General features: G+C 46.5%; 1 protein-coding gene across 2 annotated transcripts; it reads right to left on the minus strand.

Annotated features, from left to right (window-relative positions):
- Nucleotides 1-15,643: 15,643 nt before the first annotated feature.
- Nucleotides 15,644-60,620, minus strand: LOC119394048 (monocarboxylate transporter 11). 2 transcript variants are annotated; one of them, XM_037661270.2, is made up of 8 exons: nt 60,430-60,620; nt 59,879-60,011; nt 41,769-42,027; nt 31,997-32,140; nt 27,959-28,263; nt 23,658-23,741; nt 22,684-23,146; nt 15,644-16,214 (listed from the first exon to the last, which is right to left on the minus strand). In XM_037661270.2, the coding sequence occupies exons 3-8, from the start codon at nt 41,995-41,997 to the stop codon at nt 16,063-16,065; spliced, it is 1,377 nt and encodes a 458-aa protein (XP_037517198.1). In that variant the 5' UTR covers nt 41,998-42,027; nt 59,879-60,011; nt 60,430-60,620; the 3' UTR covers nt 15,644-16,062. The 2 variants fall into 2 exon arrangements, with proteins under 2 accessions (XP_037517198.1, XP_037517204.1); XM_037661276.2 differs by lacking the exons at nt 59,879-60,011; nt 60,430-60,620 and adding an exon at nt 52,407-52,559.
- Nucleotides 60,621-72,089: the final 11,469 nt, after the last annotated feature.

Raw genomic sequence — 72,089 nt, forward strand, 5'->3', positions numbered from 1 at the left:
CCCTGTGAATTGTATTGAGAGTTCTATTATGAATGTGACGCGCATTTTGTGTGGACTGAGTTATGGACTCTGTCTGTGGGACATTTTTGGATGTGTATGTGCGCGCTAATTTGTGTTGTTTGAATATTATGTGATAATATTCTTGAAGTGGGGGGCAGTGTCACAAATTAGCGTGTTATAAAGAGCGCGCGCAGCCGCTTTCAAGCTGCTGCGCGACAGAACGCGGCGCGAGTCACGCGCCCAAGAAGCGCGAAAGACGAAAAAACAAGCATCAAAAGACGCCGGCGCGCCACATTCTCCTCACCCACTCGAGCCAGACGCAGTCAACACGATCGAACGCCCGGCAAAGCCTGGATCTTTCTAGAAGGCAAGGGTGACGCATCCGCAAGCGATGCCGCCGCGATTCGAACCTACGAGAAAGCTCTCGCCCTTTCCCCAGGCTTGGCTGTGCTGCACGCGGAAGAACTCCCCGACGCTTCTACAAACCGGGGAAGAAGGGATAAAAGCGTGCAAACGACGAAGCCGGTCAGTCAGTGCAGACAGAAGTGAGGGAGTCGGTCGAGAAGAAGTGAGGTCAGTGAAGGGAGTCGGCAGGTCAGTGAAGGAGTGGCCCGGTGATGGTGAAGTTATGCGAAGTGTGGCTTCGTTAGCCAAAGAAGACGTGTTTATGATGGTGTGCGGTCAGTCGCTCGTCGATCTGGAAGAATCTGATGACGACACCGTGTGAGCCGTGACAAGTCACGACGACGGTTGAGCTACGACGATCAACGCTGGAGCTGGCGTGAGTGTTTCCTTGAAGAGAAGCATTCGTTTACCGTCCAAGTATTGTGGACTGGATACGCCATTATCTATTCAGGACTTTAACTGTCGTTGAATAGTTGTAATGCATGCGATTGCATTTGTAGCGTGTGATCTGTTTGTTTAGCTCCCGTTGTGTAAACACCATCTGAATTATATTGTGAAGTTGTAACTGTTACCAGTCGAGTGTGCATGTGTTTGTATTATTTGTATTGCCTTAACTGAGAATATATTTCGTTTTCGTTGGTGTTATCGACTCTCGGCTCTGACTCGGTCTTTGGACCACAACCGGCGTTCGCTGGCGCACCAAAGGACCAACTCTAAATTGTCCGCGCTTTCGTGGTGCGTTTTCGGAGGGCCGTGACGCCAGCCCTTAGAATCCGCCCGGCGATTGCCGTCCCCATTAACGGGATTAGTGACAATGTGTGTTGTTACACACACACACACACACACACACACACCCGCGCGCGCGCGTGCGACGTGGTCAGGCCAAGAAAGCGGAGGTCAAACGCCAACAACGCCATGAAGATGCCTTGCTGAGAGCCAGGGAAGCTGAAATGAAGCGTCGTCGCCGAGATATGGGTCCCCAACTACGAGCGCGGGAAGCCGATCACAGGCGTCAACGACTCCAAAACGACGCAGACCTTCGAGCTCGAGAAGCGGAGGCCAAGCGTCAGCGTCGCCAAGATAACTCTGACATGAGAGCGACTACTTTGAGCAAGGGCTCTGCAGTAGTCGCATAGCCTCCGAGATGGATCTCGGAGGCCATAACGTTTACTGTTTGTTTGATATGTTTTCCGCTAGATGAAAATAGTAGTCTATTTTGGAGCTGTTTGTAATTTTGTGTGTGCGTGTGTTTTCAGCGTGGTTTTTAGCGGCGATGGCTGCACTATACCGGCTTTTTCGAAGCATGGCGTCGAGAAAAAAACGTAGTTTGATGGCCTCGTATATGCGCCTACAAATCGCCGAATGGGCTCATTTTCGTCGTGACACCTGCCGAACAAAATAAAGAAGAATCCCTCAAGGCTGTACTTATATTTTGCAAGGCGCACGGCAAGAAGTCCGAGAGCCGATGGGAATGCGAAAGATGTGACGTTGGTCGTCACATGAATGTGTACGAAGTTTTTCACGCACGAAAATCGCACTGAAACAGTTGATGCAGTTAAGCGTCGTCATGCGCGCTTGTGCGCTTCTGCCATGCAACATTAAATGCGTTAAGGAGACTCCTTCCACTACATGGCATTTATGTAGTGTTTTTTTTCCGAAGCAGTTGCAAGTAACATCGTGGCTTTGTGGTAGGACACCTGCTTGCCATGCGAACGGGCCGGGTTCGATCATCGATGGGACCGGAGATTTTTATTTTATTTGCATCTTTCTCGATTTATCGGTCACGGATGATTTTTCGCTCACAACCAACGACGCTGGCACCGACGTCGTCGCCGACGCCGACACCCTAATTTCTGCGACACGAGCTCTCTAACGCTATCGCGTTAAAACACACTGTATAACTTCCATTGCAGAGCCATGCGGTGGAAGCAGCAGGCGGGTGTGTTTTTAAAATATTTTTTTTAAAGATCAGCAGGAACTGCCGTGGAAGTGGGTACAAGTTACCTGCGACGACGTTTTGTTTTGTGTGGTTTCTGTTTAGGGGTACCAAATTTAGCTTTATTTGTGGGTGCAAGTCCTGTCGAATCAGTTGAATGGTGAACGTTCTTCTGCGAATTGACCGCGTACATTGCGTTGTTGTAGCCATTTAATAAAACTGAAATGGCATAATTTTGGCGTGACTAGGTGTAATTTATTGCAGTTAAAACTGAACCACACAAACAACGTACGCTTTAAGGCACCTGCGTATGTACGAAGCAAATAAGTAACGCTGTAAATATGAGAGGTACGCTGCTGCTCACATTAGTCCAGCTGCGGGAGATGCCACATACGCAGAATAAAGGTTCCTAGTTTCCTAGTAAAACCAAGGAGAATTAAACGCCAGTACACTTCACACCACTGTGTAGTAATGAGTCGACATTAGTTTAGCTGGCGTTGGTTTGAAGCGCACTCGCCAATGACTTGCCGGCTCGCCTTAGCGATAAGGGCCTACGAAAATATTTGAAGTCCAATAGGTGACCCGTACAATAAGCAATCGCAGGGATGCGGCTGCTTCCGGTTCGACACAGCACGCGGCCGGGTGAGCAGCGACACCTACGGTTTTTTTTTTTATGCTCCGTCCACCGCGGTGGAGCACTGGTTATGTTGCTCGGCTGCTGACCCGAAGGCCGCGGGTTCGAAGCAGCTCGAAACTTGCAACGCGCTGCTCAAGCAGAAAGGGCTCACGGAACTAACATACACAGGATGAGCGCGAACTAACTGTCACAGTTGAAACTTATTTCTGTGTGAGCAGCGCGCACCTTTCGCAAAATCAGCCGCTACAGTGAGCGAAGTGACCTTCGTGCTCTCAACGCAAACTTGCGGAGAGAGTTCAAGACGTACACACCACCGCCATCACGCGATAAGCCGCGCATGAGCGACCACGCCCTGTAGAGGCGCGCGCTCATCCGCGTGGGGCGACGACCTTTAAAGCGCGCTCTTCGAGCCCTTCGCGCCATCTCTCTCGTGATAACAAAAACACGCTGATGTACCACCGATCTCTGAGTACCGCCACCGGCAAATGGTGTATATAAAAAGCTCGCCGTTAGAACGGCAAAGCACGTGCCTTCTGTGGCCGAGTCGTTTCGTGGCCCGCGCTGCGGAGCGAGGGGTCGTAAGTTCGACTCTCTGTGACAAAACTTTTTCTTTTGGTTTTTTTTCTTTACCAACTGTTAGTCTTTATATTTTACAGCGTCATATTTGTGACGGAAATACGTCAGTAGAGCCGTGGTGGACCCCGGCATAACACACTTTTCGTGTTAAAAAAGGATCGACGTCTTTGCTAGGTGCGCCTGCGCGAGGATTCAATTCTCGATATAATATTCGCAGAAAATACATGCGTAAGCTTGCTAAGCGCAGAATGCACACGTACCAGTGATGAAATGGCCTTCGCACACTCTGGCTCCAACGTTCGGTATCTAAAGGCTACCGGTCGCTGTGGCTCTCTTAACAGCCACGACCCACTTCATTTTTCTTTCTTCGTTCCACGGGATCCTATACATACGTTTGCCTTTAACGCTCGAGTTGGAGCAGCCGACGGCTGAACAGCCGACCATGGTTTTGCAAGGCGATCATGCGGCGTGCGAGAATGCCGAACAATCAGAGGCCTTCGGCGGAGCGGTTCGCCGTTTGCTTGCCTCGAACCAGAAACCGGGAGCAGACAACGCATCCTACAATCCCCTCGCTCTTTTGCCAGTCACCTATTTCGCGCTAGTGTCAAGAAAATCACGTCACTTTATTACTAAATATTGCATTACATCCGGTTTATTTTTTTGTTCCGCCGGAAGTGTTCCCTCCTCCCACTGATGGCGCTAAGCCCCATGAGCCATAGAGTTTCCTAAGATTAATTAGAGGGGATTCTGGCGCTGCGATCGTTCAACCACCATGGGAACGATGGGTAGTACACGGATTTGCTTAGTCTTCGTACTTGCGGGCTTCGAACGCACTTGTAGCTTTGTTTATTGCTATGTTTTCGTTTTCTTTCGGATAAAAGAATGGATCGTTGTGAACTTCGTTACCAGATTTGAATTGGTGAGCCTAAGAGAGAGAGAAAGAGCAGAGGAAGGCAGGGAGGTTAGCCAGAAGTCTGTATCCGGTATGTTACCCTGCACTGGGGTTGGGGAATAGGGGGTTGAAAGCGAGAGAGAGAAAATAAATAATAAGGAAAAAAACAATCACAACCACACACACACGAGAGTGTTCCGCTTAGAGGCGCTCTGACAGGCCAGTGGATCGCAGGAAGGTTAGTAGTGCGTGTAAAGCCTTCTTCTGCGACGTTATGTCCGGACGATGGCGTAGTAGTCTTTCTTCTGATAGAGGCTGGTCGTCTAATTTGTTGAAAGCATGGCGAAGAGATTGTCTCTGTGTGCTATACTCCGGACAGTCACACAGAACATGCCGAATTGTTTCTTCGTCGCCGCAGTGTTCACAGGCGGTGGTGTCGGCCATCCCTATGCGGAATGCATACGCATGGGTAACGCGACGCCCAGCCGTAATCTACACAGAACGGTAGCGTCACCTCGGCCAAGTCTGGATGGCAGTCGAAGGCTTAACGTGGGATCAAAGGAGTGTAGTCGTGCATGCATGAAATGTGGCTCATTCCAATTTGACATGGTGCATTGGCGAGCGAGCATGCGGAGCTTCCGAGCAGCATGGTGAGCCTAAAAAAAAACGCATTTCGATGTGGGCGAAATGCTAGAGGCCCGTGTACTTATATTTTGCTGCAAAATAAAGAACCCCAGGTGGTCGAAAATTACGGAACCCTCCGCTACGGCGTCCCTCATAATCATATAGTGGTTTTGATACGCAAAACCTCATGTATATATATATATATGTGAGTTTCTTTTTAAAAAAAGGGCTAAATTTCACGGGAGCGTAAAGCGCGCCTAAGTATCTTTAACTTATAAAATAGTTGGAATCAAAATGGGGCAATTCCTGACGGTAACGTGAACTAAAAAAAAAAGCAGTTTCTAATAAAAAATGAGTCAGATCCTGCGCGTGTTTCAATCAAACTGAGCCACATTCATCAAATCAGCGCTGTGTCAACAATCGTTACCAAAACAACCAACATGGTCTCATCCAATCTCTTTCATTTGTGTCCTATAGTCGCTTTGCTATCGTGTTTACCTTCCACAATTATTTTTTTTAGGCCGAGTTGGCACTTACTGAAGGACATGATGTTGTAGGGCAAAACTCGAATATGAAAAGGAAGAGGCCGACTTTACTACTTCTTTTTGCCTCTTCGTGTTTCTTTTCGAGGTTTAGCGCTACAGTGTCATGTCCTTTTTTCGCTCCGAGATGGTGTATTTGAAATAGAAGACATATGAAATGAAGATATTGGACGCCTTGAAGAAGTGATCCGAAACGGCATGGCATAAAACGAGCTCAGAAGAAGAAGAAGAGCTGGAGCACTTTTCAAGGCCGTCAATAGATGCCAAGAACAAGAAAACGCTGCCGACAGTCCAGAATAGTGCGCCTTTTGCCAGAAAGGACCACTCGCTCTTCAAGTCTATAGTCATCGCCATTACGCCGACGCGGCGAAGACGGCACCGACGGAAGCCCAAGGATGATGTTAATTTTATTGCAGGATATTGGTATACCATACATTCGAATACTTTTCGTCTTATTTTACGAGCTAATTCAAGCACTAATGAAAGGTTCTAATCTATAGGAGCCAAATACAAATTTTACTCCTGAATGCCTATTGTAGTGGGCTATATAGATTTTAGCCGCAATATAGATTTGATGTATTTAGGGGACAGAACACACCGGAAAAAACTTGTTGGAGCAGGCCCGACCATATGGTCAGTCGCAAAAAAAAAATGCGCTTTTGATAGTTTCAGTTAATGTGCACTTAATTGGCTCTTTTAGAAAAAGAAACGCCACGTATGATTCCCGCTTGTTTTGTGAAATAAATAATGGTCTTTATCTCGTTGATCGCATGCGATTTCTGCCTTTCCTGCGATCCACTGGAACTTTAAGCGAATATGTAGCAGAAAAAAAATTAAGGTAGCTTTGCACTAGTGATACCGGCCTGGAGGAAGTGCGGAGTGGGGCGGCCTTCTTTCATCTTTTAGCCACTTGCGCGAAACAAACAAGGACGAAGAAAAGTACACACACGGACAAGCGCATTCTTTGTTTCTCTTTCATTTTCTTTCTTCCTCTCTTCTCTTCTTTTATTACGATAGCAATTATAGGGACAGTCTCGGCTGATTTTTGCCGTCGCCGTGGCCATGCACCGTATATACAGGGTGTTTCAAGAAATGTGTCCAACCTTCTCAAAAAATCAGGAAAATGCGATATTTGCTCGGGCCTTTCACAATTGCTTTTCCTGTAGCGGCAGGAATCTTAAGGTAGTTAAGGACATCATTTCAGACAGTAATTAAGAAAGTTACATTAATTAACTTTTTAATTAGTGGAGTTAGGTGATTGTGTCAAATGGGAGAGTTGAAGTTCTTCAAGCGAGGAACCCATCTGAGCTTTGAGATTTCGAAAAAGCGTCCTCTAGTAATTGTTGTGGCGTAATGAAATTCAACGAAATGCAACGGCTTTCAATAGCGAAAGCCATCGAATTCGGTTGAATTTCATTACTTCGTAATTATTACTGGAGGCCGCTTTTTCGAAATCTCAATGTTGGGATGAGTTTCTGGCACGAAGAACTTCAATTGCCCAATTTGACACAGTCACATAACTCCACTAATTAAAAAGTTAATTAATTTAACTTTCTTAATTACTGTCTCAAGTCGTGTCTCTAACCATCTTAAGATGTCTAGCGCTACAGAAAAAGTCATTCACTCATTTTGGACGTCTCAGAAGAATATGGCAGTTGCGTTCTCCCATGTTTCCGTTTAGGTTTCGCCATTGAATTTGGTTGAATTTCATTACTTCGTAATTATTACTGGATGCCACTTTTTCGAAATCTCAAAGTTGGGTTGGGTTTCTGGCATGAAGAACTTCAATTCTGCCATTTGACACAACCACCTAACTGCACTAATTAAAAAGTTAATTAATGTAACTTTTTTAATTACAGTCCCAAATTATTTCTTTAACCATCTTAAAATCCCTGCCACTACAGAAAAACCAATTCTGAAGGCAGCAATCAAATATCGCATTTTCCTGATTTTTTGAGAAGGTTGGACACATTTCTTGAAACACCCTGTATATATATATATATATATATATATATATATATACAGGGTGTTTCAAGAAATGTGTCCAACCTTGTATATATATGTAATATATGTATATTTATATATATTTATATATATATGCCACAAAGAAAAATAATTCGGAAAAACTTTCCGACGCGCGGAATCGAACGGACGACCACTCGCTTCGCAGCGCGCGGCGTTAGATGGTTAGGCCACGAACAGTACAGTCTTTCAGCCTGCTAACGGCGAGCTATTTATTTCATTTACTTTTCATTTTCATTTATTTATTTCATTTACGGTTTACTTCAGCATGCTTTCTTAGTCACTACATAGATGGCGCGAACTGCGCGCGTGGCGCGCTTTAAAGATCGTCGCCCCGCTCCTGCGAACGCCGTTGCTCTTCGCCCTGTAGGGCGTGGTCGCCTTCATGCGCTTATCTCGAGGAAAGAAGGGGGCGGCCGGGGGTGTGGAGCGGGGCGTTGTATGTCTTGTGCTTTCCCCGCGATGTCCGCGCTGATGTCACAGAGCGTACGAAGGTCACTTCGCTCGCTGCAGCGGCCGCGTTTGCGAAAGGAGCGCGCTGTTCAAACAGAAATAAGTAACAACTGTGACAGTTCGCGCTCGTCTTGTGTGTACCTGTTCGTTCGTTTCGTGCGTCCTGCTTTATGTTTGAGCAGTGCGCTTCAAGTGTCGAGCTGCGACGTATGATAGTTCGCGCTCGTCCTTTGTGCCTTCTTTTCGTGCGTCCTTTGGGCTCGAGCGATGCGCTGGCAATTTCGAGCTGCTTTCCGTTCCTCGCGTTACATTCCAATTTATTGCTATCGCATTCATTGCTATCGCGGACCGGGCCAGCCCGCGGGCCGGGCCGGGCCGCCGCCCGGGCTCGGGCTAGAAATTGCGGGCCCGGGCCGGGCCCGGGCCTGAAGCCGCGGGCCTGGGCCGGGCCCGAGCTTGAGGCTGCGGACCGGGCCGGACTCAGGCCCGCTCATTAAAAGCCCTAAGTCGGGCCTTCGAGCACACGCGAACGTTACGCATTGCATGGTCTAAGGCATTGTGTGCCAAACTGAAGTGTGACGTGCAAAGAGCTGGCTCGTAAAGCTTAGCAAAGAAAATAGAAAAACAGTTGAAGTTCTATCTTTTTTCACCAGTATAGATATATCTGTACTGGTGCGTTTATATTATGTTGTATGCTCATGAATTCACATGTATATATATATATATATATATATATATATATATATATATATATATATATATATATATATATATATATATATATTCGAATGCTAGATGACCTGATAGGACAAAATCGTACCCGCGTCCTAAGATTTAACATTGAAACAGCTTAACCGCTGAGCTACCACCGCGGGCAAAGCAAAATTTCGATGCATGTACACACCGGATTTTCTGCCCAATCGCCCGCTACAAAGCGCAAGGCATCATTAATAATCATCATCAACAACTAACATCCTCTGGAGGGCCCCGGCCGGGCCTGGTCATGAACTCGCGCACCCTGTATAAGATTAGTAATGAACGCCCGGGCCCGGGCCGGGCCCTGGATTGGAACCACGGGCCCGGGCCGGGCTCGGGCTGGGTTCGGTCATTGGCGCCCGGGTCCACGGGTCCGGGCTGGGCTCGGGCTTCATAAAGCGGGCCCGGGCCGGGCCCGGGCCGTAAAAACAGACCTGTGCAGTGCTCTACCCTAAACCAACTAGTACATTCTGCAACAGAGACTATAACAATGATGATGACGGCAGGGCCATGGGCTAGGGCGGAGCCATATTTCCTCTAGAGGGAGGAGGGGGGGGGGGGCTGGACGCAACACCGATGAGAAGGGTCCTTCAAATTGGCAGGGGCGGCTCTGAAGGAAGTTGCTATAGTGAAAGCTTTCGCACGACCCAGCAGGGGCAACAAGGAGTGGGAGGGGGGGCCGCCCTAGGCGATTACTCTGCTAATTTACAAAGAGAGGGGTAAGAATGAGGATGTTAAGGTTGGAACACTTCGTCGGAACAGTGAGATGGCGGTTACATTCCTCACCTTACCAATGTAATTACCCATCTGGACTGTATTCAATTTCATTATATATGATTCGTTTAAGTTCGACATTCATTTAACTGAGATGTGTTGCTGAAAGAAAGGTCCACGAGTCGACGTGCGTATTTATCTTGCAATCTTAGAAAATAGATGTGGCTCTTACCGCTGCGCCCTCTCCTTGCTCACGTTTTGCGCAAAGTTCGCATTTTAGTGTCCTATCTTTCTTTTTTTTGTATAACACTAGTTCCAGTTACTTTCCCAGATTTTTTTTTCGGAAAAAAGAAATAAGCGAACTTGCATTCGTCGATAGAAAAACCGTCTGCGGCAAAGACGGCGCTCATACGTATATGCGTCCCCACCTCCCGGCAGCTGCGGAAAGCAACTACTCGAGGAGGGTTGCTGTGTAGGCAGAGCGGCTGATTTGAAGAAGCTGTTTTGTCTGCTTACGGCGAAAGTGAGACGATGTGCTGCGTTGGATCCTTTTTTTTTTCCTTTGTAAGTCCCAAAATGACATCATGTTGAGATTACGAGAGCTGTAAGCAACTTCTCCAATAATCGAAATATGACTGCGGGATGAGCTCATGATTTATAAGTAGCTCGAACATGCACAATTCGTCTCAGAACCCTACGTGTCGAGGAGATTATATCGATCATATGCTCTGATGCACCGTTGTCCTGCGCACTAAACATGAAATAGTTTGATGTTGACGACTATAAATGTTCGAAGCCCGTGTACTTAGACTTAGGTGCACGTTAAAGAACCCCAGGTGGTCGAAATTTCCGGAGCCCTCCACTACGGCGTCTCTCATAATCATATCGTGATTTTGGGACGTTAAACCCCAGATATTATTATTAATATTATTATGTTGACGACTGCAATCATGAATGATGGACGTCCGCGTTTGCTGTTTCAAATGCTTCTGAGCGTTATTTCGCTACCTCCCCGCCATTCGGACCGACCGACCGAGTACCTGACACTGGATGCAGTCACTTATAAACTATACCTAGCCTGTCGTAGGCCGGATGCGGTGCCTTTTTACCCCCGTAGCTCTCTCCCTCTCTCTCTCTCTTGCGCAGCCTGTTCCAAATGAAGACCCAAATTACTGTTTCCGCTGAAGTCCTCAAACGTGTCAACAACACTCGAAACTTTTTGTAATGAAATCTTTCCAGCACAATTAGTTACTTGCAAGGCAGCGAGGCTTCTTTCAATTTCATCCGGGACAGACAGAGCTTCTAGTGGCACTTAAGTGCAGGTGAATCTCGCTCTCCGCAGAAGGCATGGGTCTCAAAATGTACAGCGAAATTCATCTTCCTCGTCTTCGGTTATTGCAAGATAATCGTCTATAAGGAATTTGCCCTCTCTGTACAAATGCAAGTTTCAACGTGGAATCACTCCGGGGACTGAGACAACGCGTGCCACGCTTGCGCCGAGACCTCGCTACATCGCGGGTTCAGCACCGCAACGGTTCTCTGTCGCGTACGAAGCTCGCTCTCTTCGAATGTTTGGCCTGGCAAGGCATCACCACACTTCAGCCAATGCCATACATCTAAGACCACTCTCCCTGCGACTTCTTTTTCTTACCGAGGATTAGACGTGCATTGAAAGGACACCGATACGACACCGCGGTATGTGCACGTCCAAAGGTCCGCAACGGAGGCGCTCAATGAGGTCTTAGAAAAGGGCTTGCAAGATGCCGACAAATAATGGGAAACTGTCCTAAACTCGCTGTGGTAATGGCAAATGCTTTTTTTTTTATTTAGAAGAATAGCTGTTATATTGAAAGACTTTTCGAAAAAAAAAAGTCTATTTTCTTTGTTCAGGCTCCTTACTTTCAGGACATACCCTGTATGTGGTTCCATTGTTTTTAATGGAACCAACGTGGTTCTATTATTTTTTATGTAACTGGCGATTCCATTATCTTTAATGCATCGCTTGTGAAAAATTACCGACGTCCGTGTCGCAGGGACGCGAGGTATCGTTACGGCAGACTTGACGCCTTCAGGTAGTATGCGATGGCTTATTGGTCAGCGGCCGGATCGTAAAAAGATCACGTGATACGTGACGCCTGCTGGCAAAAGAGAGTGATCCACACTCGCCGTCATGGCTACGAGCGGCGCTAACACTCCTAGGTTTAAATGCACGGATATACTCGGGAAAGTGCACGGGAGGACGACCGCCGCCGTAGCTCAATTGGTAAAGCATCGGACGCGTTATTCGAAGGTTGCAGGTTCGGTCCCTGCTGGCGACAAGCTGACTTTTCGTCCGCTTTAATTTCTTCACATTTATATCATGATTGCTACGAATAACGTCCGCTCTATTTTGCTCGGCCTGATTGTTTGTTGGTTCTTATAAATGTCCTACATAACACCTTACTGGAACGAATGATATATCGTCGATAGCTTAGCCAATTGAAGGTCCCTGAAATCTCGTAAAGATATTCAACAATAACGTTTCCCCTGAAGTAGGATTTTAAAGCGAACTTGATGGCAGATGATCACTTCAGTTTTCTAAAGCTGTACGATTAAAACGGGACAAGGTCAGACGAACAATAACGCAGACCAACAACAAGATATAGTTTCGAAGTCTACCTTTCTTAATATATTTCCATCTTTATCCCGTTTTAATCGTGCAGTTTTCGAGAAGTCAAGTTCTTCTGAAGTGCCACTGATGCGTCTGTATAGGTTCCTCAAAGTGAAACACCTGAATGATGTCCATTTAAGTACAACTTCAATGTTTCTTCTACGTTATAGGAAAAAAATCATGATGTGATAAGTAGTCAAAACCGACTATATAGAACTCGGCTAAATCGAATTACCTTTTATATCGAACTATTTTAGAACACGACAATGCTTTAACGTCAATGGATAGGAAAATGTACACCTACATCGAACAAAATTAGCCGGAACACTTCATATATCGAACATCGGGCAGTGCGGAACGCCCCCAGAAGTTGGCCTTCCCTCACAAGATTATGATAATTAATTTTTGGGATTTAACGTCCCAAAACCATGATATGATTATGAGGGACGCCGTAGTGGAGGGCACCAGAAATTTCGACCACCTGAAGTTCTTTAACGTGCACTTAAATCTAAGTACGCGGTCCTCAAACATTTTCGCCTCCATTGAAAATGCGGCCGCCGCGGCCGGGATTTGATCCCATGACTTGGGGGTCAGCAGTCGAGTACCATAACCACTAGACCACGATGGCGGGTGATTTCGATCACAAGAATTGGGCTCTTTCTCGCGGAAGAGGAATTTCCAACATTCATTTGTGAGTGGCATGAGAGCAGCGCCGTATCGATACCGCATCTTCTCGCCTACAACCCGTCCTGCATATAACCCCCCCCCCTGCCCCGCCCCCCGCCAACTACAAACTACGAAAAAGTAAGAACTAAAAAAAAAAAATCCCCGTGTGTTGCTTCAAGCCACCTTCCTTGCATTATCGTGAAGCAGCTCCGTGAAGCCAACTTGCGCACCAAAATTCGCATCGCAAATACGGTTGATTCTTTCAAAGTTTTATATCAAATTACACGATATATCGAACAAATTCCTGTTTTTTAGCGAGTTCAATATATGCGGGTTCGACTTATTAACTAAAGGTTGGAATGCAGGCATTCACGTTAATTTTAGTCCTCTAAGAGCGCTTGAATACTAAAGAGTCTATACAGTCATTGTGTCAGTACAGGACGGTCATGGACTCAGCCCATGTACCGCAGAAGTTCGTTGAGCACCACCTCCGTCTTCAGAATCTCGATAGCGGTGGCAAAAAAAAAAGGCCGCACTATTGTCTGGAAGGCCAATCAATGTTATCTACAGCAAAACATTCGCCTATTTCAGGCATAAAGGTTGTTAGTTTTATGGGCAACAGAAATTTCACTACACATTCATCTGTTGTCGGAGCACGTGGGTTCCCACAAACTCAAAGACAACGATGAACATAGTTCACTCGATGGCGGCAAGCACTCGCGGTCACGAAGGGGTCGTGATGAGGAGCGCCGGCAGTGAGGCCCCAAAACGAACGTTCCGCGCTGGCGCTCGTTATTGCATTTTTATCGCGTCTACAAAACCCGGCGGACCACGTGAACTCTCAACACCGGGCGCGCGAAAATACAGCGCGCATCAAGCCACGCCACATTTGGTTCGCCCCTGCGTGCTCTCTCCGGCACCGACGGCAAATACCGCGTCGGTCCTCCAACACAGGGCGCGCGTGCCGGGTATGCGCGTGCGCGTGCGCCTCCACACCCAGTCTCGAGGCGTGTCCGTGCCACCGCCACACCTTGGGGTGGCGGCGGCACGGACACGTCCCGAATACCCGTGAAATTACCATCGCAATAAACAAATGCCTGAAAGGGCTTCCGAACAAATGACTGCTCAACCTGGATTTAAAGATGATCCTGTACTGTTGCCGAAAAATCAAACTCCCAACTGTCTAGTATAAGCTCGAATACTGATGTAGTATAGTGAAACCTCGGTGATACGATCACAGCTCATACGAATTTCGGGGTGATACGAATTTTTCGTTGGTTCAGGCCAAGGCCCATTGGCTGCAATGTAGTTGACTACGGTTGTTGCGAACCGGTTTTCACCCAGCGACGTTTGATACGAACGTACGCTACCGCCCAGGTAAGAAGAGGTGCTGTCGTCCGCGCTGTCGCGGAAGACGTGCCAAGCACGTGCGAGCGCGGGAACGCAAGCGTGCGCATGCGCGCCGAACCGCCAAATCGTCAAAATCATGGTGTAAGAAAAACACTTTTCTTGCTGTCAGAATAAACCTTCAGAGACGCGTCACGGCCTCCGAGATTGTGTGCACGAATCTTCCAGGCTCTTATGTGCCTCCACGTGCCTTCACTTTTAGATTACAGAGGACATTAGCGCCATGCATTTTTTTTTCTAACGCGTTGACGCGGGCTGCTGTCGTTCTCCTGTGTTTACACGTGCCTGCCTCGTGCATCAGACATCCTGTGAAAGGTGGACGAGGACCGAAAGAAGGCGAGGACGGTCTTGGCGAAGGAGTCAGGCCTCACAACGTCAACAAGCGCGACCGTTGAGGTCGCACTTGTGCGGACACAGCAGTAAGTCTCCCAAAAGACATCCCCAAAAACTCCGCAATAACAAGATCATAACACAGGACCGTGGTTTTGTAATTTTGTGGCCTTGATCCATCGCGTCAAAGTGCTTTTCTTGTTACTTTCGCTGCAGTACTCCGGTCTCATGCAAAAAAGCATACTAAAATTTGGAAGGGGCTACTGCTGTCGCGGGTCGCAACGCACCTGGTTCATTATTTAAATACGCGAGTACGGGCCGTATATTTCCGAGTGCTGGTATGATTGCCGACAACTAAAAACTTAACTGACAATCATTCAGGGTTCTTCCTGATGTTGCTGAGGCCCTGAAAGACAATAAATGAAAATGTACGCCAGCTTTCTTTTGTCGCATGCTAATTTTCCATGCTTTCTGGTGATACGAATTTCGGATGATACGAATATTTTTGGTGGTCCCGTGAGATTCGTATCCCCGAGGTTTCACTGTATTCGTAGGAGTAACCTCCAGTTTTACTAATTTCTTGTAAGCCGTGCCGCCGTGCGGCAGATCATACTACCTTCGGGGCCACGTTCGCCTCACCCTGATCGAATGACATGGCAAAACAGCGAACAAATTAAAATAATCATAGCAAAACATGATTCCTGCTCGCAAAATACTCGGAAATCATTGAAAAAATCCGAAGCTCCCCAAGAGGACAGATATCCCGGTATCCAGTTTCCCATTCGAGTGGTCCGAATATTCTCACATATATATATATATATATATATATATATATATATATATATATATATATATATATATATATATATAATATATATATATATATATATATATATATATATATATATATATATATATATATATATATATAATGAAATTTTTGCGTTTAATTCTTTACGTGCGCTTTAAAGTTGTCTTAACGGCAGCCAAAATTGTGAAAATTTCGGGGCAGTGGCAGAAATTCCGTCTTTATTTATTTTGCGTACACACTTCACTTCTGACATGGTATACAGATATACGACTGGTCTCTTTCGAGCGCTCTCGATCGCCATTCAGCTTGTATTCGGCTGGTCGTAATCGAGTGCACGAAACACGATATACTATACCGTTATATAGTTGTCCTTCAAGCTTCATGAGGTAGGGGCGTGGCAAATCGCCACCAGTGCAACCAATGTTTAATGCAAACTTTGAGCTATTTGATATGGGTTGTTCCTTTTACTCTCCCTCCTTGCGCCTTCTTTACCGGTGTCGGCGGCCCTTGAGCAGCATCATGCGCAACAGCGCAAGGCTTCAGTGCTGAATGACTCGATCCCGGCGTACAGTCCGATCAATCGACTCGTGGAGTTCGTAGCGATTACTACAGCATGCATGCACGGCACGTCGCGGTAGGCGTCAGGCGAACGGGAGTGCTATGCGCAGCTTGGCCGTCCGGTGCCTCCACTTGAGCAGAGCCAGGGCACCCCAGCACACGGCCAGCACAACGTCCATGACGGCCAGCCCAATCATGAGCATGAAGTAGCTGCCCAGCGTGTCCCGAACATAGCCTGCGAAAGAAGAGAGCCGATATACGGACAAGCCCGACAATATCCAACTCCTTGACCTCAAACTATTTCCGAACACGACAATGCTTTAACGTCAATTCAGAGGAAAATCCACGGCTACATCGAACAAAAATAGCCGGCACACTTCATACATCGAACATCGGGCAGCGCGAAAAAGCCCAAGAAGTTGGCCTTTTCTTAACGGGAGGTGGTGATTTCTCGCACGCGTTTGGGAGAGCGAGCGGTGTGATTAGGAGGGCGCCGTGAGGAGCGAGTAGAAACTACTGCTCGCCATCGCGTGCTTTCTCTCATGACTCCTCGTCGTCGCGCCTGTGGGCCCGTCGTGCGCGGTCGCCTTTCGCTTCTTCGCGATTTTCCGGTGTCGTGAAGCGGAAGAAACTGCTGTTCTCCGCAAAGCTTGCGATAATCAACACGATCGAACGCGGAGAAAGAAGTCTGACGTCGCCGCTGCGCACAACATTGAAAAACAAGGCCGACATTAGGGCCAACGTGTAGTAGAGGCTTTCGGCGGCCAACGAGCACGCCCAACTGCGTATGACGACGCTGAATCGCTATTTGTATCGATACCGCATCTTGTCGCGTATAAGCCGCCCCTCCATGTAACCTGCACCCACAACTACAAACCACAGAAATTTAGAAGAAAAAATTAAGGCAGCTTCGCGCTAGTGGTGCCAAGCCTCAAAGAAGTGCGGAGTCGGGCGGCCTTCTTTGTTTCTCTTTATTTTTCTCTTTCTTTCTTCGTCTCTCTCTTTTTCTCTCATCTCTTTGTTTTTTCTGTGTCTTTTTTAACAGCGAAGCTGTTTAAGCTTGCCGAGATGTGCGGCCAGTCAGAAAACTATCATCATCATGTATGGGTATGTGCCACAGAATTTGGGGATATCCCACTACTCACCGCTACGGCGTGGCCTGTAATAACCCTGAGAACTAGTACAGAGAGAGAGAGAAAGAAAGAAAGAAACAGAGAGACGGGAAGAACGATATAAAGAAAGAAAGAGAAAAATTCTTGCCGAAATAAAATTCTTCACGCTGCGGGAATCAAACCCGCGATCCGAAGAGGCGAGCATCCTAACCACTCGGCTATCCAGGCCCGCAAGCAGATCATAGCATAGCCTTGTATAGTATACTGTACCAAGAGGGTGGGAAAGGGAGGTGAGCGTGAGGAGGAGAGATGTGACGGTGAGGAGGAGGGTGAGGACGAGGAAATCCCACTACTCATCGCTGGTTCACCAAGAGAGATAGAGATAGTAAGATATAGAAAGAAAGAGAGAGAGAGAAAAATAGAGAGAAATAATTGCGATAAAGACATAAAGACATAGGAAGACCTGGCACGACTAGTGCGAAACTGCCATACTAGGGAACGGGAAAGGCGGCGGCGGCTGCGAGTAGAGCCCGAAGTGATGGAAGCTCTACGTCAACGACGACGTGCCCGTAGATCTATGAGAGGTGCGAATGCTCGGTTCTGCAGTTTGGACGTCCGTGTCGCGGCTAACATAGTTAAAGCCTAGCAACAACCTAGAAGCAACCACATTAGAATTCAGTATCGTCCAGTTTCGCTGTTTCAAGCCTTGAGCGACTTAGTGCAAGCTTCGCATTTTTTTTGTCTCTGTTTATTTCAATTTCTTGCTTTCTATCTTTCTGTATTTCTTTCTCTGTCTTATTATATATATATATATATATATATATATATATATATATATATATATATATATATATATATATATATATATATATATATATATATATATATATATATATACGCGAAGCAGAAGATGAAGAAGGTGACAAAGAGAGCGCGTGCCGGTTCATGATGATGATAGTTTTCTGTTTGCTTTGCACGGTCCGCTCAAACATCTCCTCTGTTAAAAGAAACAAAACAAAACATCCCCGCATATCCTCGCGAAGCCGTCTTCCTTGCATTATCGTAAAGCTGCGCCGTGAAGCCAACTTGCGCACCAAAATTCGCTCGAAAATATGGTAAAAGCTTTAAAAGTGTTATATGGAATTATACGACATATTAAACTAATCTTCGTTGTTTTCTTTTTTTACTTCGATATATGAGACTTCGACTGTACAGTCAAGCGATGTCTTATATACTTCACGCGTCATATTTAGTGCTGCAAGGCGGATGAAGACTCTGAGTGCTAGCGTTCTTATACATTTCGCTTTACGTACGGTGCTCACGGATTGAAACGGGACTTTTAAACGTTTCGTATAATGAATGCGCAATTGCTTGAGATAACCAGGCCATTATGCTGCGAGTCAAGCGGCTAAACACAATGTTGGCGCTAATACTATAAGCGTTCGTGTTAAAATACGCCTATGTGACACGAACTAAACACAGTGAAAACAAAAATACGTGCATTACCTTGCCCTATATTGTCACGTTTCAATCCGTAAGCACTGCACGTGAAAAACAAGCAGTGCGATATATTGAAAGCACTGTAAACGACTAATATTTTGCTGTACGGGTTCATAATATGAATAGTCACCCGCAGTGGCGGCCTAGGGGATATGCTTTTGCGCCGGTATGCACCAGTGAGCGCGGGTTCGATTCCAGGACAAGCCGGCCACATCTCGGTGGGGGCGAAATTCGAAAACGCCCGTGTGCTTAGATATCGGTCCAAGGTATAGAGAACCCCACGCTTTCGAAATCAGTCCGGAGATCTCCACGATGACGTGCCTCGATTACATCGTAGTATTGGTACGCAAAACCACGGAAGAATAAAATATATGAATAGCCGTGCAGGCGTACGGAACGCGGACACAAAAGAAAGCTAGTAGAAGGCTTAGTGAAAACAAGGGGAGGTAGTAGAAGTATTAGCGTGTGCCCGTGGGACACCGTAACACCGTAGCCGTCAATCAGTGGCACAAGATTGTCGGCTTGGTGCTGCCTTCCCGTGGGCCCCCTGCCATGAATGCGCTGAGCATGTGCAGATAGCTTTAGTGTCTTAGTGTCTTCTTTTTCCGCCATTGCGCCAACCAAGAGGTGTAGGTTTCCCATATGTCCGGAGAATCCAGCTGGACTAACTGTGCTTTAAGATCGAATGATGTATACAAAATAAATCTGATTTTTGTTATCAAAATTTGTAAGTTCGTTTGTGGAAGGTTCATTTTCCAGCATTGTACATGTCTAGAAGAAGGTACCCCGCTAATTTGGGCTGCTAAGGGCCGCATACCTTAGACTACGTAAGGGATAAGAATACCCTCATTTTATCCCTCTTTGTCGTACCGCCTGCGAAAACAGTACGCGTCTGAACTTAATGTTGACGCCAGGATTATTTGTGAAAGTCTCGGGCGTATGCACACTACTCTATGTCTCGGCGACGCGCATTGTACATATTAGCTACTTCTGTGCGAAGGTAACGGGCGAAACGTGCGGCTGAATTTCTCTCGAAAACCTAAGTGTTCCCTTCAATTCTGGGCCTTCATTCGTAAAAACGACTAACGCTGTCATTGTTCGTAAGATAAAATATCAGCCATCCCTGATGCGGGACATAACATTGGCGAAGCGAGGCGGACAATCAAAAAGAAAACACAAGCGAAAAGATTTGTCAGTTCGCTGTAATGCCCAACTTCCAGCGAAAGTTCGGAAGCTATAGGCGCCGCGGATCACATAAAGGAAAAAGCGTCGCGCCCATTCAGCCTGAAATACAGTGGTACAGCGCACGTGCGTTCGTTCGATCTGTACAGTGTAATGCACGTCAGAAATACAGGATGCACGAGCGCGATATTAGAAAAAAATTTTGTGCGTGTGTGTGATTCGCCGCTGCCGTGATCGTGCAAACTACATGATTGCGGTGGTGCCGGCGACGCTGGCGATTGTCCTCGGTAACACCGTAAACCTGTCGGCGCGGTGTGTCGAATGTGCATATGGGAGACTATTCTCATTAGAGATACATTTGTGTATCAGGGGACGAATTCACAAAGCCCTTCGTTCGTGATTTCTACCATTGGCCAGTCACCTTCGCTAATCTTACGTGCAGCATCAGGATTGGCTGAAATTTTCTCTTACGAACAAGTCTAGAGTAAGACGTTTCTGTGAATACTAGCCCGGATGTGTTTGTATATCTAGGCCTGTATTAAAAAAAGGCCCTTAAGCTAGAAATGTCCGTAAGGGAAAACTTAAGCCAATCCTGTCACCGGACATAATAATAGTGAAGGCACCCGGCCAATGGCAAAGAACACTTACGAAAACGAAGCTTTGTGAATTCGGCCCTCATATGTATTATATATGAACCTGTCAATAGCGCCCCAATCAGGCACGCCTTATCACTAGGTCCTATGAGAGGGGCAGCAGGGGGGGGGGGTTGAAATCGGGGAGGGTAAGCTTGACTTGCGGTCACAATAGGGAGCTTCAATGCAGAAAAGCTCTTTGATTGGTGCAATTATTATTTACGCCATCGTCTGTTATGCATTTCTGGCCATTCGTGCGTAACCGCGCTGGTTCCCTATATGTGTTTTTAGATCGGAGCCGGCGAATAATGAATGTCATATTAGCCAAAAGACAACGATGAAAAACAAAACAAATACAAGGGAATAAAAACCCCAGGGCGCAACGAATTCGAAGGTAGGTTGAGAACTATTTCAACGCAAAAGTAAGCGAAGCAAGATTGCTTCGTGACGCCGATTTGACTGTTAGTATCGCACGAATTAGTACATACTTGTCCTACAACTGTAAATGAAAGTCTTATAGTAAAATTTGTAATATTGTTGCCGCACACGTGGGAAAGCCGACCCTGGCGCTCTTACCATGCCTGACGCTCGTATCTTGAACCCGGCTTATCGAAAAAGAACGAAGAAAATGCGCACGTACGCGGTTGTATACAGCTGCGGGCACGAACGGGTTGGTTTCCCGCACTCAGCGTTCGGCTTATAAGCATACAAAAACACAGCCTAGCAGGCATCGCCAGGGTACGCTGCTACCGCAGGAGAGTGGAGAGCCGCGGGCTATAGCATGTGCAGATTTTTAGTTTAGGAGGAAACAAATAGGCACAGAAGACCGAGACCCAACAAGTGGTGTTTTTGTCTATAATGGATGCGTGCTTGGGCGACATGCAAACAAAGGCTTAAAAAGAACGAGTAGAGAAGGACCAAATAGCGCCCTAATCCCCCCACTCTGTTTTTTTTTTTTTTTTTTGGGGGGGGGGGGGGTTGCTGTGGCGGGGTCTCGGTCTCATGTGACTTTTGAATTGCTATATATGTTATGTAAGCTGTTGTTTGATCAGTATTTTTGCACGGCACCTCTATAAGAATGCGGCCACCGAGTCCGCAAGTGGAATGCACGACCCCATGCTTAGCAGCGCATCAACGTCAAATGTCGAGCGAACCACAGCGGCAGGCGGCACAGTTGTCTTGTTATTCATGTAAAGCTGACGGTGGAATTTCGAGCAATCACGAGCTGGCTCTGGTAACTGTGGCCACGTAACACACGAGACACCCTCCGACGTGGAGTTAGGTGCTTGAGGCTATATGCTTTCCTTGGGAAGACTGTCAAAACACCGTGCACATCGCATACGCGCATGACTTGTTCTGCGCAGTTTTCCTACGTCCGTTCGCACTTTATCGGTAAAGTGTAAATGTTACATTGCCACTGTGTTCGAGACTCATTCACGCTTTCGGCATTGACAATTTCCGCAGGACAAACCACATGCGTTATGGAAATCGCAAAAACCTTGCAACTTCAAGTGCAGTGGCTACTCACTGTCAGGTGCCTATTTTATGCGGGCTGCCTACAACGTCATTATGAACTTTTACGTGACAAGAAAGAAGAAATAAAGGTTGCGATCTGCTTTGAAGGGGAGAGTGTACATATGACAACAGCGGAAAGCCACCCCAGCCACCGTGGCCTAACCAGAAGGTGCCGTTGTGCACTGATATTCCATGTTAAAGTTTGGGACGCATCACATCCCGTTGTTCACTCATTGCCATTTGCTTTCGAGTGACGTAATGATCGTGGTGCTCGTCTTTTTAACAATGACTTTATACGTTTCATTAGGAGTGCAGCGAAGCAAATTTAATTTACACCAGTCTCTTCATGTGTGGCAGCATGGAAATGGTGAGTAGAATGAGCAGGAATATAAATTGTGTAAATGTGTATTACTATGAAGCTGCACGGTTTGTTTAGCCTTCCTTTATTAAGAGGTAGAAAGTCATACGAACTTCCATAATTGATCGTTTGGGCAGCGAATTGATTCGGCTTGGTAAATTTTGCTGATTTGTGCCACACTAAGGAAACTAGAGCGAAACTGTGCAAAAGACGACACCGGCACCTAGCTGAGCGCATGGTGTCAGGTAATTGGCCGGAAAGCCGCACAATTAGAATTCGACGTCGCAGTATAGTACATGGTCTAAATAGAGAGCACCCTATACTGAGACAGACAGTTCGGTGTTTTTTGTTTTGTTTTCTTTTGTCACTGCAGAAGGCGTGCACGTGAATGGCACGAGTACTTACCGATGATGGGCGCTCGTGCAAAGAAGGGCAGCGTGCACGAAAGACTCATCAGAGCAAACGCCAAGGGAACCTGGCCCTTGGGGAAGCGCTCAGGCACGAACACGAACAGCAGGAAGCCTCGACTTCCCTGTCCCCAGCCGACCAGCACGCTGCCGGCAACAAGCCACCCATAGTGTTCGCCTAGGAACGCCATAAAGACGAAGCCGACGCCCTGCACCACGAAACTTGTGAAGACCACCGTCTCCTTGCTGGTCAACCCAGCGTCCACGGCCGGCGCTAGAGCCACGCTCGCCGCAGCCCAGCCAACGGACATGGCCGTCATCAACATGGCGGCCTGGTAGCCTCGAAAGCCGCAATCGTGCGCGAAGTCCACGATGGTTAGCGTGTACGTGAAGATGGCGAAGCAGCTGCACGCGTTCGTACTGCAGACTATCACGAAGATGCTTTGCAGGAATGGCCGCACCTGCATGGGACAAAGCAGAAACCGCGACGCAGTTGTATCATCTATTCCCTCTTCATTGTTAGAGTGCGGGCTTCCTTGTAAGCGAGAGCTGCTCGCAAGCACTCGGGGAAAGGCCCCGTAAGAGCGTTTTTAGAAAGCGTGCGACAACCCTGCCACGTTTTAGTGTGTTGACGCTCCTGTATACATAAGTGAGCCTTCTATGAATTCCTTATGTGACGCTTGCTTTAATGTCACCGTGGACGCTGAAATTATGTAGTAAAATGAAAACTCAAAGGATACGCAAATAGGCGAAAGCCTGAGATTACTGAACCTTGTTCAGTGTTAGAATAGCGACATTGAGCTGTGGTTGCGCAAAGAGTACGCGAAAGTATGCAGCACATGCTGGCCACCAGATAACGATTAAAATCAGATATCTACGAGGGAGGCCTACATTATAGGCCCACTTAAAATTATCTCAAGGCGTTTTACCAAAGTTTCTATAATTCCTAAGGGTATCGGTGCATCGGCTTACCCTTTTGAAGGAAAATATGCTTTGGCGAGTATTTTGTTTGGTGTCATCCTGCTTCCCGATGTGACCATTTGTGTTTTCCCGCACCTGCGTGACAGAAAAATAAAAGAACAACAATGCAAAGACGTCGCAGAAACAACAGCCTGAAGAGCAGAGTCAATTAATCGTTAAATTGATTACATATACACGCCCCACGAACCAATCTTGTGCATAAATAATGCTTATGAAAAAAAAAATGAAGGCAGCTTCGCACTAGTGGCGCCAAGCCTGAAGGAAGTGCGGAGCTGGGCTGCCTACCTTGTTTCTCTTTATTTTTCTCTTTCTTTCTCCTTTTCTCTGTTTTTTCTATCTTCTTTTCGTCTCTATTTCTATTTCTGCGTTTCTCTCTCTATTACTTTCTCTTTCTCACTTTCTCACTCTTTCTATCTTTCTCTTTCTTCACTCCCTCTCTCTCCTTTTTCTTTCTGTCTCGCTCTCTCTTTTTTCTATCTCGTTTTTGTGCCTGTTTTTTTTCTATATCTTTCTCTCTCTCTCTCTATTTATTTCTCTGTCTTTCTATCTTTTTCTGTCTTCCCTTTCTTTCTCCCTATTTCTCTCTTTCTCTTTTTTTCTATCTCTTTATCTGTACTCGTTCTCTCGCCCATCAGAGTTATTGCATCCCACACCGGACAAATCGGCGCATGTGTTCTGGGAGCGAGGCGGAAGAGGAAGAAGAGGACGAAAAGAGCGCGTGCAGGTTCATGATGATGATAGTTTTCTGTTCGCTCTGCACGGACTAACGGTCGCCTTAAATAGCTCCGCTGTTAAAAAAAAAACTAGAAACGATTTCTCAGGCAAAAATTACGTCACTGGATTTTGAAAAGACGGACTTACGCTCACATGACATCACCCACTAATGAACTGAATCTCACGCCGCGAAGAAACAAGTGCCGTCGCTGCGCTGATCAAATTACAGTCTATCACAATGGCAGCACGAAACAAAAATGTTTCATGATGTTGGGTGCTGTAAGCTTAGCAACAGACCCCTTTGACCTCTGTTGAAATTACTGTGACTTTCCCTGGATTGTCAATTCACACACCGCAACTAATGCCGTAGCACAGTGACGCCGTCTCACACTCAACATAAGAAAAAGCGGTCTTTTAACAGGAAAGTGTTTTATGCCGGGGCCGACCAAGACTTCATTGACATATTTCCATCACGGAAATAAGTCAATAAAATACAGATGACAAAGAAAAACCAGAAGAGTTCCGTTAATTTGGATGATCCTGGAGTCGAACCCACGACCTCTTGGGTCCGAGACGGTAACTTCCGGGCGCCCTGCCCACTGCGCTAGCGACACTCATACATGAGGCTTCACAAACGCGCCTTATATCTTTCACACCTTCGTCCTTTCACAGTGACCTTGGTTAGCGGGGGTGGATGAAGAAGGTGTCACCGTCTGGTATCGGGGAAGTGAAGTACTGCATCATGAACGTGGCCTCTGAGATCAGCTCAGGTAACACAACGGCGCGTTGCTGGAGCCATGGAGGAAGGAATGCTACGGAGAGGCCCCGACGTCACATTCGTGAAGCCTCCACATCGCAAACACCCGCATCGCCTCCTAGCGAAGGAGCAGCGAAACATTTTGCGATTTCCGTCGCGTCGTTTGCAAACGCATGCGCCATTCGAGCCATTTTTTTTCTCCGTGCAAGCGGCGCAGTAGATTCACGCATGCTGCTCCTTGTGTGTGTTCTTTAGGAAAGCTACGCAATGCCCAGCTGTTGCGTATACCCGGTGCAAATCGCGTGCACTGCGGAAAGTACCGGGTGTCACTTTTCATGTGTACGTACACGTTGGCTTCGTTGCTGATCACTAATGCATGGTATTTGCATGCGAAGCTCCCGGATGTGCGCACTATTGCTTCTTACTCATTGTGTTAACTCAGAACACACGTGAACTTTTGTTTCATTAGAAGGTTTAACTGGGCAAGTTGGTGTGATTCCATCTCGAATGAATAAACCGCGCAAAAGAACGAGGACGAACAGAAGAAACAACAGACCACAGCGCTGACTCGCAACTAAAACTTTATTTCACAAGGAACAGAATAAATGTTGTTGTTGTTACTTTTGTTGCCTTATGCATACGTTATGGTCGTTTGATATCTTTTCCCAGATGCTATTTATTCTGTTCCTTGTGAAATAAAGTTTTAGTTGCGAGTCAGCGCTGTGGTCTGTTGTTTCTTCTGTTCGTCCTCGTTCTTTTGCGCGGTTTATTCATTCGAGATGTGAACTTTTGTTTTTGGCGTCTGACGTGCCGTACATAACATGCGCCGAAGGCATCGTACGTTTTTAGAGGCTGTGTCGTTCAGCGAAAGGTCAATAAACTTATGTTGTTGTTATCAGACTACGTGATGTATGTATTGTGCGGTGTGCGCTCGCTGCGTGCTTGTTGTTGTGTGCGTACTGGAATGACAAACTTTACGTGCACGATCGCGTATACAATACAGCGGTGTCCTCTTTTCGACGTGAAGTTACGTCACCTATAGGTTGGCGTTGCGCCGAATAGCTACTACGCTCACTCCATATACACGAACAAAGAACCGCTAATCCGGCAATAGATCGGGAAATCGGGCTACGAGAAAGGGAAGACCTAATGCCCAGCAGAACGCGTAAGTCACTCCTAGATGAGTTCGAATACGATGATGCAGGGGCTGAATGATTTTGATCACGGCACGTACCGGTATTCTGTACAGTTGCACAAAAACGCTCCACGAAGAATTTCAGCACGCAGCGCTCGGGCCTGCCGCGCACGAACAGCCTGGTAAACGTCTGCTTGCAACATTTTACTGCGTGCGAACCGCACAATACGCGCTAAGTTTACGCCGGGACTACAAATCTGCGCAGACGCGAACCACCGCGGAGAGCACGCCGCGGGGCGTCTGATGTTTTGTTTGCCCCATACCGGTTTATTTGCCCCATAAATCTGACGTCACTTCCGCCACACTTTTCGCAATGCATTGGGATACGATAGGGCATCTCCTGAGTTTTCCTTCTTCCAAGGCCGGGGCTAATCTCGGAAGCCACGTCATGACACTCACGGCGATTCTCTCCTCAAATGACGACGCTTTGATTGAGTGCATATCGAGTAACAGTGTTATGCGCTTGCTGATGCCATTTTCGCGCGGGATTTAGCGTGTGCTGCGTCCAGGCGTATGTTAACCACTTCAGGTACCACAAGGGTTAAATCATGGTATTTGGCGTTAGTCGTCGGGATGGAGATGTGCCACTAGGCGTCAACGTGGATGCATCCACGTCAAACAGTGCTATAGCTGCAAAACACCAATAAACATTGTGCAAGCTCTCATGCATCAGTGTACAATAAACAATCAACTATAGTCCTGTAAACACACGGTTCACTTTCGTGTTATACCGACTCCTTCAAAGGAGAGATCAACCATGTTTTTTTTTTACACTCCCGAGCTTATTTATGCAAAACTTCGTGCTGAAAAAGTGTATGTGCGCCATTATGAGCGCAGAGTTAAGGAGGCGTAGTTGTTGTGTACAAGTCTTCTAAGTCATTTCTGTAGTGTTCAAAGTTGTATCCTTTCGAAATATGAGACTCGACTGTTTTTATACAGTGTATGCAGTCAAACCCGCATATATGGAATTCGCTAAAATACGGGAATTAGTTGGATATATCGTATAATTCTATATGAAGCTTGTAAAGAATTTACCATATTTTCGATGCGAATTTCATAGCGCACGTTTGCTTCACGTCACTGCTTCACGATATTGAAAGGAAGGCAGCTTTGCAAAAATGCTAGGAGTTTTTTTTTTATTATTATTTATTTTTTGTTCCGGACTTCGTAGTTCTTCGTCACTTCTTCGTCAAGTGAAATTACGTGCGACTTCTTGGATTTCTCTAAGATGACTATACCCCGCGAAAGTTACATATAAATCGCCCTCAAATTATTGACTAAATGGGTAATTAGCAAGTTTGTGTTCATTCAATCCAACACAACTTTAGGAGGGCCAAAGCGTCGCCGCCTCGACGCAGACTTTATGAAGACGACAGGTGCCTTACTGTCGTAGCCTTTTTATACAAAAGTCTGTGTTATCTAAAAAAAAGGAAGAAACATGATATATAACCGCACGTACTTGCTTGAGTAGAGGACTGGTGTTTACGAAACAACTCCCTTAGATTAGTGAGCGTTGTACATCATGCCCCCGTCACCTCCCAGCGCGAAACGAGCGGGAACGCGTCCCGACAACGCGATTCGACTGGCACGCGGCCAGAGGTCGGTGGCGTGAGCACGTGTCCGTACCGCGGGAGTCTTGTGTGCGGTCAGTGCAGCGGGAGGCGGTGGAGGCCGCGGCGGCGGCTCTTTCTGCCACGGCTGCGGTGCCAGTGGCAGGCAGCAGAGGAACAGGTGCAGCGACAGGGCGCCCAGTAGCAGCAGCGACGTGGAGAAGCCGTACTCGGCGACGAAGTAGGACGCCACGGGTGGGAACACGACGCCCGTCAGGCTCAGCGTGACCGACATGAGCGCGAACGCGGTGGCCCGGTACTTGATGAAGTACTGCGACAGCAGGGCGCCCACCACCACTCCGACTGAGGCCACGCCCAGACCTGCGTGCGCAGTGGGGAGCAGTCAGTTAAATCAATCAATCAGTTACAGCAGAGGTCTCAAACACATGGGCTGCGTACCGCATGCAAGCCGCGGACCCTTCACTAGCGGCTCGAACCACACATCACTTCAATAAAATGAAAAAGTTGGGCTAGTTGGAATGTTGACGTGGGTGGTGCAGCGCTGAAAGTTGAAGATGTAGATGTACAGTACACACGGATTAAAACGCGACATCGATTTTTACAGTGTAACGACTGGTATGCGCAAATGCTCGAGATAACCACGTCATGCCGCGACGAATCTGGTCTCTAAAGATAACATTGGCTCTGACCTACGCGTTCGAATCAAAATTACGTCGATATGACCTGAAATGAAGACGGTGGAAACGAAAGTATGTGCGTTACTTAACCCTAAATTGTCCTATTTCAATCCGTGAGTACTGTAGATGTAGATCCCAAAATTTTGGCTCACACAACTTAGAAACCGGGAGCGCTCGTGCCGTGCTTTCTAAGTCTTCGTCTTTCAGCGCTGCAACGATCATGCCACACATCACTGTCTCCGTCTCATATCGATATATTTCTCGAATATCGACGCCAAATACGATACAAGATACTCGGGCAAGAAGTATTTGCGATACAGATACAGGATACTACCGCAATTATAGTATCCGATACGATACTTTCCAATTGCACCTTAAGATACTTCGATACATTCGCAAATTTGTTATTATGGATCTATATAATGCAACAGCAAATGACAATTCACAAGACGTTTGCTTGTAAATTTCTCAGCTGCAATAAACTGTTTAATTTGAATAACGCCCTAAAGTTTTGAATGGTAGTATCTCAAAAGTTCTGTCTTTCTTGCTCAAAGTGTATTAGTTCCATTCCGCAACAACTCATTGGGGTTGCTTTAAATACTTTACAAATACTTTAAATACTTTACTATTTAATTTGAATGAAGCCCTAAAGTTTTGAATGTTAGTATCTCAAAAGTTCTGTCTTTCTTGCTCAAAGTTTATTAGTTCCATTCCGCAACAACTCATTGGGGTTGCTTTAAGTACTTTACATGGCAGCTTTTTTATACACTGCGATACCAGTGGTTTTTGCTTGTCACTTTCTAATTAATGGCAGTTGCTGTTCTGCTTGCTTACCAGATAGCGGGTTGCCATCTAAGTACAAGAACTTCAGTAATAAGCCTCCGCACGATGGAGCAAATGTCTGTGGGGAGTTTTACTTTGTACATAATAGTATTAACGTTTAAGCATGTGCCGAATCACCGGACAGGTGCAAAACAGCAACAGAGGCGGTAGGAACATTTTTTGTTGCGCATCGTGTATACAGAGAGCACATAAAACTCCACTGACCTTTCATATTCTACTTATCTGCTGGCATAAAGCGTTCGGTATAGCGACATATTCCCTAACGTGCAATGTTTTGACAACCTTTCTTTTGCGAGAGAACTTGTGCAGCCCTGAAACGACTTAGACGAATTGTATAGTTGCAGAAAGCGTCGCCGGATACCGCCGCTATTCGCGCTATTGCCACTTATGGCTCCGATTACCTGGCAAATAGTAATAGAAAAAAAAAATGCGAAGTAGAAAAAAAGGAAAACAGAAAAGTAAACTAGAAAGGCGGTTCCGTATCAAACATTCACAGTGAATAGATATAGAAACACCATACAGGTGGCACCCCTAATAGCTATGACAATTGCTTATGAAGTATCGTCAACATACCTGCTAAGGTAAGACAATAAAAAATTCAGTGCCTATGGAAAATTACCTCAACCGGCTCGTTCGGGCGCTCATGAGAAAAACGGAGCACTTGATAAAACAATGTTCTCCTTAATTGAATAAATATAGCAGAAAGAAAAAGGTATAGTACGCCAAGATATCTTCTGTTAGGTAAACGCTTGTTCTTTTAGATGTAGCATCGGTACCGGGGGTACTATACTTGTAATCTTATTTGCATATAAGAAAATCTCATCGCATGTAGCTAAAGCTTGCATCCACGAGATCCTTCAAATCGCTGATCTTTGAAAGGCACGAGACGCACAGCAACCTCATGACGGGATCCTTCAGACTTCGTGACGAAGCACCACGCAAGAGCAACTTCGGTAACGACACTATATATAACGGCGTTAGAATTCGCGCGATAAACACCGCACGCACTGGAGTACGCGGCACAGGACAGTGGCTAAGAGAAGTGTCATGGCCCTGACGCGACCGAAAAGGACAAAAAATCCTGAAAGCAAAAGGTGGACTGGCCGTGGACGTTCGAGTGCTTGTATTTGCCGTGACGGCGTCATGGCCATCACATGACTCTGCTACACCAATAAAAACGAACAGACCGCGTCACCTGACATGCTGACGCACTTTGGCGGAAAAATAAAAGAATGTCACTTCAATTAGTTTTATTCAGGTGGCAGTATCAGTTTGAAAAGCGGAGTTCAGCCAACGTTTTCCGCACGGTGGTGTTTCGATCGAAGTATTTTGTATCTTAAGTTACACAATACATTATTTAATGTATTAGAAATACAGATACTGATGCACGTTTTGCGAGACGTATCGCAATACAGGTACAAGATACCCAAGGAGTATCTAAGGTAGCATCTAAGATACATATGTCTTCAATACTGACCAGCATTACTTTATACTATATACTAGATATGGGAAAGGGGAAAGGCCTTTCAAATGGCAACGTAATAGCTGCCATTTTACCACCTCCCTCATCTGGAGGTATTAATGGCCTTCCTTATGGCCCTTCCCTCTTCGCTAACTCTTTATCTGTCACAATTGATCAACGCGTGTTCTTACCGACAAGTTTAGCATAAACAGTGGTCCAGTATTTACAATAACTAACAAAACAATAATGCTCGGCTGATTTTATCTGGAATACAAAGTGAACTGCCTTCTTCACATGAATAGTAGTAACGTACAGTTGGCGTTTATCTGAACACGGTTTTCTTTTCTATCACCTCCCCCCCCCCCCTTTTTTTTTTGCATCGTACGCGTTAGTTCCCGTTTCCCAACTGATCCAAAAGAAGACTCGTATACATCCCGCTATAGAGCGCGTGTCGCGCATCGATGTAATCGAGCGGGCTGGCTAAACCAAGAATGACTGATGCAGTCGCCTAGTGCATGGGTGAAATAACCTCTGAAACACTTATCTCCAGCGCAGCTGTCTCTTTTACTTCTTTAGTCATTGCAAATAAGCTACATCTCCACAGAGCGTGGATGTGTGGAAACTTTCTGTGCTTGCGCAGTGGGTTGATGCAAATGCCACATTTTATCAGATGTATGTTGATCCGATTGCGGCGGCGATTTGTCAGTACTGCTGCAAATGCTGTTGCGTTTTCTACATACATACATACATACATACATACATACATACATACATACACACACACACACACACACATATATATATATATGTGTGTGTGTGTGTGTATGTATGTATGTATGTATGTATGTCTATATATATATGTGTGTATATATATATATGTATATATATATGTATATACACACACACATATGTATATATATATATATATATATATATATATATATATATGTATGTATGTATGTATATATATATATATATATATATATATATATATATATATATATATATATATAGAGAGAGAGAGAGAGAGAGAGAGAGAGAGAGATATATAGCTACGACTCAGTAAGCCTTATAGTGGCGCGGCCTACAGTATACATGCGACAACTCTTACCGTGAAGTACGCCCAGGACAACCGTCAGAACTGTGACGTCGACGATGAAGAAGCTCGCGAAGAGCGTCGACGAAATAATGATGGCGGCCCCGAGCAGCAGCTTCTGTTCGTTGAACCAGTGGGCCAGCCCACCGTACAGAACACCTGCGAGATTTCGGGTACGAAAGGAGTTAAAGGGCGTGCTACTTTCAGCGATGCCCGTATACGCGGTCGCGTGGAATCTCTCGAGCATCCAGCCGTCCACATTAAACCAACCGCTCGCAAAACGTGTTATACATTTTACGGGGCTTTGACACTCAACGTACGCAAGTAGCTTTGCAGAGCTCTTAAATTAGACACGTATGATGGCACATAACTTTTTGCCCGCCACCGCCTAAACCAACCATATAGTGTACGGCGCGTGCGCACTGTTCCCGGCATAAGAGGCCGCTTGTGATAAGAATGCTTCAATTTACTTGAATTTCAAATTATTCGGTCACTTTACAATATCCACGAAGGGCGCGAAATGTGACTTTAATTCTGTCTCGTGACTTCGCTTGTACATTAAGAAAAGCTTCTGCGGTTTAAGATATCGGCGCATCGCTTTGTTTGGCGGCACCCATCACAGCCTCTCCCCTTACCCCCGGCTGTGCCCTCGATAAGTTTATGCAGTCATACTCCGAGGCTGAAAGAACTCTCAGTTTTGAGTTGTGGGTACATTTTTTTTTTTTTTCAATGTAGATACGTTGCTCGTCGCTAACGCGGAAACAGGAGCTTTTGTCAGTCGGCAGAAACAACTTGTTACAACTTCAGTAGCCTACGAACAGATGGGGAGGACCTTGCAGCTGGTACCGAAGCGTTTGACGTCTGTGGCGCACACGGCCTTACCACAGCTGCTGACTGCTGAACCGTGTGCTCTAAAATGAAAAGAGCTCCTCGTGTGTGTCCTTCAGGGCACACACACACACACGCACACTGATTATATATATATATATATATATATATATATATATATATATATTATATATATATATATATATATATATATATATATATATATATATATATATATATATATATATATATATATATATATATATGGAGAGAGACACACTGCCGAATGGGCTCGGCGCTGCAGCGTTTCACGCGGCAAAAGTGCTCGCGGGCAGACAGAAGGGGGTGTCGTAGAGGCGAAGTTCTTCAAATGCTTGCATATTCACAGCGCGTGCGCCGGTTTCTCGGATGCCGTCGCTAACCTTCGGCGCTTACTGATAGAGCGAACCGGCTGCGCTGTACCGACGAGCGTTTGAGCGAGCTCGCCAACTTTTTTTTTTTTTAATAACGTCATCGCTGTTTGGAAAGCTTCAGACACAGTCACGCGTCTTGAACTGTTAATTGCAACGCACCGCGGTACAGTCCACGAAGCAAGCTCGAGGCACTGAAATGGGGCAAAGGTCCAGCATGAAAACTCGAAGAGTGGCTCACAGACGTTTCTTCGTTAATGTACATATCCAACGCCCATCCATTTTCGCAACTTGTTTGTTTTCGTGTTTGAGACTCGTTTCCTAAGACCGCTGTCCCATGTCAGCTTGATTAATAACCTCTACATACTGTACGGCAAGCACTGCAAGCACCGTCTTCTCGGCGGTATACAGTGGTTACCGTGCTCAACTTCTGACCCGAAGGTCGCGGGTTCGGTCCCGTCCGCAGCGGTCGCATTTCGATGGAGGCAAAATGCTGGAGGCCCGTGTACTGTGTCATATCAAAGCATGTTAGAGAACGCCAGATAGTCGAAATTTCCGGAGCCCTCCACTACGGCGTGCCTCATAATCATGTCGTGGTTTTGGCACGTAAAACCCGAGATATTATTACCTGCAAGCCGTGGCGCTTGTCATGCTTCCAATCAAGCCATCAAATTGGACCCATATGCAGAAAAACTTGACACTAGAATTGTTTGCGAATGCGCGTGCCACTCAATTGTATGCTGGGCGCGCTATAGGCGAATAGGGTCGACCAATGGCAAACACATCTTGCGTAAGATCCAGCGAGATAAATGGCCACCATACTTCAAATACAGGGCTAAATCTAAAGAAAAACAACCTGTCAGCGTCAGGATGTGCCATCGGAAAATATAATCAGAGCGAGCACTCTCTGAAGCCATGCAAGGCATTATCAGCTATACGTACTGTTTCCATCAATAGGGACAGAGATAATAAGACAAAATTTATTCACGTAACGATGTACCTTTAAAAGATATGTTTTGCTCGGCTCTTGCAGAGGCCTGCTATTTCCATAAAGCTAGGTTTTCTGCGTGTTGAATTTATTTATTTATTTATTTATTTATTTATTTATTTATTTATTTATTTATTTAATCTGGTCATTTATTTATGCAAGCTGTTGCTGTGCACGTCACATCGCAGTGGCAGGCAGTCGAACCTGCAACCTCGTGCATTTCAAGGACAAAGCACCCCATCCAATGCTATTGGAAAGGAGGTGAACGAGGCGTGCGAGACATTCGCATAACCACCAATTCAAAATTTTAATGCTGAGACGTAGACTCGCCGCTGTGTCGTTGTCTGTGGCGAAAATAGAACGGCTTTTTCAGCACTGCGACTACTGCTCTTATTTTCTCCTTATTCTTTTTTACAGCGAAAGCTGTTATGAGATCATTTCACCGGCCGTTTTTGGCGCCGTAGTTGTCCGCCGCCACCGGCGTCCGTAACCAGTATCGCTCGAAATAAGAAAGAAAAAACGAAATAACAAAAAAATTCCAGGATGGAACGAAGTTCGAACCCGCGCCCTCTGCGTGGGAGCCCATTATTCAACCTCTGAGCCATACCGCTGCTTGAAACTGCTTTGCAAAAAGGTCCTATACAGGCTTCATGTCGGGAAGGAACCACATTAGCAAATGCAATATAGCGTGGTAGAAGAGTAAAATAAGCACCAAGCGTCGCACAACGCGAATTCTGTAACCAGGCGTCACACAATGCGAATTGCGCAACGAGTAGGTTGTTGAATGCTTCTAACCCATTACAAAGGGCTCTGCCATAATTCTTCATCGTCATCAGGCACAGCATCAATAAAGTGCGCATAATGCCTTACATGCGTTTAGCAGGTACCAACGCTCTCCGTAGAATGACGAAAAATGGCACAGTGCCTGCTGCCCTACTTCTCAAAAATTACAATGATTTATAGCGTAGTGGGTTCCTCGCAAGTGCACTTGTATTGGTTGCCAAGGAAGCCCATAAGTGCATGATCCATTTCGTCGGGGTCTCAGTAAAGTTCTTCACCCCCTCCCCCCCCCCCCCGTCTCTCTCCCACCTCAACGTATGTTATACAGCTTGACGGGAGAGGGAAATAGCGACTGGGCGTCACTTTTCTTTTTTGCCCGCACGTGTCACGTTACTGATAGCGCGTTCTTATTTCTTGGTGACTAGAAAGGCAGCAGTAGCATTTAGGCACACACGGTGTGCCTAGATGAATAACAACAGCTAACGTTCTATTACGGCAGCAAATATATGGGCACTTGAAGGGCATTTGCGCCTATACGCCGTCGGCGCCGTCGTGCTTTTATGATGCCGAAGCACCGCACGGCCCACGCATGCAGGGTTAGAGAGGCTTCTGAGACAGCGCATTGCGTTTGTCTGCAAAAGCGGCGAAGCTTCCCAGTGTGTGCGCACCGTCACTCTCGGCACAATCGGCTCAGTCGAAGCCAGCGCAGCGCTCTCGCTTCAGCTGCGGGCATGAGTCTTATGCGCGCACACATTAGTGTTCCTGCTGAACAGCTGTGGGCAGGGACGCTAACGCGCGGCACACACACTGGACAGAACAGTACGGACAGCAAATGTCAAGCTAAACATATTGTCATTTCACTGCGTGCTGGCCAATGTCAGTGGTTTTCATCGTGGAGGAAAGTAAAGCGGAAAATAACACGGACACAAGAGAACTAGAGAACGCAAACGCACTCTATCACCTGCAAGGTTGCACTGTGGAGAAAAAGAAGGTAGAAACAAAACTTATCTGCGTATGCTCAGGAATGGCAGCTCCATCTTTCAACCTGATACACGTGAGAGTCTACGCGAGAGACACCTGTTTAAGCGTGGCATTTCTTCTTTGCGCAAGGTAATCTAAGGCCGGCTCACGCCTTTCAGTGGGTCTCATTTTGAGGACAACAGGTTTCAATGCTTTTGAGGACAACAGGTTTCTGTCACTTCTTTTTTCAAAATTATGAGCCTTCTACTGGCCACGTGGCATTCAGCGCGCAGTTTGTTCAGGAAAGGATTTCGTTATCTTCCTCATCTTCATATTCCGTCTTACGCATTTCCCCTACGCATGGCGTAGCCTAGCTGCGCACACTCATGAGTTAACCTCTGCGTTATATTATGTCCTTTTACGTTTCATGTTCTTTCTCTCTCTCTCTTTTCTTTCTCTTCCTCTCTGAATACGGTCTTTATCTCGTAATGTCAAATGACAGATTTAAAGACAGTCCGCACGTGCAAGATTGACCAATATCTCGGAATCCTCGTAGGGAGCACGTGCCCCGAGATATCTGACGTCGACTTTTGGCACTCTGAACTGCTGATTAGGCAAACACGGAGAAAGCTCCCACATGCATGAGCTAGCGTAGGCGTGACAGGTGTGCGACGAGGTCGTCATGCAAATGTCCGCGTGCAATGTTGCCTCACCATCCTAAGGTGCCAGATAGCAGTTTTTATCCGGAATCCGACCGAGAGGATATATATTGTGAGAAAGAAAAGGAAAAGTGCTGGCACACTCGTGCCCTCAAATAGGAAGGGCACTTGGCTGGCTTCGCCTTTCTGAATTGTGCAAGCGGTGACCATTTAAAATTCAAATTTTACGATGGATATCTATACAGATATACGTGCTCGTTGAGAAAAAAGAAGTATTCTGGCTTTATTCGTGTGAAACGATATGCACCAACTTCCGATACGGCTATCAGCTTATCCGCGGAATTTCCTAACTTCACTGCTAAATATTCAGCACAGCATTATACGTATAGTCGACGGCCGCTCACTATACGTTATTCTGCAGCTGGCGTCCGCATTGCCAGGTTACCACGCTAAAGTTAACTAGCGGACTGTCGCTGCCATAGCTTCTCGTAACTTGTAGAACACCTTTCGTCGAGACCGCCGAGTTTCTGTTAAGCGCGTGCAGTCAACATTGCAAGATCGACCATGAGCGATTTGTGCTTAAACCATGATAGGCTCGTGCATAATTACTATCTTGAACGCGTGCAAGCAAAATATACTGCGCGTGCGAACTGACCAATGATGGTACTCGTATACCATGACACAATAAAAAAGCGGTGAAAGGTCGCGCAGGATGTAAATGCAGAAACAGAAAAGCAACAGTGCCTAGAGCAAGGAATGTTAATGAACGATCGAGGCGGCCGAAAAAAAAAGTTATATATATAATGTGTGTGGTAGTTGTCAACGTTAATCTTGTAATGCGCTGCAAGGTTTGACACTGACCGAGATCACCCTCTGTTGACCCTTGTTTCTTCTCGGTCCGTGTCAAAACCTTGTTGCAGCGCTTTACAAGATGAAAACGTTAATCTCGTTATACTACCGGCTTAATATGCATGTTCAAGGGTCATTGCTCCAGCTCGCACTTCTTTAAAGATGGCGGTCCGTATTCACGAAGATGTCTTACGTCTGAATTATTCGTAAGAAAAAAATCTCAGCCAATTCTGATGCCGGTCATATCATTAACAAAAGCGAAGGTAACCGGTCAACAGCGATGAACACTTACGAAGAAAATTGGGAATGCGGTTTCAGTAAACTATGAACCAACTTTCCCAACTCAAAATCCTGCCCAGATTGTTGCGCATACGTAATGAATATTTGAATGGTCTGCATACCTAAGCCTTGCAAATGCTTTCGTGCCGCAAAATATGAGCCTTCTACAACGACCGTGTCGCATCTTTTCGCTGCATTCTTATCCTTGCGGTACTGTAGGACACGAAAAAAGAAGAAAAAAAACGTACAGGACGCTAAAGCGTCGCATTTCAGAGGGCTAAAGGACGCTAAAGCGTCGCATTTCAGAGGGCTAAAGGACGCTAAAGCGTCGCATTTCAGAGGGCAGAGCTAAAGCGTCGCTCGCATCGCCTTTTCATTCGCTTGGCAGGCTTCGCTTCCTGATGGGCACCTAAACCGTGCGGCGAGGAAAGGAACATCTGTGCACGTGACATTTGCCGTTGTAAGTGCCCCAGTGCACCTGCAGCGAGTACAGACGCGAAGTGCCCGATAGGCCATAATTCAACATTTTGCGAAGTAGCGAATAGTGCCCACTACGCGTCTGTAAGGCAGTACGTGCACCCTATAGATCAACACTTTGTTGATGCTGTGGCTGATGATGGTGGTGAATTGGGAAGGAGCCCTTTGCAATGGGTGGGCAAATTTGAATCATTACGCTCATTACGCATTTCACGTGGTGTGACACCGGTGTCATTCTACGTTTCTGCCGCCCAATGTTGCGTCAGTGTTTGACGCCTCGCCGCAATGACGCCCGTATGGGGTCTTTTTCCAAAACAGTTTCAAACACTGACGTAGTTCTGTGGTGGAACACTTGACTTCCACGCAGAATGCTTGGGCTCGATCCCGGCTCAAACCCTGACTTCTACTCTTCGCCTCAAATGGAATTTTTCGCTCTCGGACAACGCCGCCGACGCCTACATCGCATTTCCTGAGACACGAACTCTTTAACGCTATCGTGTTAAAATAGTCAACGTCCGATAATATGGATGTGTCAGCTTAACGTGCACGTCGATCGGGAAAGGCCTGAGTTATGCGAGTTGCTGGTCAGTAATAAATCAAGGACTTCACGATAGGCGTGCTGCAGGGAGACATCTTAGACGTTTATATTATCTTGTTTTTTTCGAGAAAGTGATCAACCTGTTGGTCCCAGGCGCGATGCAAGTGCGCATAATACTCGGTAACCATGAAGTAGGCTATACAACCGAAGTCAGTCGTTTCTACAGCGAGTGCATACAAAGTGCAGTATCCACTCTGGCACGCCATTTAATGGCCTGGGCCTAGTCTAAACGATATATACTATACCTGGTCCACTCAAGTGCTCAAGCTACTTCGGATTTCGACTTTATCAGAAACCCCGAGACAGTAATAAACCGGTCTGTGTCGCTCGACTTGCCAACCGCCTGTACAACATCGTCGGTCGCACCATCAAGTATGCAGCGAAAGGCGAAACGCATGTTTCTGATTATCCCGCTGAGTCAAACTGTATGTTAAGTGCGTGCCAATTATCGGTCAACGAGGCTGAACGCGGACAAAAACTGAGAAACACCGGTCTCGATCTGTCCAGACATCACTCTCACCTGCAGTGCAGAACGCCTCGCGGGCGCGCTTCTTTTTTCTTTCTCGCTTTCTCTGTTTCTTTTCTTTTTTCTTTTAATCGAGGCAGTGGGGCTTCCAAAGCAGATCGAGCGGTGGGCTCCTTGCGCTTCCCTCTACTGTTTTTGAGGAAAAATAAATTACACTTTCCTCTTCATTTCATTTCCACACGGCCACTGGCGATGCGTGAGTGCTGTCGGTATACTCCGCGGAGGCCGGGCTACGCGAAGTGTAGTAATTCGACAAGGTGAATTACGGCTCAGGCGTCGTTCGGCCGCTCGCTAGATACCGCCGGGCAAACGTGGCCGGCAGGACTCGCTGTTGCTGGTTCAAGGTTAAGGGTGACCCTCCGTTCCATATGGAAATGCCAGCGATCGCCTTGTTTTCGCTACTTGGCCAAGGTTTGCGGCGCGTACGGCCCCCGAGTGGCGTAACCGGAAGGATATACCATGATGTGCGCTTGAGAAATTCCAGCCTCAGCTGTAACAACCAGTCAGGGGAAATTCCACGGGGCACGTGGTGCGCGAACATTTGGTGCAGTGACACCGATTATACGTACATACAGCGGCTTTTCTGAAGGACGGTTTTGGTGATGACACCGTAGGTGATCTCTCTTTCTCTCTCTCTCTCTCTCTCTCTCTCTCACACACACGAACGCACACGCTTTTTTATTTTTTACTGAGCGCGTAATGAGCATTCATGTAAACAGGGTTGTTAAACGTTGTTACCACACCCGCGTGTGCTCTTCAGCGAGCTCCATATAAAATAGCAACGAGTCAGCCTGACCCCGTGCCCCTGACAGCGCCTATAGGAATCCAATAGAGCTACGTGTGCGTATAAAGGCATAATAGCCATACGTTTGCTTTAACGACGACCTCTTGGCAAAATCGCAATTGACCTTTTCGTGAGAGAGGCGGTTTAAATGGCTCAGGGGATCATGGGTGCGGCGTGCGTTATAGCATTGTGTACACCTGTCACAACGCGTGTTGGGCGCTTGTTCATCCCGCCACCTAAGAGAAAAACACGCACCCTCGCACACTCACACGCGTACGCGATTGCTTCGCGTTCGCTTTCGCGTCCTACGAGTGTTTCCAATGACGCTGATTGTGGCTGCAAGCGACGCGTTCCACGATCTATCTTTAACCCACTGGCCCGAGCTTCTCTGTGCTAACAGCCGCGCGATGAGTGTATGTGCGGCTCATATGCGTCCCACGAGTTACTCATTACACACAATAACCTTCGCCGTACGTTCCAAGCTCGTCTTGCAGTATCTAGACATCCCTCAGCGTGAAATGCTCATGCGGGCAACTCGTGAATCCCCAAAATCCACATGCCTCAAAGACGTCGCTAGCGATTGCGCAAATTCCTTGATTTCCTTGTAATAACTGCAATACACGGTATGGAGCGAAGCGGTGTGAAGCGGAATTTTCGCGGGCACACTAAGCAGCGCTACGTGGCCCCTGCAGATCGCATTCTTTGTGGAGGACGGGGTGTGCTGCCATAGCTGTAAAGAAGCAAATGATAATAATTTCTGGTATTTTACGTGACAAAAACACGACATGATTACGAGACACGCCGTAGTGGGGGACTCCAGAATAATTTCGACCACTTGGCGCTCATTAACGTGCACCTAAGTCGAAGCACATGTAAAGAAACAATAAGTTAGTGCAAGATTTTACTTATGCTCAATTGGGGATGTTCATGAACCAACTAGCCCACCTATGAACCCTTGGACATTTTCGCCCTTCAAAAAGCACCGCACCCGGCTACCGCTCTTTTTTAAGCCCGGCGGTTTCGCGTCTTCTAACTTTATGTGCACAGAATATAAAGCTCTCTGATAAATTATGGTGGCATCTAATATGAAGCAACTGAACTTCCAGTAGCCTGTTATTCGAGTTGATCCTGTTTCATTTTCCATAGTTTCCTTGGTTGGAACTGTCTTTTTTTTTTCTTTTTTTTTGTGAGTGCTTTTCTCGTGCGTTTTCCCTGTGCGCTTAATAGACAGTTTTAGTTTCACGTACGTAGGGACTTCACGTGCGCAAACGTGAAAAGTCCACGTACGTTACGTGCACACCATCTGAAACGCTTTTAGCTACACGTACGCGACGCGCGCCAAGAGGGACCACGTGGCTCCATCTATCGCGAGATGATGAACAAGATATTGCTTGTTCGTGATCTCGCGAATACTCAGTGCGAAGCTGTATACGTACGCAAAAAAGGCACGCAAAGGATCGAATCTCACGTAGTACGTCCGCGAGACCAGCGCGCGGCCGCTATGTTCCGCGCATGCGCACTGCTTGCACGTAGAAGCTCTACGTATGCAAAGCCTCTACGTACGTGAAACTAAAGCTGTCTAATGTTTCTGCGATCATATACTTAAGTTTACTAAGCTAGAAGGAAGAGACTTATGGGGATGCACTCACTTCCAGTGAAGTACGCACACATCATGGCCGTGAAGGGCTGTGACGCAGCCTCTCTGGAGGCCCCCGAGTGCTTGATGAGTCCCACATAGAGGACCGGCGTGGAGCTGAGGCCCACCCAACCGAAGAACGCGTAAGCGGTGCAGAAGACGCCCAGGTACCAGGCTCTCGCGGAGTCCGGGCCCTCGTGCACCGCCTTGCGGGTTGCTGTGCTGGTCTGCGGCTTGGCCATTGGTGTCGCTGCTCACTGATGCCCTGGGTCCTGCGAACACACGTGCGTCTTTGGACACCTCCAGCGCATTTTCTGGTCAGCCTCTCCAGAGGTGTCAAAGCTGCATTCTCATTGATCTTACAGCATGTGTGTGTGTGTGTGTGTGTGTGTGTGTGTGTGTGTGTGTGTGTGTGTGGTGTGTGTGTGTGTGTGTGTGTGTGTGTGTGTGTGTGTGTGTGTGTGTGTGTGTGTGTGTGTGTGTGTGCGTGCGTGCGTGCGTGTGTGTGTGTGTGTGTGTGTGTGTGTGTGTGTGTGTGTGTGTGTGTGTGTGTGTGTGTGTGTGTGTGTGTGTGTGTGTGTGTGTGTGTGCTGGGCGGGATTAAATCACATTACGTAATTTAACCTTATAGCTCATTATGAAACTGAGTAACTCTTGAATGGAAGAGTATATTATACGCAGTACAATAATTTATTTGTGTACGTTCTGTGTGTGGCACTGAGTGTGTGCCCATTTGAAGCCGCTATTTCGCAACACGTATGAGTCACTGCCAGGCAAGCGCGATCATTAAATTCAGTCAGATCCGGATCTTTAAATTCTGTCGTAATTTTTTGTGCGCACGATGCAGCCACTACCCTGCATTCTTCCCTCGATAAAACGTTCCCTTAGACTCCGTGACATCGCTGCACGTAGATCTCGTGCGCCGTGTATCCGCCTGGTTTGGTATTTCAATTTCGGCAAGGCCTGTTATCGGCGTACTGCGCATGACCATACAAGTTGCATGAGGTCAAACTTTTCATCTCTTTAAAGCCGCTGGAGGTGTTCCCCGTCACGGCAGCCTTGAGACACATCAATATAGCATCTGCGCTGCAACCTTGTTCCTGGATGCTGCTGCTTCTGCTGCGCGCAGCAGCAGCAGGAACATTGCATAACATTACGCGGCTCCGTGGGTTGAGAGGAATCGCAGTTGGAGATTCATTGCCGTGATATGTATGGGATGTAATACACATCGTTTGATTCAATACACATCGCAGTTTGCAACGTACACGGTATATTGTGGACAAGACCCATCTGAGCATTGTCTGTCAAGGTGGGCACGGCTAGTATCCCCTGTCACATTCAAAGCGTGCAAAGTCAAGTCTGAGAAATGCATACGTGTGCGTTCGTGAGATGGCACTGTGTCTATAGTGTTTGCGTCAACAGCATTCAGCCTTTGAAATAGAGAATGAGAAAATCGGTAACCTTATTGCACGCGATTTCCATCTTTGCGAAGAGGTGGGGTGATAACTTCTGAACTACAGTTAGCCCTGCATAATTGTTGAGATTAAGCGCCCACATCCACCTCCATTTCTATGCTCTCGTCTTTTCAGCGTTAATTAGCCTCAAGAAGAGTTGGGCTTAAATACGGGCATAGGCCAACAAATAATAGCAACATCGAAGTGCATTGAGCGCATCCGGTGTTTTCAGGAAAAGAATTTGGCCTCTTATTCACAGTGTACTAGGGGCGAATGTGGAGGAAGGATTAGCTATGGTGATATTTGCTAATTTCGTAATCGTAACAGTAAGTACCGGCTCGATATACCCCTACACCTTTAAGGAGTAAGCGTATTTGGTACCAGCGCAGTTCTTCATGTGCGTCTATATTGAATGACATACATTATTAAAGCCTTCATGTAAGGACACATTCTCATCGTAATGAATCGGCCATTGACAACTTGTGCTTGCACAGACCTATAACGGAAGGAGGCTTAATAATACATGTAGAGGTGAATAAAATCAAACGTCACGCGCATTCGTTGGTTAGAATATTACCTGTCCGTCTCATCCACCCTTTGTTTCTTTCTCTATCTTTATTTTTCTGGCAGCTGGCAACTGACCTGTCGCTATCTTATCTCAAGCTTGCAATTCAACTGCTCATTCACGCGTGCTCGAGTATGCGCTTGCTCACCTCGCGACCGTCCCATGATCGCCGCACGCGGGCAGGTGGGGCGGTAAGTGCCAAGAGAAAGCCTCAACGCCTGCTGAGACAAAACCAGCGATAACAGCTTCACCCGAAGTCGTCCTTGCATCGTTTCTTTTCTTCTTCTTCTTTCGGTGCCACAAAGACGCGGACCTCATTAGACTAGACAAATCTTACCGCAATTATCGTCTCACAAGCTGCGCTAAGGCTGGTCGTCCTAAATGCCTTCCTTCCGCTCAGCCCACCCAAGGGCCTCTCACTGCATCCTTATGGCCCGTTATTCGCGTACTCCGGTCACCAACCACCTTTTCTTTTGATAACGCCGTCTCGGGTGGAAGACAAAAAAAAAAAAAAAGCCAACCACAGAGGCTGCTCCTGTCCAGAGTCGCGTATTTGTTCCGATTGGACCATAAAGGAAACAAATGCGCGGTCGTCGTCAACGTCACATACTGCCCGCCGTAGGACTGTATCGTGTTTACTGTCGCGCCATGTTGCATTCTGTCTCGCTTCCACCGCAATAAGCTTTCGGACAGCTACTGAATATGATACGGTGTTTTAGGATTACTATGGCGCCCTCGAGATCACTTTTGTCGGTTCAACCTAAAGGAAATGTATACTTGGTTCCGTTCTCGTTCTTTTTGTAGCTGGTGAAGATTGCACATCCGCTTGTCGCAAACGTTCCGGCCTTCTTTTAAGACAAAAACGGGTAATTTTGAGTGTCGGCATTTTCAGTAAAACGCTACTTTGTTCGGCGAGTCGGTTAATGTGTTTAGACGAAAAAAACGTAGCGCAAGAGGAACAAAGAGGACGCGAAAATACAGAGCTGGCGCCATGCTGTGTTCTCGTATCATCATCCTTGCTCCTTTTGCTCAACGGTTTTTCGTCTAAAGACATTTTCAGGAGGCCTGGGATCAAATTCACAAAGCCTTCAGCCGGTAACTGCGCTTTTTCGTTGGCCAGCCGGATTCGATAATCCTGTGTCCGGCATCCACGATCGGCTAAAATTTTCTCTTACGAACAACGATACGGTAAGTTGTTTTTTGCAAATTCGGGCCTTGCAGAGGAGCCTGCCGTTTCTGCCCCTCTCTCTTTTCAGAAACAGCAGAAGTGAGTAAAAGGCTGTCCCCATCTTTCGCATGCGCTGACTTAAGCGAGGTATAGACTGGCATAACCTCGTGAACCACATTTATTCCCGACACATCATGTGCGGCGCCTGAGCGAAAACGTGTCACAAATGCCTAAACGGTCCAGCAGCTCATATTATTAATAAGAGAGCGGAACCTTGTATCGGACGTGTTGGTATTCTACAGGTGTGGAAACAGCGCTAGGCAAAAATGAACACGTTAGAAGACTAGACAGATCTGCGTACGTCTAGTCTTCTACTTTATCACTTGCAGCTAAGCGCTGTTTTCTCGAGTAACGAGACATGTGCCGTCTTTTCATCAATCATTTCCTTTTATGTAAATCAGAGTCCGTGTTCACGAAAACGTCTTATGCTGGAAATGTTCGTAAGAGAATATTTCAGCCAATCACGGTGCGGGACATATCCTTAGCGAAGCCGGCTGCCCGATGGGAAAACGCACTCCCGAAAGAGAAGTTTTGTGAAATCGGCCACAGGGCGCTTTCAGAAACTGTGCAAAAATGGAACGCGTGATGTTAATTAGAGAAAATTTAAGCTTGTCACATTATTACTATATAACATCTATAGGCGGGAAATTCCGCTGCTGTCACGTGCTTGTATTGGTTAAGCCAAGTCGCTTATTTTCATCTGGTTCCGCAGCTCGTAATCTAAGCTTGTTCACTACGCTTCCTTTTTAGCCCGAATTGGGGGGGGGGGGGGGGAGAGAGAAAGGCAAAAGAAATGCACGCGGACGTCAGTATCTTCTAAGATGTAAGATTGAGCGAGTTGTGAGTTATTGCTGGATACAGCGCCAGAAACACGGGACGCAGACAGAGGGGCGCCTTGTCCCGTTTACTCGTCTGCGTCCTGCGTTCCTTGCACTGTATCCAAGAAAGTCAGTATCTCGTTGTGTTTGAACTTGCGCCGTAGGAATCCGAGGCAATGTCTTGCTGCAATACTTCAGGAAGTCAGCAAGTGCTGAGCCGCAGGATGCGAACGGAAGCGGGAGCAGCAGCTCGAGCTTCGGCACTGAGGATTTTCACGTGAAATGCCAGCGCGAGTCGGTGACTATGAGAGAGCAGGGTGATAAAAGAAGGGAGGATGGTTGCGCAAGTATGCATGGTGGAAGACATCTTTAAGTAACGTATATACTTGTCGCGTGATTTTTCACCAAAGTACAATGACGAAAGTATGAATAGGAAACTCTTTCGGGCCAATGAGGCGCTATAGATCTGGAAGGATGAGGGGCAAGGACTAACAGAGAGCAGCTATCTGCAATTTGCTGTTGGATTATAGTTCTGTTTGTTCTCCTCTTCAGCACTGGCGGGGGTTAATTTTAACAGAGGGATAAAAAGAAAGAAAAAGAAACCATAGAAAGTTAACCAGATAAAGCTTGGTTTGCTACCTTACACGAGTGAAAAGGAAACGGGATTTAAAGAGAAGGGTAGGAAAATAGAAATAGCCCTTGAAGGCTGGTACAGCCCTTCAAAAGGTCGACAAATTTATCTAGGCCAAGTAGTCACGGGGCACCTGGATAATCACAATAATATCTACAGAATAATAAAACTGAGTTAATTAAAGGCGCATTTGGGAAAACTTGTCTCCAATTAACGGTGCGAAAAGTAAATAATGCTTTGTGGAAGTACACTAATCAATGGGACCGGAACTTTGGTGTCGGTAATGAAGCTTGAGGGGAAGCAATGTATATGGAACGCTCAGTGAGCGTAGATAAAGAGTATGGCAGGCGCAACGTTCGACGAAAGTGCTCATTAGAGGCCAAAGACGGATGTATTATCAGGAACAAGCGTAGGTGTGTGCAGGGTTCTCCTTTAGGGGGGGGGGGTAGCCCCCCCCCCCCCGTTCTTCTCTAATTGGTCGAGTCCGAAGAAAGCAACCTTTGCAATGGTTGATTTCGGCGGGTCTTGAACAACGCGCCGGATAAAATAAAGGGGGTAACGAAACAGTGCATCAGGGTAACGGAACAGTGCATCGAGAGATCAAAAAACGCAGGAGCAGAAGATTGGTTCGAGGGATCTGTGAAGGAAGCAGCGCGAAAGACAAGCCGCAAACACGCGGACAGCGCTGACTTTCAGCTGGGTTTACTGACACCGGGTGACCCGTAAGCATCCACAGACAACTGCCTGCCACTGCGCAATGCGTAAAAATGATGTGTATGCCTTCTGTTGACTAACACCTTTTTCCACTTCCAGGACGATAACTATCAGATCAACCCTATAGCGCAGTTTTGTCAGAATAGGAATGCCCTGAGCAAACTGGATGGAGCCGAAGTAGCAATAAAAGCGAGCATTTAGCAGCTATAAACACAAGAATGAAAAGTGCAGAAGAAAACGTGAAGAAAAACCAGACGTCAATAGACCGTTTCCACTGGGAATATAATATTAAAAGAAGTACTGTAACAAACAAAAAAAGAAAAACGACAGACAGCACTAACGAAAACAACGCGCAGCTGCGCATTCGCTGCGTCACTACGGAATAAAACAAGAAAGAAAGAAGAAGAGTCATTGCGGCTGAACTAGTCAATGTCGCAGATAAACAAGCTTTCTTCTTTTTTTTTTTTTTTAGAGATGGAAACGGACAGATAAGGCGAGTCAACAGGACCGTGACGCGGCATTAGAAAACACCTCCATAATCTCGTGTGTGCTTTGATCCACGCAACCTACAACTATAAGCGCCTGGTCCGGAAATGACGGAGGCGTACATTCAAAGTAATGATAATAATTCTTGGGGTTTAACGTCCCAAAAACCAGGACATGATTATGAGAGACGCCGTAGTGGAGGGCTCCGGAAATTTCGACCACCTGGGGTTCTTTAACGTGCACCTAAAGCTAAGTACACGGGCCTCAAACATTTTCGCCCCCATCGAAAATGCAGCGGCCGTGGTCGGGATTCGATCCCGCGACCTTCGGGTCAGCAGTCGAGCGCCATAACCACTAGACCACCGTGGCGGGGCTCAAAGTAATGAGGTAAAACGCTTTTGCGAAATTATGCTGGGGTTCGGTTGACGCAGGGGACGCGAAATTGGTGCTGTCGATTTTGCCACGATGCTTATACCAAGTCCACCATGATATTTCTGCACTTTGTAAAGGACACTGCACATGTAAATATCAAGGCTTTCTTCGGGTAAATGCCACTTGCAGTTCTAAAGTTGTGACATAGCTACTGCTTATACTTCAACCCTAATCACCTCTACCCTGCACCTTCTCTCTCTTGTTTCCTCTTTTTTTTTTTGGGGGGGGGGGGGGGGCATGAAGATAAGAGTGGATGAGACTAATTAAAACGCAAAAAGCATCAGTATTTGAAAAAAAAAGATACCGTTACTTCTTTAGAGCACAGTTTTTTGTAAAATTGGTCATGGCGCCATCGACAGCGGCAAATAATATTTTCTATGCGCGTGAATAACTTTTGTGATGCCGCTTGTGATTGTGTCGTACATTTGGTCTTCCATTTCCTTGGCAGGGGCTGTATTCAGAAAAACGTTTTACGTTTGAATGGTTTATAAGAAAAAAAAAAGACATTATGGCAGCCTCGCACAAGTGGTGCCAAGCCTGAAGGAAGAGCGCAGCTGGGGGGTGGCTTTCCCTGTTTCTCTTTCTTTCTTTCTTCCTTTCTTTATGTCTTTCTTTCTTTCTTTCTCTTTCTCGCTGTTTCAATCTTTATTTCGCTGTCTTCCCTTTCTCTCTCACCCCTTCTTTCTCTCTCTCTATCTTTGTTTCTCGTTATTTCTCTCTTTCTTTCTCTTTCTGTCTTGCTCTCTGCTTTTCTATCTCTTTCTCTCTCTCTCTCTGCTTCTTTCTCTATTTTTCTTTGTTTCACTTTATTTTTCTCTTTCTTTCTCTTTTGGGCTTGCTCTCTCTCTTTAATTCTATCAATTTCTCTCTCTTTCTCTTTCTTTCTATCCCTGTCTTAGTCTCTCTCTCTCTCTCTCTTTCACGTGTTTCGCATGCTCCACTTCGCCGGGCAGAGTTGTCGTTCTTTAACGCTCGCACCTGCTGTACTCGGTAGTGGGGCTTGCCCAATTCCTGCGGCTCATACCCACCTGCGGTTTTCTGTGCACACCGAATTTCTTACGGCCGGCATAAAAAGCTCCAATCTTAAAATATTCAGCCATCCCGGATGCTGGCCATACATTTATCAAAATCAGTTGACCAATGGTAAATAGCACTACGAGCGATAATAATTGCGAGTTCGGCCCTAGATGCCCCGCCATGCAGCCTTGCGATAGCAAATTTTGCAGGGTTAGTAGTTTAGTTTAAATGGACGGTCTGATAATCCACTTCCGACGCACTTATATGCCTATATGCACCACAGAACAAGATAAGCACGTAAAACAACAGGTGAGACGAAGATGCCCTGATTTCATCTCTTTCTGTATATATATAGTACGAAAGAAGGCGAATTATTCGAGGGGCACAACCAGTGACAGCAACAGACACTTGAAGCCAAGGAAAGCCTAGGGGAATAGGGGACATTATTTGTTTTTGTTTTCATTTTTCACTGTAGCGAAATGATTATGACGTAAATTGAAAGGAATTAAAATGGACGAAGAAGCACCCTATCTGTCGGTGGGATCCGAGCTCACAACCTTTTAGCGACCACTGTCAAGACTCATGCACATAAACGAAACTGCGTCGACGTAATAACACTCGACGCAGCGCTGCGGATGAGCTGCGTCTGATGCTTTACAATCCGAGTGTGGCGCCGGCTTGGTGGTAAACCTCACTTAACAGCCCACGCGTAGAAGGCTTTGCTGGCGGCATCCGTCTGAGAGCCTGCATTTCCCTCTAGGATTTTAGTGGTAACGGCATGATCCGTTGCACATTGCAAGCCCAGAATGTCGGTGAGCTTATGTGTAACCAGGGGGTAAAAAAAAATGTGCCAGACCTGAAGCGTGAGACGATCCCTTTGGACTCGCACACCTTTGGACTCGCACTCAGATGCACATCTACTGTGCTGTAGTCGGCGGGTCGCGATAGGGCTCCAGAAGTATACATTACGAGTCGACCGTTGCTCCCGTATTGCTTATATCAAATAACGCGCCCGCTTGGCGGCGGATCCCGTGTGTCGTGGGCCACATGAGTACAACGCGTCCGAGTGACGTAACTGTTGCTTTGAGCGGAATCGGTGGCGTTGACCCCTGCGCTATGGTCGTTGCAGCCATGCACGGGAACATAACCCCGTGCAGGATCGAGTGGCCCAATAGCTTTACTGCCAGATGTTACGCGCGCGGACGTTCCGGACTCACGCTTCAGCATAAGATAAACCGCGCAAACAGAAAACCTAACCTTGCCCTAATGGCTGCTTGCGACACCACCAGCAACTCGCTGCGTCACTGAGCGTCTCCGGTATGCAGGAATGACGCAGAAGTTTCGGCTTCCGTTTGCGAAATATGGTCTGGATATCTATAGTGGGCTAGCATTTCCGTTAGCGGGACATTGCCCTACAAGGAAAACACTTCAACAACAGGAGTCCGCAAGACTTAGTACCAGGCCCGTAGCCAAGGGGAGGGCCCTAGGGGCCCGGGCCCCCCAGAAATTTTGGTGAAGTATGTGTTTTTACCAGAAATAAATGATGAAAATAGGTGTTTTTCTCAAATAGTCAAGGCTTTCAGCAATGCCCCCCCACCTCCCTGAAAAAAATTCCTGGCTACGGGCCTGTTCAGTGCATCAAAAACAAGAGCTCCATAATTACGGGATGGCGCACATAACAAGAGGGCACCTTGAAGTGTCGTCTTGTTATTCATGAGTGTATTGCCCGTTCTATCTTTCTGTTTTTTTTTTTTTCAACACACACCCTCCACTTTCCGGCCAAACGGGCACATCAGAACAAAACTTCAAAGCGAAGGGCTTATTCGACAACAGAAATAAGTGTTCACATTTGTGGACGAACAAGATTGCGCATCTCGCACATGATCATAGCATATTGCTTAAATTACATTAAAAATTGCTGAATAAACATTAAGAATCAAGTGGTAATCATTAGGTTGCAGCCCGTGTACGCTAAACGAATGCTCTGCGACTCATCGGTGTCGAGAAACACGAAAGTCTGTAAGGAAAACTCGCAGAAGACTGGGGCCAAACTCACAGAGCTTTCGGTACGTGTGTCCACTGTTGCCATTGGTCGCACGGCTTCACTTATATAATGCCCAGAAGAAGGATCGCCTGAAATTATTTTTTACGAACTCTTATGGTGTAAGACGTTTTCGTGAGTACGGACCCTGGGCCACCTTATCTGCATAAGAAACTTCTTGTGTTATAACTGTTCGGAAGGTCAAAATACATGCGATGCTAATGCTTGACAAATTATTACTGAAGGCATGCGAGCCTATGGCAAACAAAACTTTAAATGGGAAGCTTTGCGAAATTGTGGCTGAATTCAGAAAGCTTAACGTTCGTAAGTCACCATCGCCAATCATCAGCAGGTTTCACCCGAGATACGCGTATTACGAGCATCAGGACTGCCTGAAGTTTTTCCTTGCAGACAATTTCTGCGACAGATGTAGATGTGAATGCGGGCTTCGGTCTCTGGGCCAGTATACACAATAACATTGTCACGCTAGAGCTGTTCATAACAGCCGTGTTCAAACCACTAATCCGCAACGTTCGATGCATATTATTAGTGCAGACGGCTGGCCAATGGCGAATAGCACTTTTGAACCGTAAGTGTTTCGCCGTTGGCTGGTCGCCTGCATAAACTTACTGATCATCAGGATTGGCTGAAATATGCTCTTGCGAATCTGTCAAGGTAAAATCCCTTTTTATGACTGCGGGCTTTCATTCTGAGCGCAGAATTGTCGCTCTTCTCCTGTCTGTTGTCGTCGTCATCATCATCACTTCTCATTGATCCAGCACTAACTCATGCAGCTGACAACATTGGCACGTATTCACATAAATGTCTTACGCTAGAATTTTCTTCTAAGATAAGTTTTCAGCCAATCCTGTTGCGGAGCATGTCATTAGCGAAGCCTGCTGGCGAATGAAAATGAGCACTGGTGGACGAAAAGCTTTGGCAATTTGGCCCCTTATCCGAGTTCACTTGGACCATGGTTTCTCGGGATACATCGCTCACTGTTAACAATGACAAACTAAGAGCGGAAGTTTGACTCCCCTCTGTATACCTCGACCTAACGCGCCCACATCTCGCCGCACTCTGACGTCCATTGGCGACTACGAGTAAGAAAAAAAAGAAAAAAAAGAAAAAAACTTGTGTGGTGCGCAACGCTGACACAAAATGCGGCTCTGAGCGTTTTTGCTGGGGGCTCACACAGCGGTCGTGACCTGGAGGGTCGCGGCAGGTAGCGCAACAAGGCGACATCGCGGGTCTCGGCTACTCACCCGGGGAGACACCGACTCCTCCAAGCGTGCGCAGGGGGGGACGAGTGTCATCCCCGCGTCGTCGCGCAGGGCGCGAACGGCAGCCTCTCGTAAAACAAATTGACCGACCAACCTGGGCAGCGGTTGTTCTCAGGGAGCCTCCTTATCTCCGGCCAGCGTCGACGGAATGGGGGGCCCCACGCGCATCGGAGCTCGAGCTCGCTGCTGCGACATAGGCGTGTGTGCCAAAGGAGGCGCGCGTGGTACCGAGGCTGCGGTGCCGCAGTGAATGACGTCTCCTGCGCAACATGCCCCCGTCCAGCGCCATACGGCTCACTCTGCCTACGCACGCGCGGACCACGAGTGCACGCGCCCCTCTGGAGGACAGCTGGAAGGCCGGACGCGATCGCGGGATCTGCTGCAGTCGCTATCTTACACGCAACCGCGCTGTGCGTAATATGCGCTCGCGCACGAAAACACAACGCCGGGAGTGGACGCGCACAGCAGCAAGTGCCGTGCCGTGCTCCCTTCTCGAGCATCTCGACAAAACCTCATGCATGTATATGAGGAACCTCTTTTCCGCGTGTAATATTACACGCACCTGTAGCTTGGAGCACGCTGCAGGTATGAGTCACGTGCGAAGTATACCCTTTACGATGGAAAGATTGTCCAAGTGGCCGAAGGATAATAAGGTCAAGAGTAAACAGAACTGATGCGCCGCTCGAAGAAACAACACACCGTTCTCGTGATTAGGCACCAGTCAAGCCCGTTATAGCCTTGCGCGCCTCGAGAGTAGGGAAAGGTGGCCATGGCCTCGATGTTTTGCTTCTGCGGTAGGTCTGATACCTAATCGGCAGCGAGTGCCGGAGGCGATGACGTCGGGGGTAGACGCCGGAAAAGTATGGAGAGGGAAATGCCCGAAAGCCTCTATGGTTGTTCATTCCATGAACCATAACGTAGCAATAACAGAGCAACGAGACGAGTTATCGGTCACTAGCATAACAATATGTCCAGTAACGTTTTTAAGCTTGCCGAAGAATGTACGGCATTAAGTATGAGTGCGACCAATCTTAGTTTTAAAATACACTTCTTCCGGCGTACGCATGCAGTTAAATAACCCTTTGAATAATGGTGCCGGTGTATGGAGGCACGACATTGTTTTGAACATTTTGATTAGTACCGAAAATGAAAAAAAAATTGTAATCATGGTGTTGAATGTAAATATGGCCCCTTGCTAATCAATACATTTGCATAAGCCATTTTGGTGCAGAGTGACAAAGGTAATTTAGAGGCAGACTCTCACGTTTGACAAGAAGTTTGCCCGGTACCACTACAATTATTTGTGTTATCTTCTTTCGCGTCGTAAAGGATGCATCATAAAGGAGAAATAATGGGAGGTGCATCATCCGGTTACAAATATTAAGTTATTTTCATTATACAGCACATCACTTGTCAGAGTTATAAATCCGTAATCAAATAATTTTGAATTGCGAAGACTAGCTTGCAGTGCTCTAAATATATACGTAGCGTGTGTCAAACTTTCTTATGCTAAGTTCGCGCCATATATTCAAAAAAATATATGAAATTCGAGTCCTTAAAAACTCTAAATCGTAATTTGCGACTCAAGAGGAGATGAGTATAGTGAATAGGAGTATAACGCAGTGAAAAAAGAAAGAAAAGAGAGAAATACAAAACTTCACGTGTGCAGTGGCGCGAGAAAACAGTATAGGTCAACAGAACGGTTGCGCACAGATAACCGATCCCACGCCGGCCGCTGCACGTGTCGCCGTCAGAACCCGGTGTCGTGTGCGGCGTGAAAAATGTAAATTAAGTTTGGTGGCTGAACGCTGTTGTCGAGAGCTATGACCTGAAATTTAAGGGGCGTTTTACGCTATTCGCAGATCGGAGTTCTTGCCATCCTTCTCAGCGACATAATGCTGCATTCATTGACTAGCGAGAATGCAGACTTATCCGCATAGTGAACATTGTAGACTGCGCTTTCACTTTCAGTTCTCTCTCCTAATTATGCATTGCATTGTTACAGCCTTGCTTCATCGAATACGCTTTTTCTACCGCACACATTTTTTACGCCTTGCTTCGAGCAAAATCAATCAAAGAAACGAACTTTGTTGTACATCAAACTATTAGATGAGCTTACCCACCTACATAACCTCACGCCAGGGACCAAGATATTGCTTCATGTCTTTCTATGACGAAGGCAGTAGTGGGATAGATCCGTAAGGGCGTCTGGGAAGAAGACGACGAACTTGTTTTGCGTGCGGTACGGCTTTCCGCTGCGTGAGTGATCATATATTATATGCCTACAGTAAATAACTCCCCGCTCGTTCTCCTCTCCACGCAACAATGGGATGTAACGATTCTATTTCAACACTATTCCTTGTTGTGCTTCGACGATGCGGCAAGCGGAGCTCCGCCTGCACTTTATCACATTATGCGCCAGTTATGAACGGGAGGGAAGACGAGAAAGTCATTATATCAAGCCACACGAACCGGGGACCTAATTCACAAGGCTTGTCGTTCGTAAGTATTGTTTATCACTGGCCGGCCACCTTCGCTAATAATTATGGAATTATGTATTATGAATCATTATGGAATTATAGATTATAGATGTGTGAACAGGGATTTTAGAACCAAATCGAATACGAATCGAATGCTATGCCAATGGTTTTCGAATAGTTAGGCAACCAATTTCAGAACAGCCCTAGAATTCCACAACGTTTTATTTGAAACAAATATTTACAAACTTTCACAAGGGAACGTTGTGATCACATTTAACCAACAAAACACACACACACACACACACACACACACACACACACACACACACACACACACACACACACACACACACGCACGCACACACACACGCACACACACACACACACACACACACACACACGCACGCACGCACGCACACACACACACGCACACACACACACGCACGCACGCGCACACACACAATTATGTAAACTGAGGCAAACTCGTATACAACAGTGACTGGCACCTTCGAGGTATCTTGTAAACGGGGTCCGAAATACAGCAGCGTCTGCAGTATTTGAGGTGGTGCGCTGTCAGCCGCTTTTAAATAAAACTGAGACATAAATGTCAAATAATTGTTATGTTGAATAATTTTTTTAAATGTTAGATTGTTATGTTAAATAATGTTAAATAAATGTTAAATAACATATACGACTCGGCTCAATATGCAATGAAACAGATAAACTGGTTACCATAGCATGGGCCTTAACACCAAGGACAGGTAAACATCAGTGTTGAATACTGTATCTGCAAGAACAGTTTACACAAACGCAACACTTGCGCCTGTTTTTGTACATCTAAACGTATATAAAAAATTGCATTTATGAATCTTCACTTAGTACAAGATGGAGAATGGAACTGACTGATGCGACACAACTGCAGCGCAGTAAAAAACCTTACACAATGTAGCCTAACGCAGTAAGAGAAGCACATAAATCAAATTACTGGAAACACGCACGTGCCCATTTTTAATGAACATGCAGAACAACATAACCCTCGCTTCGACACTAGAGTTTTAAGCAAGAACGCCTTCATGCGGTGATCAATATGGCGTGGACAAAAGCTTCGGCGTCATGCATTTTGGTAATCTAATGATTAAAATGAGAAAAATGACCCTTCGCTGTTCCAACGTGTCGTGCCTTTGTGATTTTCCCATCGGTGCTCATTATTCGAAAAATACTCGGTGTTTCGAATATGCACTATTTGATTCGAGCACCGAATCGAATAGAGCGCTATTCGATTCGTTATTCGAAAATTTCGAATATTCGCCCACTAATTCCAACAGCTCTACCGGAGCGGTGGTTGTTCCATCTGATAATGTACTGTTACAGTTCAAGTTTTCTCACACCACGACGTCGATAGCCGCAGAAGTCGCAGCGCTTCAAGGTGCGGTCAAGTACAACCTTCAGCAGCCACCTAATCGATGGGCCATCTTTTGCGACTCGAGGTCAGCCTTACAAACACTACGGTTTGCTTTACGGCACGGATTACACGAACAATCCGTGTACGAGATAAGGCACGACTACCACCAAGCACTCGAGGAAGGACATGATATTATATTTCAATGGTTGCCGAGTCATTGCGGAATTGTCGGCAATGACCGCGCGGATGAAGCTGCACGATCGGCTCATGACCAAGACCTGCGGACACCCACACCACTCTTGAGAACGGACGCCGCGTGGCGACTACAATCACTTGCACGCCGTATCACTCTTCTACAATGGAACACGCAGGGTTTTTCCAACGCGCGCCTGTATTCGATTGACCCAAATTTGCAACTTCTTTTGCCATCCGGGCTCTCAAGACGCGATGCAACTTTACTGTGCCGCATGTGGTTGGGCGTGGCATTTATGAATGCGTATTCGTGTCTCATTGGAAGGGCCAGCAGTGCGGCATGCAACATTTGCGCTTGCGAGGAGACGCTTGAACACATTCTATGCCACTGCCCATCATACCAGGCTCAACGACGTAGTATGGAAGTCAAGCTTCATCACCTGGATTCAAGACCACCGACAGAAAAGAAGATCTTGGGACCTTGGCCTACGGTCTCGCATATACGCAAGGCCACGAAAGCCCTCTTGTGCTTCTTGAAGACCACCGGACTTCACGAGCGCCTGTGAACAGCGCGATTTCGTGTTGTGTAGTTTCAAGCTAACTGTTCATCCATCTCTTTCTTACTGTTCTTCTCTACCCTTTCCTTTCTATTATTCCCCCTTCCTCCCCCACCCCAAGAGTAGGGTAGCCAACCGAGCCAAAGCTTGGTTAACCTCCCTGCCTTACCTCTTCGTATCTCTCTCTCTCTAGAATATTCGCACACCCCTCCTAATAATATGCCTAGCTTCGTGATTGGCTCAAATATTCTCTTGCGAACAATTCTAGCCTCAGACTTTTTTTAGGAGGGGGGGGGGTGGCGAGGGAGGAATGCGGGCCCTATACATTATAAGCTGGCCCAGGCTAATTTGATCGAGTGGGGGGAATGGCAGACGGGCGCCGCCACTAATCGAAGCATCGTCTCTGGCCGTCATATTCCGTGCAATGCTAATAAACTAAATGAACTTCATCTTGCGAAATGTAGCATTAAGAATAAACAAACGAGCAAAAAAGGTGAGGCGATTTTAATTTGTCACACCTTTCGACGAGCGTGTCGAGCCCCTGCGAGTGACGCTGCTAGTCGTTTCGACCGAGACAGAGCAGGACAGCGTATGCCAATATACAGATAAAAGGGCGACGTGTCGGCTATAACTAAGCGTGGCAAGAAAACACGGGAATCCCTGGAATCGATGCAAACAGTTCCACGACCCGCGAGATTTGGTCCTTCAGTAGAAGCACACATTCGCGGTAAAAAGAAAGAAAATGACGAAGGGAAATTTTGTATGCATTGCGGCTAGGTCGTGAAATATTACTTCCCTGCAACGTTTCTTGTTTCATGCACTAAACAAATGTCCTCGTTTAAGTGCACTCAGGTAGCGCGCACGCTAACCAGCGTGACGAAGAAGTTTTCATTGCAACTGCGGTGAAAAAATTATTTCTTTTCAGCGCATGTATACATTTACGTGCGATTAGAAAGCGTCAGGAGAGGCTCTGCGCGGCAATGCCACATGCTCATCTATTTCGAAGCATTACACCAAACTTTCCTGTGGTCTGGAAACACTGGCCAAATCCAACTTTCGTTCAGTACGATAAAAATGTACAGCATTCTAGCTCTCCTCTAGCGTTTTTTTTATATCGTCAATAGGCAAATGAAGTAATTATATGGTGGCACTCGAATAGCTTTTAAGACTGTCACCAAGGTTCATCGAAGTCTCGGGAATAGTCGATTTAGATCTAACTGTTAGCAAACGGCATAATCTGCGTGATAATCAGTAAATAATAATGATGCGAACTCTACAGCTGAGCAGCGAAATAAATAAATAAATAAATAAATAAATAAATAAATAAATAAATAAACTTTGCAACATTTTTATTTTTTGACAACGTTTCTCATGGTCGTTCAGTACTCTATTGAGATTTGCTCACAGCCTTATCATAACTTTGACCGGCTTCTAATTTAACGCCTATAATGCTTTCAGATAATTTCGAATCAGTGCGGCACACAGGCGCATGGCTATTGTTTCATAGGTACAAAATACATTAACCTAGCACACGACCTGATGTTTTCGTTGCGCAAATAAATAAGTACAACGATCGACGTCGTCTTATAAAGGAATCAGTGTCGCAACATCACGTCGCGCGCCGAAGCTCGATCGCACCAACGAAAACCTACAGTGATCAGATATAAAAGACTAACCCCACTATATACGACCTGCTCTACAACTAAACGAGTTACACCGAAGAAACGGCATAGCGATTTGTGTAATGTTGCACATAAGCACATAAACTTACTGAGGTTTCTTTAAAATTGGCAACAGGGCAAGCGAACTTTATGCGAGCAGAGAGGCTTAATTTACGCTCCTGTACTGACCAATATAAGAGGCGTAAAAAAACAACATGCCTGTACTGTCACAACGACATGTGTGAGATGCGTAATGATGCAAAGTTTGTGGCATTGCAGGCAACTCACGGGTTTCCAGTAGTGACCTTCACGCTGGGAATGGCGGGGTGAAGATGACGATCAGCTTCCAGACTGTGTACATCTCACAGTGTAGTAATTTTTTAAAGGCCGCCCGCAGGGGCTTGAAGAAGCGCTCACTAAACGGATGTGGAAGATGCGTTTTACCTCATAGTTTATTTTACCGCTGCCGAAACGTACACTGGAATCCAATGCAGGCCGTGTCTTTGTCTTCTACTACGGTTGCCGTGGCGGCAATCAGAAGACACAGCCAATTTTGCGAATCCTTGCAAGGTGTTATCCCTCTTTGTGCGCTGAACAGGCTCAGAGCACCGGCAAGGTGTCGTTGACACTGCACCCTGGTCGCCGGATTAAAGGGCGAGGGGGTTAAGCTCGAGAACCAGGAGGTTTCTTGCGGCTCAAAGGCGATAATGCGGGTAGCCTGTAATACAGCTTTTTTGATGCTACACTTTGCTAGGTGCAGTAAATTTATGGCCCGAATGACCCCTAAAGTTGTCTCTTACTTCCTCTCTCACCCAACCTCTTCCCAGCGGCTTGTACTATGTTTTTCAGGCGACAGAAGTCGCTTTCACATTCTTCGAGTCACCAGCGACGCTTGTAAAAACATAGCTTTCTCCTAGCTTCAAAGAACGGAGTGATAACGCCGGTATCCCTAAGTCGCACGCACGCACGCTTCTTGCAACACAGCGCAACAAATCACAATAAAACCAACAGCTTTGCTGTAAGAATACTATCCTGTCCCTGCAGGTATATACCGTCAGCTCTTTCTGAAGCAACGTATGTATGGAACTAAAGGAAAGACAGAGAAAGAGCGCTCGTCTCTTTCACTCCTTCTCTCTCTTTCTCAATATTCAAAGACGCTCACCTTATAGTGCCGTCGCAAAATGAATTCACCCAGCGACCGCTTCTCTTGGCAGCGCTTCAAACTTGGGAACAAAGGCCAAGAGACAGATAGCCTGGTCTGCGTCTATCCAACGCCGAGTCCGACACCCGGTCATCTGTATCACACAAAAAGTACATACAAGTACATACTGAGAGCCATAAGGGGGTATACCAATTAGAGCCGCGGTATCACAATATTCTGTGGCCATAATAGGCATTCCATCTCAATGCGTCAAGCAAAGAAGCGATGTCCAACAAGCGTTACTCTCTGGTTCCACTGGATAGAGACATCCCTATTCCATTGTCATCCACACGCATCCTTCGATGTGCGGCAATGCCTAGTTCAAACAATCTACTACATCCGGGTACGTTTCGCGTCCTTCGGGAGTTCATGGACATCGGCGATTCAACGAAGATGAAGGTACTAGGCACGCTAGAGAAGAAATGGTTAGGTTAACGCAGCCCTGAGCGCCCTCCTCGTACAGGGTAACCGTCGGAGGAACGTTACGCTAGTGCCAGTTATCAACTACTCACCGGCGTTCCGCGTTGGCGGGGTGCACAGCATGGGCTCGTGTTAACATCCCGTGCCCTACAGCTTGGAATTTGGCGATGTTGTGCGTTCCACTTCAAGGCCGACGAGGTTGCGGATTAACGCGCTGCGACATACGCGCCAATGTTCCCTCCCTTCCTCGGCTTCACTTGCGCGCCCAGCAGCCGGCGGATGCGTCACTGCGGGCATTTGGCTCGTGCCAGAAGAGTCGCTGGCTGCCGTGGAGAGGGCGCCGATTGTCGCACTCTCTTTCTCTCGCGAGGAAGAGTCGAAACGCGAGAATGTCCAATAAGCTCGGCAGCACGAGCAGTAAAGCCTACTCTTAAATGTTCGGTCGGAATCGTAATTTTCCATCAGTCGCCGCGGCAACGAGCTTGGCCATGCGGTCGCGTTGATCGACGAACCTCTCGCATAATTTACCGAGAATGTATATTTCCCAAACGCAAATGCGGCGGCGTCGACTAAAAACTGCTTAGCATTCAACGTTCATCGTGGTGGCCTAATAAAGACGGACGCTATGTACCGGCGCACCGCAGTTCGAAATGCGAGCGCCAACGTACGTGCTGACGTTGTACGCGCTGTTGCGTGTTTTTACATGTACTGGTATTTTACGGCCCCGGAGTGTGTTAACGAGTAATGCTTGTAGTGCGCGGTGAAAACAGCGAATCAAGAGACCGTCGAGGATACCCTGCAGTGAATGCAGCGAAAGTAACAGCGCAGGAGTGAGCATCACGAAGTAGCCGAGTCAAAGTATGCCCAGTTGAATCATCACGGGGACGCAAGCTGACGCGTGAAATGCTGATGCTCCGGAACCACCGACGCGAATCTAGAAACGACGGAGCAAGTAACCAGGACGGCCTTGCGTAAGGGCAATTGCAACACGGCGTTGCCAGCAAATTTGTGGTACGATGAGCAAATGAAATTCCGAGAGCGGTTAACGTACGAACACGTTGCCAACGACGTCATTCGTTTTTCGTCCAAATAATTGGAGGACGTCACTTGTGCCGGCTTTCGGTGACTTGTGAAACGTGAGTTGTGTCTTCCAGGAAGTGAAATTTCCAAGGTGATTGCGGTCCAGTGTTCTATGTGAACTTGTTTGGTTTTAACAACGCGGGGATACTTGCGTGCACGACATCTTTCTCTGCATGAAGCCTCACATACCTAGCATAAGGCGGCGTCATTAGTACGACTGTGAAAAAAGTGGCATATCAAGTAAGGCTAGCTATGATGAGATCCGAAAAGACAAATACGAGTCTATCGTCGACAGTATAACACAGGAATGTAACTTAATAGAACTTTTTGTTGGGCTAGTTGGTACATGCTTACTGAAAAACCAAAAAGACGCGTACCTTCAAGGAAAAAGGCGGCGTCATTAGTACGACTGTGAAAAACTGTTTCTGTCCTGTCCTTACTTTTTTCCTTGAAGGTACGCGTCTTTTTGGTTTTTCAGTAACACAGGAATGTTTGCTCTGCTGAGCCACGGTGGACGGTATCTCGTTGCAGAGCATTCTTTGGAATAACTTTTTATATAAGTTGAGGGTGTTTTGCTTGGGCTGCGTCTAGGTCGTTAGCACAGACTCTTCTCGCAAAGCTAGTTTGACGCAGTACGCAGTAGCATGGTACCTTGCGATGATATTATGCGCAAGTGGTATGGGCACGTTCACACAATGTAAGGTATAAACAGACTGTGTATATGTATTTTCTAGTCTTTTTTTTTTTTCTTCGTGTGGTTGTCTCGACCTGAATATGTGCCAGCAAATGAACATACATTTACTACGTTAAAGAATGTTATCACATTACGCAATATGCCATCAGCAACGCAAGTAATTTGAGCGGCAAATAGACGCCGCAAACGCTGTCCATTTCACGAGGTAAAGTTCTATAGCACCCGACTGGAAAGGTAAGGTTTTTATTACTGTGTAACGCTGGGTGGCTGTTGGTGTCGCAGTGTCGTGCATCAAAATACTTTAGGGTAACATTTACAATCACAAAATTCTACATACCTTAACAAGTGCCTTCAGAATTCATTATTTTAAGCGCAAGTTTTTATTTTAATTCAGATGTAGCGTTTGAGACAAGACTGAAAGACTCAATTTTGATTCGAAAATGCTGCGTGTGGAAGTTCTTTTTCTTTTTCGTTGTATCATAGTCCCTCAATACTTTTTTCTGGTCACGAAACTTCCCCGTCACTCTATGGGAGAGCTTTGTGTGTCGTCAACTTTGACCGCGGGGCGGCGCCACCAGCGTTAGGGGGCACCCGCGGCACTCGTCGAAGTAGTCAGCGAGGCGACGGCGTGGTGTGTTTGTTTTGTGCATCGTGCTGTATCGCGTGTGTGTGGTGCTTTCTGTGCGTCTGATCGTGTTCATACGTGACGAATAGTTAGCGGCACCGTGACGAACGATGTAGAAGACGTCCTGCGTTCCCCACGGTCGCTCCGGCGAACAAGGCACTCGTCGAGCTCAGCGCGGCGACGCGCTCTGCGTTCGCTTTGTTTGCGTCGTTTTTATCGCGTGTGTGTGGTGCTGTGTGTGCCTGTGACCATTTTCGTATGTGACAAACAGTTAGTGGCAGCTTCACGAACGATGACAAAGACATGCTGTGTGCCGCGCTGTCGCTCCGGCTATATGTTTTTCGGTGAAGAGGCGGGATTCACGCCTGTCGTACGTACGGCTGTGTACTGGCAATGTTGGTCGCGGTTCTTCCGCCGACGTCGGCTACAGCCTCGAGGAAAATAAAAACCTTCAAAAAGGGATGACCAAACAGTCTTTGCTAAATCAGCGTGCAGGGCAAGGCTGCACGCCGATTCCACCACGATCGAAAGGAATAGAACATTGCCGCAACCGAACAGACATTGATGACCGCTACGCGCAGGTACGAGCACGCTGCCTATACGCGATGGGTGATCAGTATATAAAAACACACAAAATATGTCCGTGAAGCCACCAGAGCGAGTTTCCGCCACGGAAACCTCTCGACGCACCAAAAACGCCGTTTAAGCGGCCGCGATGAAAGCCCCCTTGACTGCAGTAATGCCCCCTGGCGGGAGGAGCTGTCCCTATACCAAACTTGGCCCGAAGTTTCGTGACCAGTAAAAAAGTATTGAGGGACTATGGTTGTATCTAAACTCCTAAAGGTAGCCTATATACGTGTGACAGTGAACTCCTGGTTGAAATGGTCCCCGTTGTCTGCGAAGTAACATTTCTGAGCGGCCTGTGCGAGATTGCAAGCGAGCTTCAGCGCTTCTTTTGGCGCTTCGTGGAGTTCATTTTGTTCGCGTGTATTGCCATCATGATCTCATACTAAGGTAATTCAGAGGCAGCTAACTGTCATTGCATTTTGATGCTCCACAACTTCCTTGAATGAAGCGCTGTGAGGAGCTTGTGATGAAGATTTTTTACCGTCCTGCATTTCCATCGACTGTGGCTCTTCAGAGCTTACTGTATATTTCGTGTTGCCGAAACTAGCTCATTATTTTCTTTCCTCTAGGCAGCTGAAAAAAAAAGTTTCCAGGTCTTTTTGGTACGTGATTACATAGAAATTAATAATAAATGGCGGCTACTCTTCCGTAGTCGCTAATATTTGACGTGAGTTCGCAAGCAAGTCTTGTCACCGGCTCTTACCTACAAGTATTTTTAATGTTTCTAGTGCGCCACTTCTTAAGCTAGGCAATGCTTTTCCTTTTTATTAATTGTATAGTTACTGCCAGGCAGAACGATATAGTTACAGACTGGTGGTGTTCCTGCGGTGCCGGGATAGCTCAACGCTATCAGTTCGAGGTCAAACCGCTAGCTTAAGCGACACACATGAGCCCCTATTCACACACACAAAAAAAAGAAAAAAAAACATTTTATGCTAGAAATGTTTGTACGACAAAGTTTCAGCCAATCCCTTCGTTGGGCATATTATTAGTGAAGTTCGCCGGTCAGTTGAAAACATCACGCACGAAAGAGAACCTTTATGAATTGGGCACCTCATATGTTCTGCGGAAGAAATGTTGGCGATCGGTATTCACCGCTGGGCGCCCTCTCAAAAACTTACTGACATCCTAATTTCCGTGACCTGACGAGAACTGGCGCATTTTGCACGACATAGCTGCCACCTTCGTTTTTCATCGCTGGAAGTCAGCGGATATCGGGTAACATTAGTTAGAGTAGTAAACATACACAGCCGGTGCTAGCAGCCTTTACATCGCGTGGTGCACAAACAAAAGCTTTAAGCCCATATGTAGGCTCCGTTTCATGCTTAGAGCATTATTCGAAATAACGTTAGTTTCAACCACTCTACCTGCCAGAAAGAAAAATTTCTTGTACGAGTTATTTCTGTTTGTTTTGCTTGTTTGTTTTTTTCGTGTTAATGCTCACTGCTCAGTACCACTCTGTCCGCCGTGGTGCTTTAGCGGCAACAGTGCCCAGCTGCTGACCCAAAAGTAGTGGGCTCCATCCTGGCCGCGGCGGTCGTATTTCGATGGAGGCGAAATGCCGGAGGCCTGCGCACTGTGCGATGTCAGTGCACGTTAAAGAACACCAGATGGTCCAAATTCCCGGGCCCCTCCACTACCGCGTGCCTCTTAATCATATCGTGGTTTTGGCACGTAAATCCCCACAAATTATTATTATTGCGATAGCAATTATATGGACAGTCTCGGCTGGATTTTGCCGTCGCCGTCGCCGCCGTCATGCACCGTATATGTATGTATATATATATAAAAGCCCCAAAGAAAAATAATTCAGAAAAATGCTTCCGAAGCGCGGAATCGAACCAGGGACCTCTTGCTCCGCAGCAAGTGGCGCTATCCAGTACGCCACGAAACGCAGATCCTCCACGTAGCTAACGGCGAGCGTTATATACACACCCTTTACCGCTGGATGGACTCAGAGACGGCAGGCGATAATAAGTGTTTCTTCATTACCAGCGAGATGGCGCTAGGTGCCCGACGGGCGCATTGAAAAGTCGTCGGCGAGCTCGCTCGCTTCTTCTTATATTTGCGCATGGGAGAACCTTGCCCTTCCGCAGTCTGCTCGCGCGGTTTTCTCGTGGTGAGGGGAAGAGGAATGTTTCAAGCTTTCACCGTGATGTCCGCGCTCATGTTACGGCGCGTACGAATGTCACTCGAGCTCAGGGACGCCGCTAAATGAACAAACAGAAGATGAGCGCGAACTATCAAGTGTCACAGCTCGACACTTGAAGCACGCTAGTTTCCTTCGCTGCTTCGGCCGCCTTTGAAACAGCAGCGCTGTTCAATCTGAGAGTATACATTGGCGAGCCTCACTTCGTATAGCATTAATTTCTTGCTATCGCATTCATTGCTTCGCCCTTGCGGCGAAACTGTGACTTTCTATTGCTCAGTACGACTCTAATGAAAATGGGAATTGTTTGAAGCATTCAAATGAATTCGACGGTTATTTTGTTCCAATAGCGGTTGTATACTGACTGTCGGAGCATAAATACTGACTGCATGACTGCATACTGCATGACTGTCGGAGCAAAAATAACCCAAAGGGTACTGGCAAATAATTTCACCCAACAATAAGTCTTCTAATCACGTTACAATACACGATACGGAACAAACTCCGCTTTCTGATGAAGCTTCCGCGATTGCTTTGAATGAGTATTTCGCCTCTGTTTTTACAAAGGAAGATTGTTCCAATGTGCCAATTGTTCCAGATCAACCTTTCCCTTTCATGGCTCCAATCACCGTCACTGTCGAAGGTATAGCGAACCTCGTCACGAATCTTAAAGTTTCTACTTGATCAGGCATTGATAACATTAACTCTAAAATACTGAAGAACACTACTGATATTTCCAGTCGCTTCCTCTGTCTCCTATTTAACCAGTCTCTGTCATCAGGTGAGCTGCCTAAGGATTGGACGATTGGCAAGGTAATGCCTGTATTTAAGTCGGGTGACAGGCACTCGCCCCGTAATTATCGACCCATTTCACTAACATGCATATCCTGCAAACTACTTGAACATATCATAGCTTCTCCTATCTACGATCACCTTGAATCAAATAACTTCTTTTTTCTCTAATCAGCATGGTTTCAGAAAAGGCTACTCATGTGACACTCAGTTATTCGAATTCACGACTGACCTTCACTTTAATATGAACAATAACGATCAAACCGATTGCCTCTTCCTTGATTTCGCCAAGGCATTCGATACTGTCTCTCATTGTCGTTTAATATCTAAATTGTCTGCACTCTGTATCGATTCATTAACCCTGTCTTGGCTACGCAACTTCCTCTCTTCGCGTGAGCAATATACGGTGGTCAACGACATTTCATCTAACCTTTGCGACGTCACGTCCGGTGTTCCCCAAGGCAGTGTAATAGCTCCGTTACTTTTTCTAATGCACATTAATGATTTGCCCGCTAACCTTTCATCCTCAGTTAGGTTGTTTGCCGACGATTGTGCCATATACCGCAACACATAAATGTTTTAATGATCATTCCGCTCTCCAAAATGACCTTGACCTAACCTTCCGGTGGTGCGAAACTTGGCAGATGTCCCTTAACACCTCTAAATGCAAGTTAATCTCGTTCACTCGAAAGCGTACTAACTCAGCATTTCACTATACGATTAATAACATGGTCGTTTCGGCTACACCATCGTACAAATATCTCGGCGTTCACCTTTCATCGGATTTATCCTGGACTATACATATAGCAGCTGTTTCATCGAAAGCCTCTCAATCTCTCGGATATCTCCGCAGAAACTTGCGCAACGCTCCTTCTAACGTACGTGCATTATCATACATTACTTATGTTTGCCCACAATTAGAGTATGAATCATCCACATGGTCACCATATCAAAATTACCTAGTCCGTATGTTGGAAGCCGTCCAGAATGGGGCAGCGAGATTCATCTCTGGCAATTACGACTATCATTCAAGCATTACCCTAATAAAACAAGACCTTGCATTTCAGTCACTGGAAGAACGCCGCAACATTGCTCTTTTATGTCTGTTTCACAGGTGCATTTATAGTAATAAATTTCACTGTTTGCCACTTCATTCTCCTGTGCGCACATCTCGACGCATTCACAACGCACGTAGTTTCATGCGCATCCATGGTCACACGCAGGCATTTAACTCATCATCACTACCTCGAGCCAATGCACATTGGAACGATCTTCCTGATCACGTTGTATACATCCCTAATCGTGAAACATTCAGTGATAACCTGATTTCGTTGCACTCTAGTATTGTATAACATTGTTGCACCTTGCTGTTTGTAATCTTTGTTTCGATTCTTTTTCCTTCTTTCCTCTTTTTTTGCTTTTTTCTGTATTTCTCTTTATTGTTCTTTTGTATATACTGATGCCCCTCTTACTCAATGCCCTTCAATGGGCCTGTAAGGCATTTTAATAAATAAATAAATATCCCCGCGGTAGATGCCGCTTTTTATTATGCTGTCTCAGTGACGGCGCTTGAGCGGCTCGCACGCAGGGGCGGATTATGCAGGGTTCAATGGGGCATTGACCGGGTCCCCTCCCCCCCCCCCCCCCCCCGCTGAGGGCTGAAAAAAATGACAGATTTCGTGGTTTGGTTCAAAAAGGTTAAGCCTCCTGGTCATTTCCCTTATTGAAAAAGGGGTTACCTATTTCGATATGAAATGCTTCGTGTTTCTGGCAAAACGAGGGCTCTCTCTCTCAGGGGATCTAACGATTTAAACGGGTCTCCCCAAAATGGCAACTTCCTTGCGTGTCTTGAACTGATTGCCAAGTTTGATCCTTTCCTTGCTGCGCATATATAAAGCACTTTTGGAGAGTTCGACGTGGCAAGACATCCTACCTCTTTTCAACCGTTGTGGGAGAGCTTGTAAATACTACAACTTCTTGTAGGCAAGCCTTTAGTTTTGCCGGCTTTTACAGCGTATATACGTTGTCTTTGCTGCGTCTACTCATAGCTGGGCTGTACTCCAAGCTCACTTGAAACAAAACGCGACAGCGGTAATGCCAAAGCAAGTGTCACACACGCAGTGGTCAGCGCGAGCGGATGCAACGAGGGCTCTCCTGGCAGGTTGTAAAGAAATCAAAGTCACTTTGATGACACTATTCGAAAGTCATGATTAACTACCAGAAACGAAGCTCGAGGCAAATTCTTTGCTGAAGGCAATGACGACGTTGGAAACCGCGCTGATGAGTGAGTTTCGGGATAGAGTTTTGCAGCACTTCAACGCCACCAGCCAGGCACTTCAGAGCCCAACACTGCCATTGAATGCTGACATAAGTGATGAAATCGTTATGTGAATATGCATCCGGCTTAAGAGAGAGGTTCGATGAAATTTAAAAGCTTGCGAAGGAAGTGTCGGACAATGCTTTGTCCCAGAGAACGCGAAAATAAATCGAAGCGATACGACAGCACTGAAGGCACGAGCAGGCCAGAGCCTCAAGATCCTTCAGCAAAGTTCTGCTGTGAAACCATCTTCGTCATACGACTGGCAATCTCCTGCAAGCTGCTACAGCTCGCTTGAGCGCTTACAAAGAAGTCTGCTCTGAGTTTGCTCCTATTACAGATTGGAACCGCAGAGGCGCCTGCAGGCAATGGACCTTGGGAGAAAGAATCTTTCTGATCTGGCTGGGACATTTCCCAATGAACTTGAGCACTTTATTTTGCGAGCAACGAAGGCTGTATGTGGCAGACATGCCGAAACTTCTAGTTCGTGAAAAGCTTGAATGTTCATTCGCAGATGTTCCTGTTGCTGTTTGAATTTTTTGTGCTTGATGGTCACAAACTTTACCGAAGAAAGACCATTCTGTAAGCTGAATAGATCAAGGACAGGCTTCGATCAGCGATGATTGACCGCCAACTCAGCGATTTGTCGCTGCGGGTCTTGGGGACGGAGGCTCAATACTGAAGGTCTCATCAACAAACTATTCCTCCAAAAGGCACGAGAACGCTTGTAGAAACGTGCATACCTTTCTTTTTTTTTTAAAGATGAATAAAAAGAGAAAACGTGTTACTACGTATACACGCCCCATTTCAAGGTTGAATTCTGCGAAACCCATAACCTATTTTCTACACTGTATTGAAACAGAACATTTTTGCAAAAATGTAAATTTATTCCGCAGTTTAATAGCAGAACGGGCCTGTGCTATAATAATGTGTTTTCTCCTCTTATAAACGTGGATATTGCCTGCAAAAATGTAAGTGTATTTCCTGTTTTAAAATGAGCGATCTGTGGATAAATGAAGATATGTACGACTGTTTATTCGAGAGTCTTATTAAAAACAGTTGTGAGAGCTCGGTATCGATCTCATTTTTTATAGGTGCCACCTCTTCTAAAAGATTCAGCTCCCCGGATGACGATTTGTATAATAAATCATTAAAATTATTTGTTGGCTCAATTGGCATATAGAATATACATAATATCACTGTATACAAACGATGTCTTAGGATATCTCAAAAACGGCGTCGGGCCGACGTCGATGACTCGGCAGTGCCTACCTCGGGCATCACGTGGCCCGAGCACTAGCCAATGATGGCAGAAGCACGGCCAATGCTTTTTTTTTTTGCCGTTATTCACCACTAAATATTCTGAATTTAATTTATGCAAGTATATATTATTTCGACCGCAGAGAGGGTCAGTTTTTTTTGGGGTGGATAAGCAATATTCAATCCACATTGGCTTTTTTATTACGAAATGCTTGACGCAAACGAAAAGAATTGAAAACATTTTTGCTGAATTAATGTTTCAAATGATGAGAAATAATAATAACGAAATAATTTTGCACATGTACGCTTGTTTGCATTGTTAAAGACAACTAAGCTCAATTGTACTTGAGTGTACACATCGTGGCCCTAAAATTGACAAATACAACTGCTGCTGACGCTGTATGAAATATTGTCACCCACCCACGCAAGCGCTTCAATCAATAAAAAATCGCACGGATACAGGTATAATTTTAGAGATCATAACGAATTTTTTAACGACATTAGTCAAAAATGTCCTTCGGTCGAGGTGCCATGCGTGGTGTCAAGGTGACTCTACATTGATGTCGTCTTCCGTTTCTGTCGCCTCCTGTTACGACCGCGGTCTCCGTCGCTCGCGCCAATGAGCCACCTTTTCACGACTATTCCTACAGTGGACAGGGATGCTTCCGGGAAGCTGCTCAGAACGGACACTGCAACAATAATCCATGTAATAGAAGAAATTGTGAGCCCATAGTTACGATAAGAATACAAACAGTTTCCTGACGAGAAAATGACTGCTGCACGAGCATACTAAGACGCAAGCATACTAAAGCGCTTTTAACACAGAAATAACACTGCTATTTTGCATGATCCTCGACACAGATATCTAGTTGTTAATAATCTAAGTACCACTCTGTCGTGACGAACACACACTGCATGCGTATATGCCTAAGATGTCTAGGTAATTAGGGCACCTACGCCGCAAGTTACGTAATTTTATTAACGATATTCGTAAACTATCTTACCTAACGCTCGTTCGACCTCAGCTTAGCTTATTTTGCTTAAATTTTAATGTCCCGGTGCACGAGACGTAAGCCTGCCGTGTCACGTGTGAATTACATGTATAAGCGAATTAGTTTTGCTGCCGATCAGAGATTATAAAACTTTTCATTTTATTTTATTTCAGTTGGTATTGACTGCTGTTTTCGATATTGAAGCAATCGAGTGGGGCGCCCAAGGGGCGGACGCCGCCGCCGAATAAAAAAGGCACCTAATTTCTGTCTGCCTATAGGCGACACGGCGCAGTGCCTTGTAGGGGTGGGGGTAAGGAAGGAATAAAAGAAAAGTAGGAAAATAGAGAGAAAAGTGATAGGAGCACATCCATCCAACGAAGAGAAAAGAGGACAGGAAAGATGGGGAAACGGTCACGGGAGTTCAGGGACGGGTCCGCGAAACACAGCTAGAGGCACGGTGCACAACATCGGCGAAGCGGCGAAGGCCCCGTCGATGAGCGGCGCACGGCATAGCGGGCGAGGAGTCCGTCACGGGGCGCCGATCAGCGAGAGGTACGAGGAGTAATCCAGGACATCGCGGCCGGCACGTCCGTCTTGCTTGAAATCCAGCGAGCGAATCGGAGTCGACGATGCGACCAAAGAGTGCTATGCGAGCCGTTAGCATGTGTGGCAGGAGAGGAGAGTCTCTCGCCCGAAAGCGTCAGTGAACAAGCGCGCCCATAGAGGAAGGGAAACTACGTAGACTGAACACTGCCATTAAGCCATGTGGCCGAATAGAGAGCAAAGGAACCGAGAGAGGGCTACCCATCTCATGAAATGCATTGAGACGCCAAGTCGTTGCTTATGAGCTTATGATAGTTCGCAAGTTTCGGTTTTGGTTCCGTGCGCGTGTAGTTTTTCTACGTCCGTCGTTATTTTCTTTGTCTTGTTTTTTTTTTAATCGCTACAGCCGGTCTCTGGGTTGCATTTCTGAATGGCCAATGTGAGATTTTTTTTTTATCATGAGAATACACGAGACTGCAAGAATTATTCACGAGCCGTCAATGTAGCTGCCCTATAGGCAACGCGCAATTCCGGAAAATAGACGGAAGACGCCTTGTGATGTTTATTTGCCACGGTAAAAAAAAAAAGCGAGAAGAAAACCACACAGTAAACATTTATTCAATGCAACCTGCCCTCTTGCGTTGTAGCCGCACTAAAGTACAGAGCGGTAGTT

The sequence above is a fragment of the Rhipicephalus sanguineus genome, chromosome 1 (genome assembly GCF_013339695.2).
Source record: "Rhipicephalus sanguineus isolate Rsan-2018 chromosome 1, BIME_Rsan_1.4, whole genome shotgun sequence".
NCBI lineage: Eukaryota > Metazoa > Arthropoda > Arachnida > Ixodida > Ixodidae > Rhipicephalus > Rhipicephalus sanguineus.

Coding starts and splice junctions, on each gene's coding strand:
- LOC119394048 (XM_037661270.2), bottom strand. CDS start 41,997: ATGGCCAAGCCGCAGACCAGCACAGCAACCCGCAAGGCGGTGCACGAG. Junction 32,141..41,768: donor GTGTGCGTACTTCACTGGAA/GTGAGTGCATCC, acceptor GAAATCTCGCAG/GTGTTCTGTACGGTGGGCTG. Junction 23,147..23,657: donor GCATATTTTCCTTCAAAAGG/GTAAGCCGATGC, acceptor TGTCCCATGCAG/GTGCGGCCATTCCTGCAAAG.